Here is a 70,012-nt window from a genome sequence, read left to right as displayed (position 1 = left end):
TTGACATTATCTTTTAATTTATATCAAAATTAATTGATAAAGGCTTTATCATTTCAATCCATATTACAAGCAAGGTTTTTGAATTCAGCAACATATATGGTGGCTAATTGTGATCTTTATTGTAAAGATAAAAATTTGGTTCTTATTACTCTTTTTCAATCATTTTTTTCAAATATAGCTATAAACACTTCTAAGAATGAATTCATATCTTAAAAGAGTCGTAAATCCTTTTCTATCAAAGGTGTAAACCAAAAGATAGTATTTCTAGATAAAAATGTACTTATAAATCCAACTTAAGTAAATCCATCAAGATATTAAAAGAAATGCAACTTTAGATAGATCTTGACTTATTGCAAAAATCCTCAAAATTTTAATCTTATTTCATCAAACTTCTTGGGAATACTAATTTTTGTTCTTATTGTACTTATAGAAGCAAAACTTTTTGGATTTAATTATAAGGTTGATTTACTTTCTTTCTTTAACTATATTATTTCTTAGCCTAGATTTTGAACTTCTTTTATTGATGTAGGATTAATATTTCTATGATTGCTACTTGTGATCTGTGAAATTTCTATTCTATAAGCATTGATAAGTTCTTAAAGATCAACAATAGTTGCAAATCTATTCTCACTTTTGTCAAGTATACAATCTATGATGTTTTCTTCTCTTTCAAACAACTTAAAAATTTCACAAGTCAAACTAGAAGAGGATAATCTACAATTTTTAATATCAAATGAAAACTTCTACAAAGAAGAATAATCTGATCTTTTTAAGAAAGATATCAGTATTAAAAAACTAAATAATTTATTAAAAGATGGATAATCCACAACCTTCAAAATACAACAATAGAAGTTAAATAATCCACTAACTTTTAAAAAAAGATAAGAATAATGAATTAGTACTCTTATCAAATTAGCAAGGACATAAATTTCAAAGAACTAAAGTAGCTATACAACCTTATATTATTCAAAAAGACTACGAAATTACTCAAAGATGATAATATATAAAACTAGAATGGCTATTGTCAAAGACAAGAAGATTAGAAAGACTTGAAACAAGACTAAAGACTAGAAAGGCATTAACAAGTATGAAGAAGGCTTTAATCTTGCCTCTACGAGTTACATGGCAGTGTCTAATAGGACCTCCAAAATGTGTTGACTTTATAAAACATATATCTTAATTTGCAAAATAAGTTTTCTATACATGCGCCACATAATTAGCTTGTTTCATAAGTTATCAATACATGGTTAATTTATTGATTAAGTTTCTATCATACTAATCAATTATAAATACATATAAAGTCAAAGTAATATCTATAAAGCTTCTAAGAAGCTACTTTGGAAAATATTATGAAATAAATTTATTTTTAACTATTTCTATTATATCATGTAAATAAATACTTAAATAAATATTTATATCTATGATATTAAGAGTCGTTCTTATTTCTAATAAAATTACCAAATATTAAAAGTTTCTTTTAAGATTGTAATACCAAACACATTATATCTTGCCATCTATTCAAGAAAAGAAATGTCATTCTTGAGGATCTTTATCTTAATTATGTTGTCTTGAAGGTTGTGATAATTATAATGTTTCATTCAATAAGTTAGCAAGTAATAGCTCTTGAATTAATTAGTTGGTTGTTGATTCTATATCTCTTTAGCTTATTAAATATACAAAAGTTACAAACAAGAGTTCAAGGTAGAATGCTACCTTGCCTAAATCTTCATTTTTTTATAATAAAGATTTACTATTCTTTATGATGGATTTGATGGATGTTATTAATGAAAATCTTCAATCTTCTTTGTTATATTTACAAGGTTCTCTGTTGGCTTCTATGTTTATTTATTAATATCATATCCATATCAATGAACAAGATATTTTAATCTATTTCAGTATTTTTTTGAATCTAAAACTTTTATCACCTTAAACTCTTCGTTATTATCCACTTTTATAGGAAGAAGTGGTATTTGTCTTCTTTTCAAGATATTTATTATTTTATATGATTCAAGAAGAGACACATAGAATACAAAATGGATCTTTGTAGACTCCAATAAATGTAATTAATAAGCAATAAGATTGACTTGTTTACAAATAAGAAAAGATCTAAGCCTACAATAGTCCAACTTGTCACAAGAATAAGTAGATTTGATATTGTGACAAAATAGCCATACCTTATCATCTATATTGAATTATAATTATTTCTTATAAGAAGCATCTGCATTGATTTTTTGTTATTCTTAAGCTTCTTTTAATTGCATCTTTATAATTGCACATAGCTATGATAAAAAAATTTACCAAATCTTTTGTCATAAGATTAACAATTTTTAAAAAATTAAAAGTATTAAATTATAGATAATACCTATAATTGATAAAATATATATATATATATATATATATATATATATATATATATATATTTATTAAATAGAAGAATGTATCAAATTATTGTATCCAAACTTTGCCAATGGAATAAAAGTTTTCCAATCATCTTGATGATAATTGATATTATACCTCAAATATTGCTCTAAATTTTAATTCATTAGTTTCATTTGGCCATTAATATAGGATAAAAAGCCAAATAGAGCTATATATCCACCTTTAGAATCTTAAAAAGAATTCTATAAAATCTTGATACAAATTCAGTCTTCTTATTCAATATAATATCTTTTGATAATCCGTGATAGCAATGGATGTTGTCAAGAAAAAGTTTAGCCATTTCTTCACCTGTGATATGTTTTGTACATGGTACAAAATATGCCATCTTAGTAAAATGACCTACTATCACAAATATAAAATCATACAAATCAAAAATTAAAAGATTTGTGATAAAATCTAGAAAAAAAAAAAAAAAAAAAAAAAAAAAAAACCATAGTTGTTTTAGAATAGGTAATATCTGGAAAAATCCATAAGATCAATGATTAGGATTTTTTAATTTTGAAAAAATATCACATGATTGTACAAAGGCTTTAATTACTTTTTATATTTCATGCCACCAAAAATCTCTAAATACTAGTTCAAAATTTTATTTTAGCCAAAATATCTAATTGTTAGAAAGTCATGATGAGCTTGAAGAATATATAATCATGCTTTATTTTTTGGAATATATAATTGTCTTTTAAAATAAAATAGATTATTTTTAAACTTGAACTTCAATGTATCATGAGACTTAAAAGAATTGTTCTTGATATCATAAATAAGAGGATCAAAGGACTCACTTAATTGAATTTTCTTCACAAAGATTGAATCAATAATTAGTATCAATTTTATTGCTTAAAGATGAAAATGCTCTGGCTTTTAAAGAATCATTTTTTGTTAATTAAAAGTTGTGTTTCTTTCTTTTAGTGTAAGATAAGAATTTCTAGAAAATATGTCTAACAAAACTTGTTGTTTTTTGAATTGATAAATAATCTTGAAATCAAATCTTAATAAAGACAAGCTCGAACAGGCTTGGAAATGATTTAAAATACATATTGATATGAAATACTTGAGGTTCTCATGATCCATATATATAGTAATTGGACTAAAAATTCTTTCTAGATAATAATGCCATTCTTAAAATGAATCCATGATTGCAAGAAGCTCTTTATTATGGATCTTATAGTTAATCTTGACTGCTCAAAATTTCTTAGAATGAAAAGCTATCAAGTGGAGCTTGTTATCTACTCCCATTTATGACAAAATAATATCTATACAAAAATTTGATGCATCTATTTTCATAAAGAATGCCTTCAAAAAGTCAATGAAATAGAAGATTGGTGCAGAAATAAATATTGTCTTGAAGGCTTCAAAAGATGTTTCAACTTTTTTGCTCCACTTAAATTTGTCTTTATATGTCAACTATGTAAAAAGAGCTACAATTTAAAAATAAAAATAAATAAAAAATTGATGAAGATCTTATAATAATTAGCAAATCCTAAAAAATATTATACATCTTTGACTATTTTTGAGATCTTTCAATCTATAATAGTTTAGATCTTTTTACAATCCATCATAAGACTATTTTTTGAAATGATGTATCCTAAGAAGTCAACTTGAGTAGAGTGAAATACACACTTTTCTATCTTAGCATATAATCTTGGATATTTTAATTTTTGTAACATTTGATAAATATGAATTTCATACTCTCTTATGTTCTTAGAATAGATCAAGTTGTTGTTTAATTAATAAGTAATAAAATCATTAAGAAACTTACAAAAGACATCATTTATTAAATGTTGAAAAGAAACTAGTACATTCATGAGTCTAAAAAACATCACATTATATTCAAAATACCTATATCTAGTTCAAAATACTATTTTTTATTTGTTTCTTTCTTTAATGCATACCAAATTATATGCTCCTTATAGATTTATTTTTATATAGATCTTTGTTTGATTTAATTAATCAAAAAATATTAAAATTAAAAATAAAGTGTACCTATTCTTTATGGTGATTTTATTGAGTCATCAATAGTCCACACTTATCTATAGAAATTTGTCTTTTTTCTTTATAAATAAGATAGGAGCTTTGGTTGGAGATTTATAATGGCATATAAAGTTGTTAGCCAAATTTTCATTAATATATTCCTTGAGTATAGCTAACTTGTTTTGTAATAGGCTTTACATTGGTTCAAATGGTGGTTGAGCTCCTTCTTGAAAAATAACAGAACAATCATAAAGATAATGCTTTGAAAGAATATCTATATTTTTTTTAAAAGACATCTTGGTAATCTTGGTATAGGCTTAGAATGCCACTTGAAATCTTTTCTCTATCAACAATAAGTATGGTATATATAATAAAAATTGGTTTTTTTTGTGCAGTATGTATGAAAGTTCTCACACCTATTAATAATGGTTTGGATGTATTAATCTTATGGATTTCTACTTGTCTAGCAAAACCTTGGGCTAAATTATAGAAAAAATTAAGATTATAAGAAATCTAATTTATTTAAAGATTATATCTTTCTAATCACAATAATCTTAAAATAGTTGGATTAGAAAGTTATCTAATTATATTAAATATTACTAAAGTATTATAACTACTAATTGATACTTCTACAAGAATTTTTTTATGTATAATATTCTCAAAAGAAAATGAATGACCATCTATTATTTCTATATGTACATATTTGATTTTTTTTAAGTAAGGATATATCTTATTTTTTAACAATGTCTTTGTCTATAAAATAGACTAAGGCTTTTGAATCCAAAAAGGCTAAGACTCTATAATATTTTGGTCCTAAAAATACTACTATTATAAAATAAGGTAAAGGATCTAAAGAAAAAAGAAGATATTTATTAGGAGTTATATAAGATTTTAGCCATATAGTCTCTATTGTAGTTGAAAACTCATTTTTTAATACATTTTCTTCTTTGGTAACTATGCTCTTCATTTTGTGATTGTATTACTTTTTTGAACAATATTGAGTAATGAGGTTGGATTTTCTACATTATAGGTATAAACCTTCTTAACAATAATAAGTCTTTTTTATTTAATAAGATATTAAAAATATACCATATAAATTTGTATTGATTTTGGCCTTGATAAATAATTTTCTAAAAACTTAGGAATTTTTGTCATTACTTGATCAATTCTTTTTCAACCAAATCTTTGATCTTGATGCCTTTCAAATAATCAATTGTCACATGCAATGGCTTGAGTAATAAATATTTTCAAAGATTTCACTTTTAACATTGTCAAAAAAATAATTATAACATTTTTCTTTAATTCATATCAAATTTGATTGATAAGGGCTTTTTCATTTCAATCCACATTGCAAATGAGGTTTTGAAATTCAACAATGTATATAGTAGCTGATCATGATCCTTCTCGTAAAGATAAGAGCTTAATTTCTACTACTCTTTTTTATCACTTTCTTCAAATGTGGCCATAAATACTTTTAAAAATGAATTCAAATCATAAGAGTCATAAATCCTTTTCTATCAAAGGTGCAAACCAAGAAAAAACACCTCCAAATAGAAGTGCATCTATAAATCCAACTTGAGTAAATCTATGAAGGTATTGAAAGGGATTCAACCTTAAATAGAACTTGACTTATAGCAAAAATCTTTAAAATTTTGATCTTATTCTATCACACTTCTCGGGTATTCTAATCCTTATCTCCATTATATTTATGGAAACAAAATCTCCTAGATTTGATTGTGATGTCAATTTTCTTGCTTCTTTTAATTATACAATTTTTTGATACAAATTCTGAACTTCTTCTATAGGAGTAGGATTAGTGTTTCTTTGATTAGCATTGGTAATGTATGAAATTTCTATTCTAAGAGTATTAACAAGTTTGTAAAGATCTGCAATAGTTACAAATCTATTCACTTTTGCTAAGTATAGTATCTATAATTTTTCCTTCCACTATAAAATAACTTGATAAATCTATAAGTCAAATTAGAAAAGGGTAATCCACAACCTTTAATGTCAAATAAAAAAATTTATAAAGAAGGATAATCTGCAACTTTTAATGTCAAATAAAAATTTCTACAAAGAGATATTATCTATTTTTTTTAAATAAAAATAATTTTAGAAAACTAAAAATTTTATTTAAAGATAGATAATCCACAACTTTCAAAATAAAACAATAGAAGTGAGATAATCTACTCACTTCTAAAACAAAATAAGAAAAATAAATTAGCATTCTTGTCAAACTGTCAAGGATATGAACCTTAAAGAATTAAAATATCAATACACTCTTGTATTACTCAAAAAAACTAAAAAATCATTCAAAGATGATATAGTATTAAATTAGAATGGCTATTGTTAAAGATAAGAAGACTAGAAAGTCTTGAAATAAGACTAAGGACTAGAAGGCATTCACAATAGTGAAAAAGGCTTCACTCTTGCCTCCAGATACATATTCTTTACTGTGAAATATGTGGCAATGTCCTCTAGGACCTCCAAAACATGTTGATTTTGCAAGACACATATCTTAACTTTTAAGTTAAGTTTTCTATATATGCACCATATAATTAACTTATTCCACAAGCTATTAACACATACTTAACTTGTTCACTAAGTTTCTAACCTATTAATCAATTATAAACATATATAAAGTCAAAACAATGTCTAAAAAATATTATTAAATAAATCTATTTTTACCTACTTCAATTAATCATATAGGTAAATAGAAGAATAAATATGTATATTTGTGATACTAATTAAGTCTATTGCTTCTAAAGAATTTAAGTTTTATATAATTTAAAAAGAAATTTATCATTAATAAATATTCTTACAACTTCATTAAAAACATTCATGCAAATTTTACCAATTTTTACAATATTACATGATATTTTATTTTTCATTAATAAATTTTTTTATTATATAGAATACAAGTATATTTTTATTTTAAAGAATAAAAATATTATTAGTAAGCAAAATAAAGATCTATATAGTATAAAATTTTTATTTCACGTGATCATAATAAAGATATTTCTAATTTTTTTATGTAAATATGCAAATTTGGCTTCTTTAAATAATTAAAATTATATTTGTTATATATATATATTAATATATTATTTTGTATATTTTATTAAAAAATCAGATCTTTTACATTACATGCACTTAAATTTTAATACATTAAATCAAACTATAGATATTGATTTAGACTTTTTATGTTATATTCTATATCTATCTACCTATCTCTCACAGAAAATACTTTATAATACAAAGCGTTGTTGTTTGATTTCTTTGTTATCTTATTAAATAAAAAAATAAAAATAAAAATGATATTTTTTTCTATTGTATCATTTCTATATAAATAAATAATAACCAAATATATAAGTAATAAAAGTAATAAAGTCAAAAAAAAAAAAAAAAAAAAAAAAAAAAAAAAAAAACCTTAATCTCTAATTTAATATCAATATGTTAGTTTTTTCCTTTATATGAGATGTATATAACTTTTGTTTTGATATGGTAGATTTATTTGCAACTTTGTCATGTAATAATTTTTAAGTTGTGTCTATAGTTTTAGTGCTAAACTTTTGTACATGACATCATATAGCACCTTATGTATAAGACTTTAAAAAAATTCATTTATTACTCTTTGACTGATTTTCTCCTACTCTTTGTTAATCTTTTCAATAGGCTTTGTTTTTAACAATTTTTATAGTCTATGATGCACAAGAAAATCTTCCACGTTCAATTGCTATAATACAAAAAATCCTTTGTATCGCATTTTTCTACCTTAAATATGGCATTGAACATTATCACTTCCATTATATGACTTCAATTGTGTCTTGATACTAATTTTTAAGAAAAAAATCACAGAATTACATACATACATAAAAACCAATATGAATCCAAGTTATTCTACTTAGATCTAAATAAATACACATACATAGAAGTCAACATAAAACCAAGTTGTTTCATTCACATCTAAACAAACATATAGACATTTATGGTTTTATAAAGCTAAGAATTAATTCTTAGAGCTGCCAAATTCCTTGAAAATTTCTATAAGATATCCTAAATCTCTACCAAATGCAACTCATACAACATTGCAAAGGTGCTACTTCTACCTCCTCTTAGAACCCACACAAAATATTTGTTAGTAGTGAGAAAGCATGTTGTATTCCATATACATTAAGTTTAACAAAGGACAAAGTATAGCTATAATAGAACCTACACAAAATATTTGTTAGTAGTGAGAAAGCATGTCGTACTCCATATACATTAAGTTTAACAAAGGACAAAGTATAGCTATAATAGAACCTACATAAAATATTTGTTAGTAGTGAGAAAGCATGTTGTATTCCATATACATTAAGTTTAACAAAGGACAAAGTATAGCTATAATAGAACCTACACAAAATATTTGTTAGTAGTGAGAAAGCATGTCGTACTCCATATACATTAAGTTTAACAAAGGACAAAGTATAGCTATAATAGAACCTACATAAAATATTTTTTAGTAGTGAGAAAGCATGTTGTATTCCATATACATTAAGTTTAACAAAGGACAAAGTATAGCTATAATAGAACCTACATAAAATATTTGTTAGTAGTGAGAAAGCATGTTGTACTCCATATACATTAAGTTTAACAAAGGACAAAGTATAGCTATAATAGAACCTACATAAAATATTTGTTAGTAGTGAGAAAGCATGTTGTACTCCATATACATTAAGTTTAACAAAGGACAAAGTATAGCTATAATAGAACCTACATAAAATATTTGTTAGTAGTGAAAAAGCATGTTGTACTCCATATACATTAAGTTTAACAAAGGACAAAGTATAGCTATAATAGAACCTACATAAAATATTTGTTAGTAGTGAAAAAGCATGTTGTACTCCATATACATTAAGTTTAACAAAGGACAAAGTATACCTATAACAGAACCTACATAAAATATTTGTTAGTAGTGAGAAAGCATGTTGTATTCCATATACATTAAGTTTAACAAAGGACAAAGTATAGCTATAATAGAACCTACACAAAATATTTGTTAGTAGTAAGAAAGCATGTCGTACTCCATATACATTAAGTTTAACAAAGGACAAAGTATAGCTATAATAGAACCTACATAAAATATTTTTTAGTAGTGAGAAAGCATGTTGTATTCCATATACATTAAGTTTAACAAAGGACAAAGTATAGCTATAATAGAACCTACACAAAATATTTGTTAGTAGTGAGAAAGCCTGTCGTACTCCATATACATTAAGTTTAACAAAGGACAAAGTATAGCTATAATAGAACCTACATAAAATATTTTTTAGTAGTGAGAGAGCATGTTGTATTCCATATATATTAAGTTTAACAAAGGAAAAATTATAGCTATAATAGAACCTACACAAAATATTTGTTAGTAGTGAGAAAGCATGTCGTACTCCATATACATTAAGTTTAACAAAGGACAAAGTATAGCTATAATAGAACCTACATAAAATATTTTTTAGTAGTGAGAAAGCATGTTGTATTCCATATACATTAAGTTTAACAAAGGACAAAGTATAGCTATAATAGAACCTACATAAAATATTTGTTAGTAGTAAGAAAGCATGTCGTACTCCATATACATTAAGTTTAACAAAGGACAAAGTATAGCTATAATAGAACCTACATAAAATATTTTTTAGTAGTGAGAAAGCATGTTGTATTCCATATACATTAACTTTAACAAAGTACAAAGTATAGCTATAATAGAACCTACATAAAATATTTGTTAGTAGTAAGAAAGCATGTCGTACTCCATATACATTAAGTTTAACAAAGGACAAAGTATAGCTATAATAGAACCTACATAAAATATTTTTTAGTAGTGAGAAAGCATGTTGTATTCCATATACATTAAGTTTAACAAAGGACAAATTATAGCTATAATAGAACCTACACAAAATATTTGTTAGTAGTGAGAAAGCATGTCGTACTCCATATACATTAAGTTTAACAAAGGACAAAGTATAGCTATAATAGAACCTACATAAAATATTTTTTAGTAGTGAGAAAGCATGTTGTATTCCATATACATTAAGTTTAACAAAGGACAAAGTATAGCTATAATAGAACCTACATAAAATATTTGTTAGTAGTAAGAAAGCATGTCGTACTCCATATACATTAAGTTTAACAAAGTACAAAGTATAGCTATAATAGAACCTGCACAAAATATTTGTTAGTAGTAAGAAAGCATGTCGTACTCCATATACATTAACTTTAACAAAGTACAAAGTATAGCTATAATAGAACCTACATAAAATATTTGTTAGTAGTAAGAAAGCATGTCGTACTCCATATACATTAAGTTTAACAAAGGACAAAGTATAGCTATAATAGAACCTACATAAAATATTTTTTAGTAGTGAGAAAGCATGTTGTATTCCATATACATTAAGTTTAACAAAGGACAAAGTATAGCTATAATAGAACCTACACAAAATATTTGTTAGTAGTGAGAAAGCATGTCGTACTCCATATACATTAAGTTTAACAAAGGACAAAGTATAGCTATAATAGAACCTACATAAAATATTTTTTAGTAGTGAAAAAGCATGTTGTATTCCATATACATTAAGTTTAACAAAGGACAAAGTATAGCTATAATAGAACCTACATAAAATATTTGTTAGTAGTAAGAAAGCATGTCGTACTCCATATACATTAAGTTTAACAAAGGACAAAGTATAGCTATAATAGAACCTACATAAAATATTTTTTAGTAGTGAGAAAGCATGTTGTATTCCATATACATTAAGTTTAACAAAGGACAAAGTATAGCTATAATAGAACCTACATAAAATATTTGTTAGTAGTAAGAAAGCATGTCGTACTCCATATACATTAAGTTTAACAAAGTACAAAGTATAGCTATAATAGAACCTGCACAAAATATTTGTTAGTAGTGAGAAAGCATGTCGTACTCCATATACATTAACTTTAACAAAGTACAAAGTATAGCTATAATAGAACCTACATAAAATATTTGTTAGTAGTAAGAAAGCATGTCGTACTCCATATACATTAAGTTTAACAAAGGACAAAGTATAGCTATAATAGAACCTACATAAAATATTTTTTAGTAGTGAGAAAGCATGTTGTATTCCATATACATTAAGTTTAACAAAGGACAAAGTATAGCTATAATAGAACCTACATAAAATATTTGTTAGTAGTAAGAAAGCATGTCGTACTCCATATACATTAAGTTTAACAAAGGACAAAGTATAGCTATAATAGAACCTACATAAAATATTTTTTAGTAGTGAGAAAGCATGTTGTATTCCATATACATTAAGTTTAACAAAGGACAAAGTATAGCTATAATAGAACCTACATAAAATATTTGTTAGTAGTAAGAAAGCATGTCGTACTCCATATACATTAAGTTTAACAAAGTACAAAGTATAGCTATAATAGAACCTGCACAAAATATTTGTTAGTAGTGAGAAAGCATGTCGTACTCCATATACATTAACTTTAACAAAGTACAAAGTATAGCTATAATAGAACCTACATAAAATATTTGTTAGTAGTAAGAAAGCATGTCGTACTCCATATACATTAAGTTTAACAAAGGACAAAGTATAGCTATAATAGAACCTACATAAAATATTTTTTAGTAGTGAGAAAGCATGTTGTATTCCATATACATTAAGTTTAACAAAGGACAAAGTATAGCTATAATAGAACCTACACAAAATATTTGTTAGTAGTGAGAAAGCATGTCGTACTCCATATACATTAAGTTTAACAAAGGACAAAGTATAGCTATAATAGAACCTACATAAAATATTTTTTAGTAGTGAAAAAGCATGTTGTATTCCATATACATTAAGTTTAACAAAGGACAAAGTATAGCTATAATAGAACCTACATAAAATATTTGTTAGTAGTAAGAAAGCATGTCGTACTCCATATACATTAAGTTTAACAAAGGACAAAGTATAGCTATAATAGAACCTACATAAAATATTTTTTAGTAGTGAGAAAGCATGTTGTATTCCATATACATTAAGTTTAACAAAGGACAAAGTATAGCTATAATAGAACCTACATAAAATATTTGTTAGTAGTAAGAAAGCATGTCGTACTCCATATACATTAAGTTTAACAAAGTACAAAGTATAGCTATAATAGAACCTGCACAAAATATTTGTTAGTAGTGAGAAAGCATGTCGTACTCCATATACATTAACTTTAACAAAGTACAAAGTATAGCTATAATAGAACCTACATAAAATATTTGTTAGTAGTAAGAAAGCATGTCGTACTCCATATACATTAAGTTTAACAAAGGACAAAGTATAGCTATAATAGAACCTACATAAAATATTTTTTAGTAGTGAGAAAGCATGTTGTATTCCATATACATTAAGTTTAACAAAGGACAAAGTATAGCTATAATAGAACCTACATAAAATATTTGTTAGTAGTAAGAAAGCATGTCGTACTCCATATACATTAAGTTTAACAAAGGACAAAGTATAGCTATAATAGAACCTACATAAAATATTTTTTAGTAGTGAGAAAGCATGTTGTATTCCATATACATTAAGTTTAACAAAGGACAAAGTATAGCTATAATAGAACCTACATAAAATATTTGTTAGTAGTAAGAAAGCATGTCGTACTCCATATACATTAAGTTTAACAAAGTACAAAGTATAGCTATAATAGAACCTGCACAAAATATTTGTTAGAAGTGAGAAAGCATGTCGTACTCCATATACATTAACTTTAACAAAGTACAAAGTATAGCTATAATATTTATTTGTGTAGATATATCTAATATTAGTAATAATTATAACACTTTTATGAAAATTACTCTTTAATATTCAGAAAATATATATATATATATATATATATATAATACATCAAAATATTTGAATAATAAATATTTTTTTATAAAATATATAACAAAGACCACAATTTGACACTATAAATGGGTGTATATATAAAAAAATTGATGAAAAAAATAAAAAGAAATACATCACAAAATGTCAGCATAGCAATCTATGCAAAAAAAAATTAAAAGGGAAAAAAAGAAAATCAGGATTCCGACAACAGACTATTGCAAATCTTAGTAATAATTTTTTGAATTTGAAAATACAACATTTTATTCACATGAATCTCTTTCCTCAGAATGCATCAAAATCAAAATTTATATTTCAAAAATGTGATAACTTAGTGCAATATCAGTCATATTTTTAAATCAAACAATCCCGATCAAATGTATTAAAAAATTATGAAAAATGTAAGACTTTTTTTGGTTTTTTTATTATTTTTTTCTCACTCACACACACACACACACACAATAAAGAACTCAGATGATCATTGGTACATTATTTCTCAAAATATATATATATATATATATATATATGCACAAAACAGGAAAGTTATAGATTGTATGTATGGCCCCATTATAAGGTGTGGTATTGTCCATCAGAGGGAATGTCCAAAAGTCCCCCTTAAAGCTGGCCCCCTGTGGAGTGGAAACTGTACTGTGTACCAGGTATTAATACAAAAGTAGGATAAAGTACCAAAAAGGAAATGATAAAAGGAAAAAGAAAGAAAAAAGTAGGGGTCGGGCAAAAAGGATAAAAACTATGAGCCAAAATGCCAGGAGAGATGCCGTGGAAACACATCCAGGGACTGGTTCTCAAATATATAGTTAGGTAGATGGATGGATGAATGTATCTGCTGGAGGAGCAGAGTATCACGTGTAAGACTTGCAAAGGAAAAAATAAAAATAAAAATGAAAAAATATATAAAAATTAGAAAGATTCTTTTGGACTGTTACCCAACCTATTGAGAAAGTGCCACCGGAGGAACTTTTCTTTCAACGAAAAGACTTGTATTTACTAATTCCCAGTTTGCAAATTTTGAGACGGGTGCATTTATAATTCAGGCCGGAAAGATGCCTTTTTCTTTTTCTTTTTCATTTTTCATTTTCTCAAATGATTTTTCCAATACAACCCCATGCAACCACTGAACATCCATCCCTAATAAAAAAAAATTGTGAAGATTTTTCCACATGGAAAGATGGAACGGTTCCTGTTTCCCTTTCCAAGCTTTTTTCGTCATGCTTTTGTTAGTGCAGAAGTGGGATGCGGTCAGTGAGACAATCCTTAGAAGCAACAGTCACTGAGTGAAGGTAGAAGGGCAGTGAATAGGAGTTAGGTTGATGCTAAGAATAGACATTGTCCATAATGAAAAACAAAAACGATAACAAAAAAACAAACAAACAAACAAAAGAGTCCAGTTGGTAGTGGACACACTGACTGGCGCTTACCCCGAAAATCTTAACTTCATCCATATATGTACATTCATCCTTTCCTTTCTAGGTGTGTGTATGTCAGAGCCGAGAATGGGGCTGCTTCCCCAGGAGCTCGAAACCCTAAAATATTGTTCTCTTTTTTTCTTTTTCTTTTGTGGCGTGAAAGCGGATCGAGCGTTTGGCACTTTCGAAGAGTCTGAGCACGCACAGCACACAATACTCGAAAACTCTCTCGCTCGCTCGGTTTTTAATCACTCGCTCGGTTTTTAATCACTCACTCCATACTCTGGACAACTCTCTCGTGCAATTGCCGACGCTCTAGGACGCGTCATGCTGACCCTGGGTGCTTGCGACGCGGATTTTCCAGTCCCCTTGCACCGGCTCCTTTTGCGCAGTCTGGCAGATTTTCCTCTCCCCTCGCTCCTGACGAATGGGCGATGCCCGGGGTGCTGTTTTTTCTTTTTTTTTTAATTCTTAATTTTCATGCTTAGAAAATATTTTGGGGTTTGCAATAGAGGAAGTGGTGAGCGTTTTCCAGCGGTCGCCATGAAGGAAAGCGACCCTGAAGCCACAGCCTCTTTGGACGGTGACTGGGGAAAAATCCGTCGGGGGATAGCCCGAGGGCGATGGTCCAAACGGCGACCGCCACATCCCACGATCTCTGCCAACCCAGCCAGTCTTTGTCAGGAGTTTACTCTCGTCCTCGGGGATACGCTTGCATTTCCTCTCCTGGTGAGATTTTCGGTGCTGGGGAAGGAAGCTCACCACCTCTTTCCGACATCGCTATCTCATCTTGTGAGGGTTTCCAGTTTTATTCTTTTTTTAAACTGAAAGCCTGCACAGAGTGAGAGAGTGTGTGCGTATGCATTGCATAGCAGGGTGATGATACATGGGGTGAGTGCTCTGTTTGCGAGGAATAAAACGAAGAGAAAAACAATCACAGGATGCAAAAAAAGTCTAGTGCGGAATTGAATGTACCGGCATCATAGTTATGACTCCCACCACTGACATGAATGCTGCATTGAATCTTATTGTAAACTTTGGGTCGTTCTCACAGGCGCAAGCTCTCTCACCCTGCCACGAGACCTCGTCTCTCACCCTGCCAGCACCGCAACAAACTCCTTTTTCCTCAAATAACACCTAATCTCTGCACGGATTCCGATTCCCCAGCTATACCCTCTAGATTGCACTACCATAGGAACATTGATCTGTGCTGGTATTGCCCTTTTCCCGTGGTGGGTTCTGAGGCAAGCAAGCAAGCAAGCAAGCAAGCATCATGAGGCAAGGACCGGACTCTCTTCCAGAACACACACACACACACACACTGTTTTCGCTGCCACATCAAAGATGCAGCTGCGGTCTCCCTCTCCCCACCCACCAACCCACACATCCATCCATCCACTTATTCATCCAGGCACCCACAACCATGCGTTCATCCATCTAACCTTTCATCCATGTACTGGTGCCTCACATTCATCGACGAGATTCATCCTCGAAGCATTTCATTCGTTGGCTGATAGTGCCAAGGAAGAGACCATTTTGGCTCCAGTGGCACATCCTCATCAAGACTGTGAAAGCTTGTCACTTCTCTCTTTTTCTTTTTATCTTTATCATTCTATTATTATTATTATTATTATACAGGATAATGTTAAATAAACCCAGGTTTTTACTAAATCAACCCACCCACCTTAACCATTATAGAAAAAGAAAAAGACAAAAAAAAAAAAAAAAAAAATTGTGACATTTACATGCATTCATGTGCTTAAGTGGCAATAACCAATTTTTATTATTTGCATCAAAAAAAAAATACAAAATAAAAATAAGCATTTGTAGATTAGATAGACAATCATTACATTGCTAAATTTTTTGTTTATCATTTGCATATGCACTTCTTAATTAGACTTTTGTGTATTGTTTATTTATTTATTAATTTACTTTAATACATTTCTTTTCTCTTTTTTCATTCTATTGTATTCACTAGTGGTAGGCCAACAAATTATTCATGCGTTGGATAGTTCAGTCTTTCTTTGGTATTAGATGACAGAGTTTACATGTGCACAATCGTCAAATACCCTCTGCCACAATATTACTCTAATTTGTATAAGTTTGACTGTGACGTTGCCTTTGAGGTCAAGTTTTGTGAGTGTTAAAGGTATTTGAACATATGGAAGATGGTGGCAAAGTTTTTTGAAAGAGTTCATGAGCTTCTGTCTTCTTGTTATATTTACTATTGCTTCGACCTTTAAAAAGTATCACTTGTTCAGAATGCATATATTAAGCTTCTTTATTTCTTTTTTCTTTTTATTGAAGTTGGAAAAAAATAGAAATTGTGTGTAATGCCTCAAGGTTGAAAATAATCTCAAAAATGAATCTATGAAATTCTCTAGATAAACAAATCGCATGTCTATATATATATATATATATATATTTATACACATATATTTAAGTACTTTTTTTTATGTTAACACTTTACATTTACTTCAAAATAATTGTCAAAAATTTGTTATTAAAACATAAAAAAGAAAAAGGAAAAAAGAAAAAGTAATATTATTGACTTAGTATAGATATATTATTTAATAGATTATAAATAATTCCATGTTTGCATCAAAATGTAATTCAATAAAATTTGCTTGTATAAGTGCTGATTTGAGAAACATAAAAAATTTAATGAGATGTTTATGTATTATATCCTTTCAGTTTCTTATCTCTAAATAATCAAATAAATGCTCAAATGAATGTTAATTATATCATCCAAATAGATTGTAAAAGCCCATGCAAGAAATGTATTGTTCTATTCAGGTATAAAGTAAACTTTAGATGTAAATAATTGTTTTGTTGGCATTTTAATTTCAAATAGTGCTCTGATATAGATGTGAGATTACAATACATTATACACAAATCAAAATAAAGAATCAACATGAAAACACAATTTAAAACTAAACATTTTGTGCTATTCATGACATCTGATATCAACTTTAAAAAGCATTTAGAGACCAGAAAAGTGAAAACTATATCACTTTCAAACTCATGCAGATTTATGTGCATGTTGAAATTATGTGCACTTCCGATAATTTGTTGAGATCTTACAATATGTATTTGTCTGAACATTTCAGCACGACTGAATTGGGAATCTAAATTTGTACCATATTCCAGTACATAATGCATTCTGTGGCACATTAGGATTTAGGCTTAAACATTGTATTTATGTATATAGAAGAAAATACTGATACCAAAGTGATTAAAATTTCATACTGGAACACATTTTATACTAACAAATTTGCAAGTGAATCAGGGAATGTAAACATAACATAGAAATGCACTAACCGTAAAACCCACATCTACTAAGATATTTGATTAACTCAGACATATTATCTCATTTTTAAAGAGCCCCTTTGCAGACTCTAAAAGAACACCTAACGTAAAATACTGAATTCTCAAGATACAATCACATCATTCCCGCCTAATGAACAATACATTATGTAAGTAACAAGACACATGAGTTGTACAATTAAAACCGCAACCCACTTTGCACTAAACTACTGCAAAGTAGTTCCAGCTTACTTATGCTGCCCCAAAATACTAAAAGAGCTCATGCCAAAGCTATCTTGGAAGCAATCAGATCGAATATGCTACTGAGAATAATAAGGAGTTTGATGTCAAAACGAACGAGATTGCGACCTCACACCTCTTTGATTCACATAGTACCACATCTACCTCAGTCCTTTAGCTATGAGGTTATCGAAAGGATGACTCAACTACAGAGCATATACGGCTCTTAAAAATTCTCAAAAATTATATTGGTTTTATCACAATAACTAATCCGCTGCCGAATGACGTTATTGCATGCATTACATTGACAACTAGTGGCAAGTACACTAACCATTTTCAATACTTTCGGAACAGAGACTGCACTTACCCTATTGAACGGCAAGGCAGTCAGAACAGAAAGAGATGTAGTCGACACCAAAACTTCATAATGTCGGACATTCTCTCTGATCCATCCTCTTGAGAGCGTACACCTCATTAGGAAATCGTATCATCAAGAATATTACCGGGTTGCAGTTCCAGCGAGAAGATCCATGTGTGAAGAAATTGTGTCCGGACAGGAGTTTGCTTTGACAAGTTCCAACCTGTTGGCATGACGGTTAAATCGAAGAGTATAATCTTCACCTTCTTTGACACTCCCATAGAGCCAGCAAAGTACCTGATCAGCGAACGCGAGACAAACCCCACCTTCCCAGTGATGCTTTTGCTTCACACGATGAGTAATATCTTGTGGCCTCATCATTTCCGTGCCGAGAAGCCGACCAGCATCATCCCTGTTCAATTAATGCAGTCCTTGAGATCAGAAACTGATTGAAAAAGGTCGCACAACCCAAGTGATCCAGAAACATCTTCTCGGCCTAAACAACAGTCAGAGAAAGGCAACTAGCACTTCGGTTGGCTTTCACTTCCGAACCAGAACCATACCACCGTCCAAGACTACAAACATTTTCAAGGAAAAAGTCATTTTTCTTTTCATCGCAATCCACACACACGTATGTGAAAGGCATGTCTCTGTTGGTGTCTAACAAGAGGACAAAGTTAACTTACCGATATCCAACAAGAATGCGCTGCACTCCAGCAAGGAAAGATTGGATCCAGAACTTAAGCAACTTGTCCCGTTCAAATCTATCTACGGTCCTCGCATCTAGTGCTCGGCTTGTTTTAAGTTCAACAAAATATTTCCTGCCATCAGAGGCTGTATCGTAACAATCCATTTCCGCTCCCATTATAATCCTATGTGGACCAAGTTTTGTCTTCACTATTGCACAAAATTCCACATTTGCGTTTACAGCATTCTTTGGCTTTCTTGCAGTTCCATTGACTTGGCGCGATGAGGGAGCCTCAGTAGCAAATCTTTCAAAAGAATAACCCCAATAGCTCCGCCGCTTTTGCATTGTTACATCAAGATGAGGAGCCTCAGGCAGCTTATGAACGTCCAGGTATACTGTGCCCTGCCGTTTGTGAACTCCCATCTCCCAAACGTCTTGTCTATTGTATGCTGTACCAAGGATTTTGTTCAAATTGTTGCGGTATGTGACGAAGTGAATGTTATCAAGTGGAACCTGCTTGTCTCGTAGACAAGCTAATAGATCACCAAATCCACTTCCAGCACCATCCTCTTTCTTCTCAACATAAGTATCAAAACCTTCATTCAAATCTAGACCAGATTCCTGAAGTATTTCTCGACGAAACCTGTAGTGCAAGTCCAATACAAATGAGCAGAGAAGTTAATTACAAAGAGAATAAAGAAGGAAGACGTCAAGAAGCGTGCAAGCACTTATATTAGAAAACTTCTACAGTTATAAGGGTAAACCAAAAAACAAATCTACTAAAATGAAGAGATAAACGATTTTCTGAAAATATATTTGAAAATCTTGAAGGTACCAGGGGGCGAAATGAAAAGCGATAGATGTATGTAAGTTAACATGTAAGGACATGAAAAACTCTTCCCTCTGCAGAATTGTCAGTGATTGAGTGAAGGTCCAACTAGAGATAGTTTTGTCATTGATGTCGCTTCAAATGCAAGAATATCTTTCATTGTGCTAAGTCACGTTGCTACAGCTATAGTCAGTAATCCTAACTTATTTCTATCATCCAATTTAAGGAATGCCAATGGTTTTAACAGTTAATTAAAATAAATAAATGATCAAATTTAAGGTTTGAGAAGCCAAATTATTTTCTCCATACTAACCTGCGGAGACAGCTCTCATCAAACTGCACGCTCCCATCTGCGCTCCTGCTGAAGCCTGCAATATGCGAAGGCTCCTGAAATGGAGGACACTTTACACGATACATGTCGTTGTTGTGACCCGTTGCCCCAAGCTTCATATCAGCTACAAGAGCTTCAGCTGTTCATTAAGCCACATCCATGTAAAATAAGTAAAACTAACCATAACCAAGAATGTCTCAGTTCAGTGTTTGGAGTGCTGCTGCCTGAACAGCAACATTGTTCAGAGGAGGACAGCAATTCGTTGCGCAACCTGTATCTACTCGATACTATCTTCATATCAAGACATTCGGTACGCATCCAAACAATAGCTAAGAATAATCCTTAAATTTCAGCTTCTTCCTTATTGTGTTTTCATTTTTTAGGAAAAGTATCACTTCAAGCAACTAGGCGTGCAAATCAACCGCCTTCCTCGACTAAATACAGAGGCCGACTCGGTGCAACATTTGGCCCACAAACGCAGGTAATGTCTAAGCGTTGTTCCTACAGTTTGTAGGTTCCGACGTGACTAGTTTGGAAAATAAGAGAAGACTTACAGGGTCTTCCACCCCTGCCTGAAGGTCCCCCGAAAGTCGAAAATTGGTTCCAAGGAAGTAGAGATCCAGACCCATCCCCTCCCATTCCCCCGCCGCCTCCCCCTCCTACTCCTCGCATCCCACGACCCCCAGGCCCCCCTCTTTCTGGAGGCCCCCTCCGGCCACCAGCATCTCGAAAATCTTGTTTGCGAGGAAATGAGCTTGCCGGTAACGTTGGAGGGCGTAAGGCACTAACAGCTGTGGTCTTCATGTAATCTTCATTATTTTTCCCAAACAAATCAGGGTCTTCATCATCCTCTTCGTCGTCCTCCCCATCTTCACTGTCATTACCACTACCCGCTTGATCGTTATTGTCTTCGTCAACGTTCACTTCCTCATCTGAGCTCTCATCATCTCCAGAATCCGAGCCTGAAGACGATGACGAGGAGTCATCTTCCACCATAGCTGAACAAAACAACGATTCCGCTTAGCAAATAATAAATTTGACAATACATACACAGTGCGCAAACTAAGTTACTCATAAAGAAAAGATGCTGAGCTCCAGTCGAAAAATTGAGCAAATTTATGCATGTATGAAAGATGAGATAGAAGAAGTAGAAAGTAAAACAATCAAGTCATCATAATGGCTACAGATGCCAACTCATGAAGCCAAATTGTAATTTGAAGACGATATACGTTGTAAGTGATATCATAAAACTATTACATAATTTCCCAAAAACCCAATGAATTTTGCAACAATGAATATAAAACCAACGTGAAAAATCAACAAGTCCGAATCGATGTCAAATAAGTCTATGTTCCCAAGAGCAGTAAAATCGGTACACCAGCGCTTGGTTCAAAAACATTAAGCGAATTAACCTGTCATCTCATGAACTTGAAGTCCACACACACTGGACCAAACAATTCATCAATTTCCTTAAGCGATGTAAAACCAAAACCTATAAATTGGATAATGCACTTCTAATCAACTCTTCGGCTTATTGCACCGAGCATGCCAATCGGTATCTAAGCAGGAACAAGGGACGTACTGTAGGCATACTACAAATGAAATGTCCGAGTTCAAGAACATCCTAAACCTGGAATATAAACATGTATATCTATATGTATAAACATACACAAACACACACACACACAAATAAACAAACAAACATACGCGTGTGTGAATGTGTGAAAATAATATTCAAAAATCCAAATGGCAACAAAATTACTTACGGAACATTACCAAATTTGTCAACGCAACATGTACCAGTACCGAAAGAAACCGAAGGTTTTCAGTGGTAACACAGACCTATGTACAATACAAGGAGCAGGCTATCTACCACACTTGAACTTCATGCGCTCCCTTTTGCAGACAATATACAACTCGCAAGAAGAGACCGACAGTTTGACAAAATGCCCTCGAACTGCAGCACATTTCTAACAGCATGTTCAACTGAAATGTATCCACATAATCCAAACAGAGTTTCAGCCACAAACATGTATTCCAGCACAACTCTATTCAATTACAATTCGAAAATCCCACTGGAATAAGAATCGTGCATTGATAATCACCTCTTCGCTTCCGCCAAAGAGCTCTAAATCGTCACGAACCAACAACGGGTGCTAAATCTTCGTAATTAGGTGGAAATGCTTCAAGCCGTCGAGGGAGAACAAGATCGCGCCAACCAGCGTCCCTCGTTCAGCAATCCAACACTCCGAAGAGTTGAAACGTGAAAGCTATTTCATGTTCTTCCATTCGCTGGAGCATGCATGAGGAAATGCAACAGAGAGTCGCCGTCAGCAGCAAGGAAAGCACTAGGATTGCACGAAATGCACTGCGCAATAGAATATAGATCGCGCTGGAAACAGCAACTGGCACGACCACCAAACCAAAAAGCTCCATCGCCAGCGAGCACAGGTGTCGAATCATAAACCCTAGATTGGAGAGGATGACTGTTTCCGATTCGGAATTGTCCTTCTCTCTCCCAATGCACCCAAGCTCATATTCCCCGATTTTTGTAGACATTTAAAATATGATTTTAGTAAAATGCTTTTTTATGAATAATATCCAAAAATTATATTCTTTTTAAATTTATTAAAAAAATTAGAAAAATAAAAATATGTCCTAACTTCTATTTTTTATTTTGTTGTATAAAGTTAAATCAAGTTGTGGACTTTTGATAATGATCTAATAATGGCTTCTGCAACTAAATGCATATGTTAAAAAAACTCCAAATCTATGTATGCAAGATAGGTTTATAATTTAATTTGATCAATGATGCTCAATTCTAAAATACTAATAATTATAAAAAGTTATTAAAAATTCAAAATCCTAATAAATAAAATTATCATTTCTTGATGCACTTAAATTTTACTTATTTATTTAGTGTTCCATAAAAGAAATTTAATAAAATAAAATTGTAGAATTTTGTATGTAGCAAATTACATATACAAGTGTAAATATCAAGGAGTTACATAAAAGAGTAAAATCAAAAAGAATCTGCTAGTGACGGAGTTAAAAACTAAAATGCAACAAAGAATTTAATGTCACTCTTCAAAAGAACATGCAAAAATCAATCATTTTTTGTTGTGGAAATATGACCACACCAATAAAAAAAATTAAAATCATTCATAAAGTTAATGTAACATGGCTTAAGATGTGTTGTACTTGTATTGGTACTTTTAATTTAATTTCTTGCCTTGGCACATAAACAAGATATGTAAAGAATAAAAAATTAACTATTACACAATAAGAATAATCAACATATTATTTATGCCAAATTTTTTTAATTTATATTGAAAAAATTTGAAAAAATATATTGAATTGATTTAGATAGAATATGATTATTGAAGTAATGCTAGACATCTAAGTATCATAAGTAATATATAAAAATATCATTTTTTATGTCAATTTATAAATTTACAGTAAAAACATAATGCTGTAATTTTTCTATTTTCACAAAAATTTAAAAGTAAAATATGTATTATCTTGTAACTTTTAAAATAAAATATAATAAATACTAGGTAAACTACATATGTTTAAATTTGCAACTGACCAAAAAATTAGTTATATAATATATCAATTAGATTGGTATTTGTTTTTCTTTGTCTTTAGAAAGAATAACACCATGCATTTTAGATTGTAAGTGTCATATGGCAACACATAAATAACCATAGAAAAAAAACAAGTTGTAGTAGATAAATTTATGGAATTACAATTGACTAGCCTTGTAATTTGTTTGCAACCATAAATTTCTAAAGCTTTAAAGACCCACTTCTATTGCATTTTTAATAGGTTTTATGTTTGCTCTTGTGAAAAAAAAAAATGTCACATTGTTTTGTAATCTAGTGATTATTTTAATATAAATAATATGCAATACAACTAATTTATAGTAAGATATTATTTTAGTTGTCATAATTGCAATACTTCTTGATATGCTCTAACTTTTAGTATTAAAAAATGAACGTATATTTAATTTACATTTAGAAATTTTTAAAAATATATTAAATATATGTAATGGTTTATTTTTATTTTCTATAAAAAAAAACTATTCTTTTTTAATTTCTTTTTTAAATTTTTTTAACTTAAATTTTAATAAAATATAAAGATTTAATTCATCAACATTAGAATTAATTGTGTGTAAAATTAAGTGATTTATAATGTATTTTGAAATATTTAAATAGTTACCAATGTTCTTATGTATCCTTTTAATGAAATTGCTCGTTTTTTCTATATCATAATTTTATTTGGAATACAAATTACAAATTTGTCTTTATCAACATACATGAGTTTACTCCCTTACTATACACAACACAATATATTGTGCAAAATATGTATTGTCATCTCTCTTTCATTTATTGATTTGCCTCAATCTAAAATTTATTGTTAGATATAATTTTCTAATATCATGCAATTGATAGGAATATTCCATGGTTGTACTAACAATTTGAATCTTTGTCTAATACCATATTCTTGACAAAAAATTTAAAACATCATTGTCTCATATAAAAAGCTTATTTCTAAAAGGTTTATTGATGTTAAATATATTACAACATATAATATTTATAATTTTAAATATAGTTTTGTGAATCATCAATACTACATTACATATCAAGACTTTGACACATTTGTTAAGAATGTAGTGATCTATGCTAGAGTCTATTGTGAGGCATAGAGCCATCACAAGTATGAGATTTAAGTTTTAAGTGTTGGAGTCTTGGAAGGAGTCCCAGAAGAGGGTCTTTGAGGTCCTTGACTTTCTATTCAAGTCCTATTATGTTTAGATACTCCAAAACTCTAAAAAAGGCTCATCTTTTTTAAGTTTAGCCTTTGGAGGAGGAGTTTGAGTATTTATCTTCTCTCATTGTAGATTAGCATACTTTCATAGTATTTATATGTGGCTTTACTTATTGTGATTGTTGTAGAGTTTTTCTACTCTATTGGGATTTTTTTCACTAGTTATCAATAAAAGAGGTCAAATTGGCCCTGATTTTGTTAAAAATCTATGTGTACTTTGAACTTCTTTTATTTTTTGTTTCGATGGTGCTTGTATGATTCTTCTACCTACTTTTTGATTGTAATAGATATTAAGTTATAACACAAATGAAGTATAGATTGGTATTATGTGATGTGTTTATCAGCAAAGTTATTTACACATTAGAGATATACATATTTATTATTGTGAGTATGTTAATACATACATAGTTTATATACAATAAATAAAGTTCTAAATTATACTCTATTATATTTAGAAATATTATATTTGATTTGATATATTTGCATAGGTTATAAACCTTGTATGTTATATCTTTAGCTTAAAGTTTAAATTATAATATAAGATTAGAAATTTTATTTGAAATAACAATATTATAACTTATTAAGATGCCTTGATTTGTCATATTGATGCAAAACAATATACAAGATGGAACTCATTGTAGACATAAACATTCTATGGTTTTGAATCTAATAACATAAATATGCATAATATTTTATCTAAAAATTAGATAATCTAAAATTTATATTTTTAATGCAATAATTGCTTCTTAAAACCTGAAGTAACTACATTTAGATAATGTACAAGAATTTGGTGTTCTAGCAATTCTACTAAACATACTGCCAAGTGCAAATTAAATAAAAGAATATAAAAAACTCTAAATTTTCAGTAATTAAAATAATATTCATAAAATCCTTGTATTATTAGCATACACCAATTAATGTAAAAGAAGAAGAGAATATAATAGATCTTCAAGTATATGCCAAATATTTATGGTTTTAATAATGATCAATTAATCTTAAATATAAATTTATATAATTTTTTTTTATTTCTATTATATTAAGTCAAGAAAGTTTTATCAAAAATTTCATATATATCTACAATATATTATTGGAATAGATTATCTATAACAAAAAAATACTTCTTTTTCAAAACTTTTAAAATTATAATTCAAACATTGCAAACTTTATAGCTATTGCATGCATTTGTTGTTATTTGGATTTTTTATTTTTTTATCAATATTATGTTTAACAATGGTAAGTTAATATTAAAACTCTTCTAAATATTTAAAATATTTTATTATATTATTTAATTTAAAAATATAACAGAATATAATTTAAAAATTTATGCATTGTATATCTTGATAATTCTTTCAAGTACACCAATAAATAGCCAAAATTATTTATTTATTTTATAAATGATTATATTACTACGTACAATAATATGAATTAGAAAGTTTGCAAAAAAGATATTGAATTGTCTCATTTTTGTGGTTTTTTCATATTGAAATTCTACATAAAAAATCTTTACATAATTAAATAATAACATGGATAAAAATTATAAAAAAATTAAATAAATAGTTCTCTTATTTTAAAAAAAATGTCACAAGACTTTATTAAGTTGAAAAAGATTTTCTTCTATGCAAATCTTCTTCATAAGCATCATTCATGCCTTGCATTTATAAATGCATTCTTCTATTATATAGTAATAATACAATCTAAAAATATGTTTCTTATTCTTTTTTTATATCACTTTTTTAGTATTTTAGTGCCTTCAAGCATTTTGTAACACTTGTTGTAAGAAACATGGTCAAGCATAGACTCATGTATTACCAGTGTATTTGTATGATACCAAAGCATGATAACAAAATAAATAAATAAATAAACACATACACAACTTTGTTAACATAATTGGTAATAAGTAAATATTTATTTACTCATGTACATAAAATTATGCTTTAATTTTTATATTTAAAAATCTATAGTTGCAAAAAATAAAAGTAAGAACTAAAATAAATAAATAAATAAATAAATAAATAAATAAAATTGTCAATATTCTTATAATTTTGATTGAATAACAAGAAAAGTTGAGACTATTAATAAATCAGTACATTCAGTATGCACAGTAATTTGAACATATTATCATTGGTCTAAAATTCTAAAAAATATATGTATTTCACAAAGTTTAGAAGAGACTACACTGCAAGTCTAAACTTCTTCCTTGGTCAACTTCGTATTAATTGCATTTTATAGAAATAAAACAAATCATAGAAGAGAAATAAGTGTTTAAAATTTTATATTTTGTTCAAATAGAAAAAATTAAACATTTTTTTCAATGAACTTCAACTTTTAAACATTTATATAATTTGATTATGACTATTTACTTGTGCACTTATTGTGATTATAGAATGCAACATTTTTGATCTAAGACTTGTAGATTTACAATGTTGATATTGAATCATCTTGCAAATAGTATTTAAAGATAGCTTTGGATTTTAAATTGATGCTGTTTTAGACTTAAATTAAGATTATATAAATTACTTAAATATACTATTAATAAAAGTATGTGCATATTTCTACTATTTTAAAATTAATTATATACACCATAGCAACAAACACACTTAAGCAGTGTAACAAAAATAAAGTATACACTTAATATATAAAAATTGTAGTTTCTAATTGAAATTCTATGTGCAAAAAATAAATTTATTAGTTTTCTATTATATTTTTATTATTAAAATCAAATAAATAAAATAAAATTTAATATGATAATAAAATTAATAAAAATTAATAAAATTAAATTAATATACTGAAATTTTAATTTTTTAAAATAAATAGATAAATAATTCTAATGTAAGATTTTTGAATTTTTTACTTATTAATATTTTAAATTTAATTCTATATGTATTATAGTATTTTGACTTTTTTATTAATAGATTTTTTAAAAAATTACTATTTGATTATTTCCACTAGATATTTTATAATTTACTATTTATAAAAAATAAAATATAATTAAATGTATTCTTCATATTCATATTGAGTGATAGTAAAAAACAAAAAACAGAAATAAAAAATATTCATTTAATAATACTTATTTTTAAATGAATATTTTTAAATAAGTAAAAACCAACATAAGTATTTTTTAAAATAATTATTGGTTTTTACTTATTTTGGAAGTTATCTTTTTATTTTTGTTAATATTGAGGTTTTCCAACTTACAACTGGTATTAATTTTTTAATTTAATTATTAATTTGATAATTATGTATAATTATGTTATACACCATGAAATATGCTTGCATCTATTTTACTATATAATAGGCTTTTATTTTAAAACTAAAATTTATTTTAAAATTTATTTAATTGATTTTTTTTTCAATATTAGTACAAAGCTTAATTATAAATTTAGACAAAGTAATAAAATATTGAAGATTTTATTTTAAGATTGATAAGATTTAAGAAGTGCTTTATAATGTAATTTGAATAAAATATGCATATAACAGTATTTTTAAAAAATAAATATTATTTATGCATAAAAATTTCTATTTGATGTTTTAAAAACTTAATATTTTTAAAAAACCATGGCAAATATTTAATTTTTAATATTTGATTTTTTTATTACTTATAAGAATTTTTGTAAATACACAATATTTGAAGATACTGTTTGCCATCTTCATTTGGTCTATATACCTATACAATTTATGTATCATTAATAACATGAACAACTCAAAGTTTTCATGTTTTGTATTAAATGTAACTACCATTTGAGGTCCTTTTAACTTAAGTTTGGAATCTTACAAAATAAATCAAACCTTGCTTTGTAAAATATATATATATATATATATATATATGCTACATACACCAAATTAATTTACATATATAAAACCAATATATGAATACAGTATGTTTTATATTTTACTTTATTTGTTTACTACACATAATTTAGTACAAAACAATACTTATACTTAAAGCTTTACATAATAAGTTAATCTACTATTAGATCTCTTGACTTAATAAATACAAAATATGATTTTTTAATGAAATACAAAGAATAGTTACTCATATTATAGATGCACTTATGATACAAACTAGCTACATGATACAAATTCAAGATATATGATGTAAATGCTAAAGTCTAAAGTTGTAATTACTGACATTTTTATATAAAAATAAATTAATAAATTAATACCCTTGTTCTGGATCATTCATTTTTTCGGCCTCTTCAACCTACACAGAAAGAAATGATATCACATCTACTTGCTGTAAGTCCTCCACCAAAAAATGTTGTTATTGCCTTAAGAGAGTGATTCTAACCGCAAAGTTATTACTAGAATTATTTACTATGAGCAACAAAAATTAGGAAATATCGCACTTGTTGGATGTTCACCTGTTACTTGCCTTATGAAAACGTTAGAAGCAACTTAGTATTATTTTCCTTACCGATGCAATGAAAAGAATAAGATAACTTCAAATGTGTTACTGTACATTTGGCATATTTTAAAAAATATGTTAACAAATTATAAAAAATAGTTTTCAATCAAGGTGATCCTCATTTCTTGAAAATTGGACCACTGTGTTAAGTCCATCTTCTTAAGAGCTTTTCAATCTGGTATGGACTAATCTTTCCAGCAAATACACCCCCATTGTTGCTCATGGAGCTGTTTTGCATTTACAAAATACTTGGATACCACACAAGAAAAGATTTATTAGAATGTGGACAAATAAATTCATTTACCTTGGAAGTGTTCCTACGTCACAAGTAGAGGGTCAACATTTAGCATTGAAATCATATTTAAAAGTATCATTCAAAGACCTAAACTTCAAAGACGTTAGAGAAGTACAAATTTCTCACGTTTTTGAGAATACATCAAGAGAATTCAAAGCTCAAGAGATTTCGGAACAAACCAATGTTTCTCGTCAACATAATTTTAGTCTGTTCACCAATGTTGTGTAACATATCTCATATCTCATCTCCTTTCACCTTGTTTTTGAACAATATAAGTTCGGATTCGTTTTCTATTGACAATTGCTCACTTTCATCTTCAATATCATTTGGCGAATGATTTTGAACAGTCAACTACAATACCAACACAAGTCGAAGTATCTTCCAAAAGTCTCCGCCCACTCTATGTTGTTCGTCTAACATTTGTTATTTTACCTCTACATCAACAAGAAAAAAATGCGCGAACAACTATTGGAGCTTGCTACAGTTACTATGCGATTTGAAAATCCACGTGTGAGTCGCCCACAAAGGGAAGACCACATGGAGCAAGGAACTGATCAAGAAATGCAGTTGCATTAGTTTATTTCAGATTCATATACGAGTGAAACATGTGCTTGCCAATCATCCCGGCGATGTTCAATTGAAATCTGTCAGCCAAAGAGGCAACGAGTCTCAGTCACAACTGGAATTGTGTCTGGAAATCGAGATGGCTCTACACTCTTCTCAATTGTCAATGCAGGGAAATGTAACTACTACAAAGGGTGGAATGGAATAACGGCGTATATATGACAATCTCCTATGAGGTCACTCTTAAACCTGGAAGAACTACCCATTACCAGCATTACGACCCTACAAAATCAACTTCTGACTAGACGATTATCACAGTACTGGTGCTGTATAAACTCTAAAACACACGAGAAACCATGACCAACCACGCAAATGCAATCCCACTCCCAACAAACCTCCCTCACAATTACTCATCTGTAGTTTGTATGGCATCCAGCATCGACACCCGCTGTTGTTGCGCGATCGGCAGTGGATGAGCCTCGGTGTTGAATACCTATTCAGTCAACGGTAGGACGTTCGAATCGACGAACAGCAGGTACAGATGCTTCAGAGCCTCTCCCACAAAAAACGTCTCCATCTTGGGAGCTGAAACGCTTGTCACGTCATCGAGAGATGAATAGCCCCCACTGCTCATTTTCGCCAGCTTCAGATCTGCCAGGTCACTCTCACTCAACACACCTGGGCAAACACACCATGTCTCAAACTATCAGTGCGGGATATAATTATCACGATACACATACGCCTCCAACAAATCAAAACTGTGAGCCTCCGACTTTATGCGCACATAGACACAACAACAAAAATACACAATACAACGCAAACCGCTTTTCACAACAATCTGTATTGCAACAAAAGAAACAAAAACAAAATAAACAAACAAACAAACAAACACAATCCTCAAAAAAAAAAAAAAAAAAAAAAAAAAAACACCACTCCCGGTACAAACAGATGCGTGCATTATCCTCCGACATTGCGTCCTTCAGTGTACGACTTCTAATTCCACCCAGTGCGAGGTTCTCCGTTAAGAAGAAAAGCTGCAAACATTCTCACTGCAGCGCACACAACGACCACTTCAAAAACTCTGGATCGCAAGTCGGTTTGGGACCCACCGATCCAAATGTACTAAGCAATAATCTCCTGGGCAACTAGGAGCAGATATGAGCGAAGATGAGCGGAGCTAAGGTCCAGCAGCAGATGAGCGCAGCAGATAGCAACAGATAACTAACAACATATCACAGCGAAACTGAGCGGATCTGAGCTGCGAAATGGGGGCGAAGGAATGAGGCTGTCTCTTGCTCCATTTTAAACTCATAATCAAGGTTCTATCAGGAAGGACTGAGGCACATGGAGGCGGGTATGATGGTAACAACCATGAAGATTAGGTAATCATGAATGCGGATGAATGTGCGGATCCGTTTTCATTGGTTGCGGATCCAGTAGTAGAGAAATGAATTTAGAGGTAATTGTTTTTTTTATTGATTGTGATGATGGGTTGGTCGCTTTAATAAAAGTTTAGGTCACTTAAATAAAAGTTTGGGTCACTTTAACATTCACTTATATATATATATATATATGTATAGAAATCAACAACATATATTCCTTTAGAAAAAAAACACAACGCCCGCCACTGGAATTCGACAATTCGACAACGTCTACGTGTCATGACGACAATTCCCACTCATGAATCCTGTTGCGGGAGGGGAAGCGACAAATTGCGCAGGTGGCACAACGATTTCGAGTCTGAACCGGTCGTCGGGAGATGACGACAATAATAGCTCATCGTGAATCCTTAGCGAAGCGGGAACGATGGTTTCGTCTCGGAACGGGGCGTCCTCTCCCCCTAGGGTTTACCTCATTTCATCGTCGTCTATCTCCATCGATGCTTGGCTTCCAATCTGTAGTGCCTGAGAAGCATCCATCCGTTTTTGCATCCGCCCCGTTGCTGCTTCCCCGCCATCGCCCTGTAGTTCGCAGGCTCCTCGTGGCGTGTAACTAGGTACGATCGCCCACCATGTTGTATATCATGCGGAATTTCAAATGTGGGCGGAGTTTAAAATACTCGCGAAGCTGCATGCCCTCGAACCCTTGAAAGCATTTCTGCGCACTACGGTTCGTGGGTCGTAACCGTAGGAATCCAATTCCTTGGCACTCGCGTCCTCGCTGCCCTGGAGATTATATCAGACTTGACTGGCGGTTGAATTGTGAATTGTTAGAGTGGAGGGGTTTTGCAAATTCGGCATTCATTGATGATTCCGGGAGGAATTCGAAGTGTGTGGTGAATTTGTTGTTCTTCCTTGTGTACATGAGAGTGTTACTTGTGTGTGGTTTTGGTAGGAAGATTTTGTCCTCTCATGATTTTTGAGTTTTTGTTGAGGCAGAGTTTCTTGATCTTTCGGGAATTAGGGTTCAGGGGATTCGAGATTACAGTAGCGAGAGCCATTGTTGCCATCTCTCCTTTTACCTCCTGGTTTCTTTGGTCTTCTTGCTGATGGGCGTGAGAGCAAATCAATTTTTCGAGACCATATCGTGAAAGGAATCTCATAGTCTTGCTGCTTGAGAATCAGTTCGTTACAATAATTGTTGTTCACAGAGCATATTGAACAATTCACCACAGCGACGCTCAGTAGTTTTGTGCTTTCTTGCATCTCGTTTTGAATTCTTGCCCAAGCTCTTCGAACCACTCATGAGAAATCCTTTTTAATGATTTTGTGGAGTGATGACGAGCAGAGATGCTTGAAGTGTTTCTCTTCTATGACCTCCAGTCTGGACCTGTGGGATTAGAAGCTTCGCGATTGAAATCACCGTTTACGTAGAGCTTGTAGTGTCATCGCTGGCCCAAGTTCACACTTCCTCTCACGCTCGCTGCTCTGTAGTGAACAGCAACGAGATCCGCATATTGGTATCGTCGACATCGTTAGTGTCAATTCCGAACTTACTAGCGCATCCGTTAACTGCTACTGTTACTAGTCGATATTTTTAATTAGGGGTGTGTGTCCTAGTTCTCGAAAGTTTTGAAATGGGTAAGTTGTAAAATAAAACAGCACGCTAGCTCGTCCTTGCTACTTAAAGTAACCCAGCCTTATTGAAGCTGTGCTAACGCTGTATATGGATGTTCGACTTCGTAGAACTTTCATGCTCAAGGGAGTTTTACGAGAGTGTTTGGTTCACTGTGACCTTTTTTAGTCCCACTTGTTTTACATCTTGCTGGCTGGCTATGTAACGGCGTTGTTACTGCTGGATGTTGTACCTGTGTATGGAGGGTAATGCAATACAAGTTGGCATTTCGGGCTTTGAGGGACACATCTTCAGAATTCTTCGTTTAAATTTTTGAAATCTTGCAACTGCAGGGGTAGCTGTGGGGCTGGATGTGATGTGCTGACTGCCATGGTGGCGCTCGCATTTATAGTGTCGCCATGTTTATGGTGCTGGAACAAATAAGCAAGCTTCGTTTTCTGCAGCCATCGTCCTAACGATGGGTCTTTTTTTAAGTTCAGCACGGAACTCAGAGTACGATGCTTCGATTGGGAATAGTGACTCAACAAAGAGGCCCCGCATCAGTGTTAAGTATGAACACCAGCCAGCTACCATACCAGGCTTGCCTGAAGAGATTGCAGTTCAAATTTTAGCTCGTGTCTCACGGGGAAACCATCCTCTTCTAAGCTGTGTATGCAAGGCTTGGTACCATGTTCTCTCCACACCTGAATTCTTCAATCTCAGGAAGGAGCTGGGTGTGACCGAGGAGTGGTTGTATGTATTGATGAAGGATGAAGAAGAGCGCCTGGGATGGCGTGTACTAGACCCTGTGGAAGGGAGGTGGAGGAAGCTGCCCCCCATGCCTGAATTATCAAATATTGCCAAGAAGACTGAGGCAAACGAGATCTCATGGGGGTGGAGGCTCCGTTCGGGTCCTTTGCGGATGCTGCGGCTGACTAGTCTCTTTGGAGGTTGGTTTCAGCGGAAGGGCTTCTTGGACAAGATACCGTATTGTGGCTGCTCGGCGGGAGCTATCAATGGCAGTCTCTATGTCCTGGGGGGCTTCTCGTGGGCTAATGCTATGCGTGCAGTTTGGAGGTACGACTCACGGACGAACCGGTGGGCGTCATCAGCGGCGATGGAGGTTGCTCGTGCATATTGCAAGACAGGGGTTATTGACAACAAGCTTTATGCTATTGGTGGAGTTGATCGGGGTCGAGGAGGCCTAACTCCTCTGCAATCCGCTGAGGTTTATGACCCTGAGACAGATTCATGGTCTCAAGTTGCCCCAATGCCATTTCGGAGGGCACGAGTGCTTCCTACAGCTTTTCTGTCAGACATGTTGAAGCCGATTGCGACGGGAATGGCTTCTTATAATGGAAAACTTTGTGTTCCTCAAAGTTTGTACTCGTGGCCTTTTTTCGTTGATGTTGGTGGGGAGATTTTTGACCCTGCAACGGACACTTGGGTTGAGATGGCAACTGGGATGGGGAATGACTGGCCTGCCCGGCAAGCAGGAACAAAACTATCTGCTGTAGTAGGTGGGAAGCTGTACGCTCTCGACCCCACAAGTTCCATGGATGGGAGCAAGATCAAGGTTTATGATTCTGACAAGGATGTGTGGAAGGTTGTGTTGAAGAAGGTGCCCATCCTACTCGACCTCAGTGATTCGGAGTCGCCCTACCTGTTGGCCGGATTTGATGGAAAGCTTCATGTCATTACAAAAGATTTTAATAATAACGTGACAGTTTTGAGAGCAGAGTTGGGATTCAACTCTCAATCACACCAGGCGAAGGAGTTTGAGGTTGGGTGGAAGACGATTTCGAGTGCCAGCTTTGGTGCTGTTGAGCTGGTTGCTTGCCAAGTCCTTGATTTGTAACCAAGTTCATTGTCCGATTCGCCAACGTAAAGGAAGATGTGGATGGAGATTACATAATAGCCCGGCTGTTCTGCTTTTTGCCTTGCAGGTCCTGTGTATGGGTTCGTGCGATCCAATCGCTAAATCAGGTTAGTGTGAAGTCTATTCGAGCAAATTAATGAGAAACACCTCTCTCAGTAATCTAACTGTAGAGTAACATGTAATTGTAGATTTTTGATGTACAGTCTTCAGCAGATTAGTGGGCCTTAGTTGCCACTTTCATACCATAAAAAGTTCCTGATATTCTTGAAGCTGTATTGTGTTGTTCATTAGAGTTAAGTGGTTCACTTTTTACACTCATGCATTGCTCTAGAGCATCCACTTCGATGGCCGTCAGGTTCAGAACTGCATGTATGCTTCCTAAAACGGTGCATCCGGTTTACACATTCTGATGGAATCTCGGTTCATGACGCACCTATTAATTTCTATGCTCTAGCTTCTTACACTTGTACTCGGATCTGTCTGGAATCTACCTGGTTGTGGATACACACGTGAAATGCATTCGTCAAGCGTGGCAATCATACATCATAGTATTGTACCTGTGATTCTGCGATGATGTTCTCGGTATCAGCTTTCACTTTGTGTAGGAATTGCTCCATCTTTCAGAACGATAGCCATCATTTGTTATGTATACCCCAGGGACAACATGGTACGCTTTTTTGTGAGGAATTCACTTCATCACTGCCAGATCAAGAAGTCTGGCTGGAATCTTCTTCAAAAAGTATTCAGGAACTATGACGCACTGCAATATCAATAGCATTTTTGTTTGGTGCTTCCATTACTTTGGAAGGTTCGGTGTCAAATACAAGCCTTCTCTTTCTAATTGCTCTCAGTAAAATCAACAAACTCATATGATCAACTTTATTCTTAAAAAATACTTTGCTGTTTGAGTCACTTATCAAGCAACTTAAAGGAGGACACCTAAGAATATTAGTATCAATACTTGTGGAGACAAAGTGGTTAAGTACAAATCACGACGTTCCCACTAAGTAACTTCATGTCGACACTCCCATCTTGACTACATTTATTTACCAGTAAATTTTAACAACATAATAAATTTTTTTTTTAAGTCAAGGTTATTTGTAAATAATCTTCTATTATCCTAATTTATTGTTTGTGAAGATATAAGATTGAATTTTTGATAGATTTTTTTTGCATTTGCATTTGAGCAAATTTCAATTTTTCAATAACATGTGTTTGTTTTGCACTTGTGTAGGCATTATGACATTAATAATGATTTTTTGAATTGAATAGGATAAAATTTCTTATATAAAACCAATTTTAGAGGGTCTTTTTGAACCAAATCATCTTTTATTATAAGTCTAAATATGTCAGTTTGTATCTTGATTCAAACAATAATGAAAAATATTATTTTAATTTTTTTCTAAATAGTTTTTTTAATGATTGTTTTAAGCAATTTTTAATGTAACTTCTTAAGTTTTTCTAAAAATCACCTCTTGAGATGGGCCTAACAAAAAATTTAGAGAAAAACACTATTTGTGTTAAGTACAAAAATAGATATTATTTTCATAAAACCAAAAAGTGTCATAACATGTATAGTATTGTTGAAGATTTTAAAAGTTATGTACAAAGAATCAATTAATAATTTAATTTGACATTTAAAATATTTTGAACATTTTAAGGAATTATTTTCATAGTTTTCCAAATAAGAGAGACTATGATTTTATTAAAGATTGCTTATTATTTGGATTTTATATATTAATAAAATAAAATCTTTCTATTGCAATTGAAACTTATAACTTGAATGAGTAGAAAAACTAAAGTTAGAACAAAGATAGGTTCTAAACCTACAACTTGTTGCTTTCATATATATATATATATACATTTTAAAGTTTCAACAAAAAGAATCAATATTTGCATACAAAGTTTTATTATTTCCATCCAACATTGTATTGCATCTACCACCTACCACACTCTTATTATTGTTGTTGTGGTTGCACCCTCTATATTTCTATTATTGTTGTTGTTGTGGTTTTGTAACTTGTTGTATTTCTATTTTAGTTTTACTTAGGCAATATGGAAGAAAACTTCATAGTTGTTGTACTTGTTTTGAAAACTATTATTTTTGAAGTTTCAGATTAATTTCCAGATTTAGATATTATTTTATTTTAGTTCACAAGAACAAGAAATTATATCCAAGGTTTTGTTTTTTTATAAATCCAAAATATTATCATCTATTCTAAAAACTCTATATACTTTGAATACTCCTAAAATATTAGTTTTTGATAAAACTGAATCATGTTTGTATTATACTAATAAACATGGTTCTAAAGTATTTATAAAAAAAATAAAAACTACAATAATATTTTAAAAAGCTTGCAAAGTTTAATGTTTGGTTATGATAATTATTTTTTTTAATAAATTTTATATTAGATATTATTAAAGCAAAAACACTTAACAAATAATATTTCGTTTTTTACAATTTCCTATAATTATTTAATATTATATTTAAATATCTATTAAGTTTTTATTTAAAAAACAAAAAAAATCACTTATAAAATTTAAATATTACTATCGTAATTTTAAAATCTAATATATTAGTAGTAATATGTCATAACATCTAATTCAAAAACAACATATGAACATGTTTTTTATAATATTATTCTAGTATTTTGTAAAAGAAATTACTTCATTTTAGTGTTATAGTTTTTAATACTATTAGTATGAATAGAGGCAAAACTTAGAATATCTATAATTTCATCAAATTTATTCTTGAATTCTTATTTTTTTTATGGTTTATATATATTTTTAATCAAAATTATATGTAATTGACACTTGCCATGATAATATTAATTTTTAGATATGAATATGGATATTTATTTATACTAATATTAAAATATATAATTTTTATATGTTTACATGCAATACAATAATTTAGTGGCTCAAGCTACAAGCACACCCCAAATTACTACATATGCATCTATTATATCTATACACACACATGAGGCCTTGGATTAGCTGATCTAGACCTCTTTTTTTGACCTTCTCTCTCTCTTCATTGTCATAGTAAAGGTTTTAGTTCTCTTCTTCCTTGCCTTGGTGTGCATCCCAAATCTCTTCCATCTCTTCATTGCTCCAATGTAAGTAAGTCCCACTGCTAGGACAAGAGAGGAAAAAAAAAAAAAAAAAAAAAAAAAAAGAAGAAGAAGAAGAAGGATGGGACTGAGACCTATGTCAAAATAAAGATAAAAGGATTTGGATCAACCAATCAAAGGTCTTGAATGTATATATATGTATGTATGTATGTATAATGCATGTATTTGTTAGTTTTGTGTGTAAAGTATAATAGGTAATATTGCAATTGTGCCTATTTAAGTATTTAAGTACCTTATGAAATTAACATTTGAATGTATGTGATTGTGATAAAACAGAATAAAATAAAGCAATCTGCAAATTTTTATGTTTGATTTCATGTGTTATGTAATGCTGTGTACAAAATTAAACTTGACAATTTCATTGTTTACTAAAAATGATAGTATCATATTTTTTAAAGAGTTTACATTATATTTATCCATGTAACATTTTTTTAAAATAGTATGAAATAGAATGAAACAAAATGATTGAATGTAAAGATTACTTTTGTTTCAGTCCAATTTACAACAAATTATAACATCTATTTACTTTTACTTTTTAAATATTAAATAATTATCACTGTTGAATAAAATGATCAATAGTATCATCTTTTCATTGTATATATTAATCACAAAGGATTTAATTAGATTCATGAGGTACTGGGTTATACGCATCACTCTACTTTTAGAATGCGATTTATTAATTCTGATCCATTGTTAATTTAAATATATGTAAATACATTGTATACTGCATTGCTTTCAACAACTTAAGACTAGTTAAATCTTATGTTATATTTTATAATTTGTGTTCTGAGCACTGATCACGTTTTGGTCACTACTCAACGTGAGATATTTTTTTACAGTTTCAAAAGTTCAAGTTTATATTGATGGTTTAACTTTTATGTTTTCACATGTGAATTTTACAGTTGCTGCTTGAAATCATTAGAACTGTGATAGATGGTTTTTTTTGATAAAACTCATGTGTGATGAAAAAGTAATAATAATTAAAATACATGATTTGGAAATTTTCAAATAACAATAATACATATGTATGTATATATATATATATATATATATATATATGCAATATTAATACACTGAGTCTTATAATTGCAACATAGTGTTAATATCGTTGTTCATTTTATTTTGTATACAAAAAATAAATAATATCGTGATATTTATTTCTGTTGAATGTTGTTGAAGTGAATCAGGAATTCAAACTTATGATTTCAAACACATAGAGCCACCCACACCAGTTTTAGTATGTGTGATACAAGTATGAACACCTCAATAATGACAATGAGAATATTGTGGTATCAATATGATTTGACCTTCATGCAAAAGCAATAATAATAATCACAGAATCAAATTGTTCATACAATCTAAAAATAGAATACGTTCGATCTCCTTAAATATTTAATTCATTGATTCTTAGATTACTTTAACTTCGATTGATACACACATACATTTGTTTCAAACTCCTTCATCAGCACCGTTCAATTTTGATTTTATGCAAATTGGAATCACAATTCAAAAACAACCCAGCCCTGAATAAAGTTAAGATTGAAAACACTAAATTCATTCCGTTAAAAGTCAATGATTTCAACAGAATGATACATTCTGATTATTTTAGATTCTTTCGACAATTATTAAAGTCATTGTTATAACTTTGGGTTATGCAATCAAACCATGAATTTGAACAAAAGTATCCTTAATTTGGTGCACAGTACTCCTTCCCACACTTCTGTAACTTAACATACTAAACTAATACTATTTTTCATTAAATGTACATATATATATATATATATATATATAAGTATATATGTGTATATCTATCTATTGCACCTTTTCAAAATTTTGTTCCACTCAAAATGTTCAGTTGCAGCAATCAGTTGAAGAGTCCAAGCATCGAAGCAAACAAACAACGCTTTAGATGCTACCTCCGCTCGAACTTTTACCATGTCATGGAAGTGTGAAGATGAACACCACGCTAAACACTACCATGGTTACCAAGACAGTCCTGTACGAGGAATTCGAGCAAAGGCCAAAGAGAGAGAGACCACCCCGATGGCTTAGTTCCGGAAGCAGAACCCGGGGAGGGGAAGCGCAAAAAGCGAAACCCTAGTTCACAGCCACACGAACATCATCAGGAACCAAGCGCAGCGCTAATCACAAACCCTGAGCAAGATGTAGGAGGAACGAGTCAAGCAGCGCGAAAGCCGTAAACCCTAGACCAGATGCAGACACGGGTTAGTGCGGGGAGGGGGGGGGAGGTCTTCCGACAGACAGACCCAGAAATTGCCAAAGCTAGGAACTGGAGTTCAGTCAGTAATTCAGTCATCCACGGCGCTGCAACGCCGTGGGTTCAAGCCAGAACGGGAGACGATTTACGCTAATCGCTTCTTCGATTGGAGTGCTAACCCCCTTTGGCAGCCTGGCAGCCCACCCGCCGCTGAGCCTCTTCAAGGGTTACCACGACGAAGGGGACGGACCCCGCACCCACCCTCACGCAACTTGAATAAGCCTGGCTTGGCTCTTCCTCCCGCGCAGACCGACCCTCTTACCACCGTGAGGTTCGGCCACACAACGCGTGCTAGGCTCTGGATTGGCTACTAGCCCTCTTCCTCGAATTGGCTGATACCCAGACTCTTACTCCCCGGTGTCATGCATTTACAATGGCGGGTACCTGAGGGTATGTGGTTAATTTAGGGGGTTTGTAGGTGGGTATACTGGTATGAGCCGAGGGAGGAACCCAATCGGGACAGTAGGTAGGAGCGAAGCCCTAGCCAGACAGGGCTTTCGGGTATTCTTTCTTGCTCCTGCCTCCCGTGCAGCCTCTTTCCGTCGCGCGTCCCCCAGCCTCTCGACGTTGTGAGTGTAGAGAAGCAGGCGCTGGCCAAGGCCTTGCCTGTTCGGCACTCATGTGTTCGCACGGGAGATGATGAGGCTCGGCCACATTTTAGGCTAAGTTCTCCTCATTCCCTATTACGAATACCACGCTCCACCGTCGCAGCAACAGCAGCGGGTGGCAAAACTACAAAAAATTCTCGACGTGATTACAGGTCCTAGGCGCACCGACGCCGCTTCGCTCATCAGGTGAAGCTCTAGCGCCCTTGGTTGTTTGTTGCTGGTGTCGAGGTTCGGGTTCGGTAATCTGCAGGGCGTTGGCGGGGGTTGTATTCGTGTTGGGATTACTGTAGGTTTCTCTATTTCTTTACCTATTTCCATTTAAAACTACGGATTCTGTTTCTGCCGGTTCGGTTCGTCATCGAACCCCGCGGGTGGCGTCTTGGTTCGGTTAAGTGCCCTGGCAAGATTTTAGCTGGTTTTATGATGTTTCTGCAGACATATTCGCCTTGTCTTTGCGTGATTTTTGGATGTTATTGTTCCCTCCGCGTTTGTGCACTGGAAGTAACCTTTCAGAATTGTGGCGGGTTGCATCGTCTGCGCAGCCGCTTTGTGTATTTGTGGTGGTGTGTGTTAAGCAGCAGAGATTCCAACCGGGGGAGGGAGATAAGACGCGGTGCGTGATTTCGTTGCTGTCCTTATTCCCTGGAACTCTGTTTAGCAGGGCCTGAAAACTTGAAAATAAAAGAAAAACTTAAAAACCTAGATCCCAAAGACTTATCAATCCACGTGGAAGACCTACTTTATCTTCTCGCCGTTGAAAAAAAAACACTTCCAACAGTGTTGTTCTACTCTTCGGGACAGCTTCGCTCAAACCTTGTGTCTACAGTCAGTAACTATGGCTCAGGCTACAGCACAGCCGCAGGCTCCTGCTGCCAGCGGGCCCGCGCCGACTCAGTTTGTGTCAACTTCTCTATATGTCGGGGACCTGGAGCCCAATGTGTCTGAAGCTCAATTATACGAGATGTTCAGTCAGGTTGGGCAAGTTGTATCGATCCGGGTTTGCCGTGACCTTATCACCAGGCGCTCCTTAGGATACTCCTACGTCAACTATAACAACGCTCAAGATGGTATGTATGCTGAGTGCGATTACCATTGTATTGCGTCTCTGGATTTTGGTTTTGTTTCAGTCTTTTCCTAGGGTTTTGGTGTCAGACAGCTCTTAGGCCGGTTTTTTGTAGCTCTTTTGTGTCGACTCACCTTGCAATGATAGTATGTCTAGTCGATGTTTCTAATGCTGAAAGATGTGCCACATGCACGCGCAGCGTGTATTGCATACGGTCCAGTTTTTCCTCTAGATTTTTTGAGGATCAAGCGTTACAGTGTGTGCCTAGTGATTCTAAAGCGTCGTGCTCACTTATTCGAGTTGAACTGTGTTGTAGCTACTCGTGCCCTGGAGTTGCTCAACTTTACCGGTGTGAATGGAAAACCAATTCGTATTATGTTCTCCCACAGAGATCCAAGCATTAGGAAGAGTGGTACAGCCAATATTTTTATCAAGGTATGTGATTTCACTTCCTTTGAGTTAAATTGCTGCAGTGTCGCTAGGTTTTATTTCCCTTCACGTCGTTTTTCATGTGCGCATGGCGAGTAAATGGTTGTCGAAGGGTATTCTCTTGACTCCTGTGAATTTACTATGCAGAATTTGGACAAGTCCATTGATAATAAGGCGTTGCACGACACGTTCGCAGCATTCGGTAACATTCTCTCTTGTAAGGTGGCAACTGATGCTTCTGGCCAGTCGAAGGGGTACGGCTTTGTCCAGTTTGAGCAAGAGGAATCAGCTCAGAATGCCATCGAAAAAGTGAATGGAATGCTCTTGAACGACAAGCAGGTGTTTGTTGGTCCTTTTGTGCGTCGCCAGGAAAGAGATCAGGCAGGTGGAGTTTCCAAGTTCAACAATGTGTATGTCAAGAATCTTGCAGACGTCACAACTGACGACGAATTGAAGAAAGTGTTTGGAGCTTGGGGTCCAATCAGCAGCGCTGTGGTCATGAGGGACAACGATGGCAAGTCTAAGTGCTTTGGATTTGTCAACTTCGAACATCCTGATGATGCCGCCAAAGCCGTTGAGGCTCTGCAAGGCAAGAAGTTCGATGAGAAAGAATGGTATGTCGGACGTGCGCAGAAGAAGTCAGAGCGGGAAGCAGAGCTTAGGGCGAAATTTGAGCAAGAGCGCAAAGAGAGGATCGAAAAGTACCAAGGAGTCAACTTATACCTGAAGAATCTGGACGATACGGTCGATGATGAGAAGATCAGAGAGCTTTTTGCAGAATACGGAACCATTACATCTTGCAAGGTGATTGTGATCGTGTCATCGTGAGCCATGGGATTGTGATCGTGTCTTCGTGAGCCATGATTGAGATTGTATTCTGAAATTCTTTTCTGCATCATGAACAAAACAGGTGATGAGAGACCATCAGGGTCAGAGCAAGGGTTCTGGATTTGTTGCGTTTTCATCTCCGGATGAAGCAACGCGAGCGGTATGATCCGTAACAGTTACTGTAATGTTCACTTTTCTTTTGATGATTCTGTTCTGGTAGACTCAGTGTTCATTTCGAATCATTGAATGTATCTTTTAGGTTCGATGACAGTGGATTCGACGACAGTGCTAGAAATGGACAAGAATTAGTCGAACAAAAACTACGCACTTGACCGAGTATATTCCTATCTCCTTTCATTTGGTTCGCCACTTTTTTTACTTCTATTTTCATTCCTCTTCAGGTGACTGAAATGAATGGCAAGATGGTTGGTAACAAACCACTATACGTAGCCTTAGCACAGCGCAAGGAAGAGAGGAGGATGAGATTACAGGTAAGTGGGCTTCGTGGTGGATAATGGTACTCCATGTGGATAATGGTATTGATTTGGTGCGATTGTGTTGCATAATCTGATCTAGGTTTCTATTTTCAGGCTGCCTTCGCACAAATGCGAACTCACGTTGGTCCTGCCGTTCCAACTAGCCTTCCTATGTACCACCCTGGCGCTCCAGGGATGGGTCCTCAGATGTCCTACTACGGACAACATCCTCCTGGTCCTATTCCACTTCAGGTATGATGATTTCTGTGTCCCGGGTCTCCATTCTATTGCCGGTTAGCTTTCTGTCATCTCAAACTTAGTAAGTTTGCATGCTAGTTTAGTTAGCTTCTTGCATGCGCTGTAGGTTGTTTTAAGTGAAGAAGTTCGGTAATGAAGCAGCGTTATCGATGTGGTGAGTGAACTTTCTGTTACGTCGCGTGCAGCCTACCGCGTATGGATTCCAGCCCCAAATCATCAGACCTGGTGGAGCTCAGATTCCAAATTATATTGGATATCCGAATGTTCCCCCGAGACAGGGACAGCAAGGACAGCGTGCCGGAGGAAGGCGCGGAGGGGCGCCTCAGCAACCACAGCAACAAGTATGCTTTATCTTTTTCTTTTTTTCGCATCATTTTAGTTCGCGCGTATTGATGTTCACTTCTACTGGCAACTGCAAGCGGCATTTGTTTCCACTAACTTTGTTGCAGTTACCTGCTGCTTTCAATTCTCCAATTTAATCCCGACTTTCATGATTTTTCGTTGTGTAGATGATTCAACGGGGTGGTAACCGCAACTTCCGATATATTCCTAATGCACGGAACACTCCGGATGTCTCTGTTCCTCCTCAGGGCATTATAAACACTATGCTACCTGTTCCTCTTGAAATCGGAGGGGCACCAGCAGCCAATGTCGATCCTGGCGTTCCTCAGCAGCCTTTGCCGATTAGTGCCCTTGCTTCGGCTTTGGCTTCTGCCCCTCCTGATCAACAGCGTGCCGTACGTTACACTTTTTTCACTTTAAAAAGCAATTTGAAAAGTTTGCCGCCGTTTTACAGAACAAATCTTGTCTTGCTACAAATGTTTGAGGCATCTTTATTGTTGGTTCTTCTCAGATGCTTGGTGAGCAGCTTTACCCACTGGTGGATCAGCTGGAGCATGATTTTGCTGGTAAGGTGACGGGTATGCTTCTTGAGATGGATCAAACTGAAGTTTTGCACTTAATTGAGTCGCCCGATGCCTTGAAGGCTAAGGTAGCTGAAGCCATGGAGGTATTGCGCATGGCTCAAGCGGTTCCGTCCGCACCAACTGACCAACTTGGGAACCTTTCCATCAGCGATTCAGCATGAAGAGCTTTACATGCGGGATCCTGACTGGGCCAGTCATCTTTGGGGTGGGGTTGTCTGTGTAGACAGCTCTACGACTGCTCAGTGAGGAGCAGCTAGGAATGTTGTCCAAATTTGGTGGGACAGAGTGGGTACTACTTTGTTGTTTTGGCACTAATTTCTTTCTTGACTAGCGATCCAACTTGTTGGTCTTAGTTAGTTGCTGTTATTCTGGAGAGGATATGACATACATCCAGGGTTTACCCGTTCTGTTGTTTTTTTTGAGCAGTTTATAAAAGAGTCTTGGAAAATGAAAAAATAAATAAAATAAAAATGAAGTAGCGGCGTTCTCGTGTCAGAATGTCCTTGACTTCTGTAAGTGTGATTTTTTTTTTTTTAATCTTTGTTTTTTTTTTTCGTCAAAGAAAAATAGAGTGGCCTCTGAGTGCCCTTGTTCATATCACGCATTCAATATAATTAGTTTTGTATATGATCAACATCAAATACGGTGAGTGATGATACACTTTACATTTTAACCCTCTGAATTCACAAACTTGAATCAGTACCCCTCAGTTTTAAGTCTGGTTCGAATGACCTCATGATTTTGAAAGGGTATTGCTAATGCCACCACAGTCCTTGCTACTGTCACTCCAGCTCACTCTAGTTTTTTTTATAATCCCAACAGACAATTCTTGCTACTGTCACAACAGCGTGATACCAACTCTATTATTTTTCATTCCCAATGAGAAAATCTGTTAACAATGTTAGTATGTTTTCTTTAGAAAAGGTGTGGCCATAGCAAATATCGTGATGGCGTTAGGAACATTTAAAAATATGGGGACCTTCAGTGCAGAACACGAGAATATTCATGCTTCAATCCAACGTCTGCAACACCAGGTAAACCCACTTCAACAACTTGCACTTTTAATAACTCGTAGTACAATTGCCAGTCAGCAATAGTTATTTGTCAGCAGTCTCTTAGATGTCAGCGTGTGTAAATTGCTTGTTCAATCAATACGCTATTTCTTAGTTATTATTGACCAAGCTATAAACGTTTTCGTCATTTAATTCAACACATTAATGGAGTAGCTGTGTCTGGATACGAGATCGTAGATTGGCTCCACCGCAGCCATATTACAAACAGTAATACTGTAATTGCTTTGCACATTACTATTCCTATTCATTCCATCATCTTAAACATGGATTTCAAATTCACTTACAATGCACGTGATGACAGAGAACATTTTTATTTTACCATCGTTTTAAGCATTTTTTTAATATAACTGTAAATAACTTTATTGAAAGCAGAAATACTCATAAAAACATTTTTTGAAAGACTATTTGTAATTCAAGCATTGTTTAGTATCTGTCTAATGCTACATCTTTTTTTTTTTTTTTTTTTTTTTCTTACTGGCTATAAATCATCGAAACAACTACGTCGGAGTAATTTGATAGTTGTAAACATATCAGGAGGCATTCCAATAAAGTAATTGGAGTGGATTGTGAAAATGATGGCAAAAATAATGGGTTTTTCGTAAGGCTTTGGCATTCTCAGAGGAGTCTATCAAAAGTCTATAATTGTTTTGGTCATTTAATATTCTCACTAAAAACTTTAAATTTGATGTTTATTAGGAATAGAAGCATGGATTTTCACAAGCCATGTTTATATTTATCTCTCCTTGGTAATCTTAGATATCACTTAAAGGTTTTAAAGAAATGCACACAACAAATAATAACATTTATTTTTCAAGTTCTAAAAACAAAGCATGAAATGTTGATCTAATTTTACTAATCGTTTTAGCAAATCAATTTTCTGTATCTGCATATTTGATAATTATAATAACTACACTTGAGTACATCAATTAAATTCATTTGTACACAGTCTATATACATATATACATATATACATACTTTACAATTCCATAAATAAACACAGAAAGATTGTGTGGTTTAGCATTACTAATTAAATTTCTATTATTTTATACATTTTCCAATGTCGAATATTTTGAAGGCTATTAAGTGAATATACAACTAATCTTAAGCAATCTTAAAATAATAAAATTGGCACTTTACCATTTTTATTTTTTGTATAAAACATATTCAATCACTTGAAATTTATCAAAGAAATTGATTTCAAACAAAATAGCAATTATTCTTAAAAGTGTTCTCATATGCTCACGATTTTGTTCTTTTAAGAATGTTTTATGAATAACCATCGTGTGCTTAATGACACGAGTTTCTATTAATGTGAATATAATGTGAATATACACATCCATATATATATATATATATATATATTTACTTCTTCCAATACACTGCAAGTTTTTATCTCTTGCAACATTAGTATGCAGCACTTAGGGCTCCATTTCGCTGCTCTGTTGCAGCAACCGCTTCATGGCCACCGCCACAGCCATCACGAGAGAAATCCAGCTCTGCTAAACCACGCAAAGATGGTCGGATAACTGCGAAGCACGATTCCCTTCTCAGCATTTCAGATTATTCAGCTTTAGATTTCGATCAGGGATGGCGTCTTTTAGCACTTATCAGCAACCTCTCGGCGCACCAATTACTTCGCATGCTGTTGCGGAGGGGAATCGGAAAGGCAAGGCAGGATGATTGTGGTCTGGTGTGAAGAATTGATGTGTGTTGAAGGTTTGGAAAGGGCTTTGCTGCGTAGCTCATGAGTGCACGAGTAACAAAGACGGTAATTATGGATTTTATCTGTGGTGTATGTATCGATCTGTTTGTTTGAATTCTTGCCTCATTTCGGCGGACTAGATCAATTTGGAATTGCATTTAAGCTGCTTATGGCTGACAGGGGATGGAGAACGATCAGCCTCAGTTTTGGACATGGCACGGGAATTGCGGAAGTATTAAGATCAGATAAATGTGTCCTCTTAGATGGAAAGAATATGCCATCACTAAGGACTGTTTTGAAACGTTGTGGCCTGAAGAAAAAGTACAGCGAGCCGTGAGCATCAAATGATAGCAGTCATTGGGATACTTGTCTCACACGTAGCTACTCGCTGTCGGAGTTTTTTGGTAACTTTTCAGTCTCCTGGTTGCTCGAGAAATTTCAGACTGAATAAGTACTCCGGTTTAATAATCATCTCGTGAGCATGTCGTTGGTTGTTTGTCTGGACGTTCGAGAAATGTCTGGTTCAGATTTGCCGTCGAGTCCTCCTACATAAGGCCTATCATGGGGAGTCACCTTTCCAGATTGTGTATTTAGAGAATTTAGGAGAGGTTGAGAAGCACCTTCTGGAGCATCAAGACTAAGCAGATTCTGAAAAACTTAAGGGTAACGATGGAAGAGTAGAATGTGATCACGAGCAACAGCCTTTGGTTGATCGTCAGTTTTCAGAGTCTTATAGTGCGCTTTGGAGAGGAAGGAATGTGATGAGTGAGGCCTGAAAAAGAAAATAGAGAAGACGATGAGAATTTTATGCTAAACGCTGAATTTCAGAAGTGAAATCAGAAGTGAACTACATTTGTACGGTTGTTTTTGTGAATGAGTGCATCTTATCACCATATATCACTGCAGTCGGAAAAGCTTTAAATATAATTTCAAATTCTTTTGTGGATTTTAAAAGGTTCAAACTTTCAAGGTCCCTGTTCCGCTGTTATCATCATTCTAATTATAGATTGAATGTTAAACTTAGTGTCCAGCGTGCATCCCTCTCCTCAATCTCTCTTTGGAAATATTACTCATTGAAAGCCAAATAACGACTGATATCTGCATTTGCGGAAGTTAGGTCCACATCTCCGGTGACTTATTCTAGCGTTACGATTGTAGACCCTCAGATACAATCTTATCTCAACATGGATGGTTGATCTTGAAACCTCACTTTCACTTGTGTAAAATACGATGTTAGTTGCACCGGAAATCCAACAGGGGCTTCAAATATAAATCAGCTAAGGTTCACCAATTATGCTAGATTGAGTCTCCCTCCAGGATTTTGATCGAGTAAATACAGTCCTCTTGTTTTAGATTTTTGCAACAGATGATACACTACAAGTGAAACCAATGTGAAAAGATATTATGACTCTTAAATAGACACTGCAAGGATATTAGATCGTTGGATTGCAACTGAGATTTCAGCTCTCATGCAAGCAACTGACTGGCTACAGAGGGTGATTATTTTATTTCTAATTTGAATTTGAAATTTGAATGTACAGGTTTCTACCTCAGATTCTGATGCATGTAAGTCCAAGACTGAAACTCAAATACATACTGTATTCTGTACAAATGCCGATCCAGATTATTATTGAGGATGACTATACATTCGTTGATTGCTAAGGTAATGAAATTGCACAGTTCCACTTCGATATAGTACGTTTGAAAAGCATCGCTTCTGATCTCAAGGAGCATGAATGCTTACCGCACATATCGAAATATTAACTTTCACAGCAAGTTTGCATCATTACGAGACGTTATTAGCAGCACTCAGCTAATACAATCCCGGCAGCTTCATAAAGAACAAACCCAACAAACGCTGCATTCCGAAATATAAGAAACCAACGTGTGCTCCACTGAAATCCCAAGATGCAGGGCAACTACAGGCAAGTGAAAAGCTTACTCGACCAAACCTTAAGAAGAAAACTTACAAAAAGCATCTATGAGAGCAAAACCTCTTACAATTGCCTGCCCTCGCTTAAAATGAACAGAAGCGGAAAACACAACAGATGGTGCATAAGCATTAAAATAGGGACGACGTTTCCATTGTGAATGCCTGATAAGTCTACAAAGCCTCCTACTGAAGCCCCCTTTGAGCTGCCAGAAGATGTTTGTCAAGTACACACTGATCAAAACCATTTCTACGAGATGAGGTTGCCCATTCGGTCAGTGGTACAGCACCAACCATCTACAAAATCTCCCCATATCCTTCACCAAATTACCAGCAGGAGAAAAGAATACACTACAATTTTAAGTGATCCCAATGCCCACAGAGATAGACACAAGATGCAGAGAATCACTCGTGGGACCTATACGACTGGATTTCAGCAGAGACGTAACCAGACGATGAACGAGCTTACAAGTCAACAATTATGATCGGCTCCAAAAACTAAGCCAGCTCATAAAAGCTATGCCACATTCACAGAATGACGCAATTCTTTTGTTTTTTCTTCTTCTTCTTCTGCTTTGGTGGTTGGAGAACCACCTTGATTGCTGCGTCAAAAACTGCTTTTACATTCTGCAATAAGAGATAGCAAACAATAATAAGATGACAGTCTCCACTAACACGAAACCCTTATTTCCAGTTTGATTGATAAACACCAATATCGATGTCATACACCCAATGAGCTCGACATACTTCTTTCAAAATGTAGACAATGCATTCGTTTCCTCAGCTAAGCTACAGAACCTCGACCTTGGCATGAGGAATTGCGCAGGATCCTATTCCAGCTCTTAAACATCAAAGTCTGGTCACGTTCTCAGCATACAGTTGAAGACGCGGTTTCACAATGACTGCCTAATCAGGAGTGAAACATATAACAGTTAATTAAGAGTCCAAAAAGTTACCTGCTGAGTCTTTGAGCTGCACTCTATGTACGAGGCCGCCCCAATCGACTTCCTGAGCTCCTCCCCCTGTAAAACAGAGTTGCCGGACATCAGATTCTTAAATCACCGAAGAGGTTTTAGCAAAGCAACAGCACTTGATCGGTACAAGAAATCTATGCTGTTGGGATACCCGAATAGGATCCCCAGAGGTCATCAACCCGAGTACACCTGGTTGGCTACAAAAGATTTGATGATAATGCTGGAATAGCTCAACTTGAATCACATGACCAAATCAGGCACTTTAACAGATACTCAGCAGAAGAGTAAGTAAACTTCAAGACGTACTTGAGAAGTAGTTATTGGAGCCGCTCCAGGATGATCAGCAAAGAATTGTTTGTCATCGCGAAGATCTGCCAAATGTTTGTCATCGCGAAGAGCAAGCTTGGTGACAGGATTTTCGTAAACATAGGAAGAAAAAAGAAACAAAAACAAAACAAAAAGAGTGACAAATGTCTTGGAAGATTTTTAAAAAGGTAAGCCAGTCCATTGAGCACATCCGCACAATACTTGTCCTGTGCTAGAATCTCAACACTAGAGATGGCATATAAATCAACGAAGTGATGCATTACAACGTAGAGGGTTCGATTAGAAAAGCACAGGAGACCGACCAAGTTTTGTTCCGACGAGAATGATTGGCACAGATGGCGCGTAATGTCTCAGTTCCGGGATCCACTGCAATGCGTGAAACACTTCACGTGAGTCTCCACTTCTATCAATTGCTAGCACGCAGCAACCCTAGTAGGAAGAGATCAATGCCAAACAAGCAAATACCTTCTTTGATATGTTTTCATAACTAGCCTTGCTGATGAGGGAGAACGCCAGGAGAAAAACATCAGCACCCCTGTAACTCAGAGGACGAAGCCTGTTGTAATCTTCTTGACCTGCAATCAGGGCGAATTGTTTTCAATGACATGAAGTGAATGATATCACCCAAAGATGAATACCGTACAGTGAATGACCGTATGTGCAGCTGTTGGACCAAATTTTCTGGATAAATTTATAATCAAAGCCACACAACGCACAATGTAGTTTCCATTCGGAAGCACTACGCATCAATACCAGCGCTGTCGATTGGAACTCGAGTAGATATGAACGATAGAGAAGAGCTTGGCGTCAAATCATCTCTCACCTGCTGTATCCCATAACCCGAGGTTGACGGTATTTCCATCGACCACTACATTTGCGCTGAAGTTGTCAAACACGGTAGGAACGTAATCCTGCGAAACGAACGGGCATGTGCTTAGGACATCGTAAGAGTACAAGAAGCGCTGTCTAACAGACGCTGTGGTAAAGTACATCTCCTTGCGCGCCATCCCTCTCCAGTTCAACTTACGCATGGTAGTAGGGTATCCCATCGACTAACGGAATGACCCGGGCGACTTTACGAGATGGAAAAATCATACATGCGTATATACGTGTGCATATGGAAGATCCGTAATTCTTGTTGAGGGATTCAGCAACCGAATGAAACTTAGGAAACCAACACCTATCCAGATGATAGACCACTCCACAAGCAGTCGTTGCTTACAGTAGGAAATGTGTTGCTGGTGTATGAAATAAGCATGCACGTCTTCCCGACAGCTCCATCTCCAACAGTCACGCACTTGATAAACCGTGAAGTGCTCATGGCTGCGTCCCTACCCACCTAACACTTCACAGCCACACTCCTACAATACAACTTCAGCCTCCCTTGCTATCACACATTTCACGTATGGAGTAACATGGCAGATGATCTCCAAATACCTATCCTCCACTGGCTTCCAAACCCCAGCTTCACACTCCGTCAAGATTACATATCCACAACCAACCGCATAACTTCAACCCCAACCTCACCCTGGATCTCCTACCCTCTCGACCTGTAACCTAAGCGTCGCTCCTTACAATCACCTCAACAATTCCAGACACAACACCAGCTCCGTGTTCCATGTCTCTCTGCACTCACTCTCCGCAACTCCACCTCAAAATTTCGAAAACCGAGCTTTCGAAACAAACGGCGTCCGTCCCGAAAACACGAACCGAGTCACCAACGAATAACCACTCGAAGAAAGAGAGGGGACGAGGACGAGGACGAGGACGAGAGTGAGAGCATTCTCCTAAAGAACGTTGAAAGCGTAACGGGGGAGGTTATGTCACTGGACAGGGACAGAAGGAGAGGAAGACGGGAGTGACGAGCAGTAATGCAGAGGGGTAGAAGACCAGGTGAGAGAGAGCGAGCGAGAGAGGGCGATGCGGTGCAAGCTCCAGATCTAAGAAAACACGAGACCGAAGCCCAGGCAGGTGCTGCTGCAAAGCCAGGCCAGAGCACCGGAGCCGGACCGGGCACCGAGACGCGCCGGAGCCCGGGCCCTCCCTGCGAGACGATACCGGCGCTCCGCCAACCAGGTCCCCAAATCCATATCCCGCGTCCCCTTCCTTTTGCAACCTCAGTTTTGGCCGCAATTGGCGTCGCTCCGACGCCAAACCCGCTTTCCCTTACCCTCGCCCAACCCAGCCCAGCCCAGTCTCCCCGTTCCGAGGACCCGTCCTAGCTCTCTCTCCTCCACCAGTCTGTTCTGTTCTGTTCAGTTCTGTTCTTCCTGACTTCGAAATCTGAGCTCTAGGCGATTAGTTGGCAGTCTCTAATGGCTTGGCTTAGCATCCATCGGTAGGACCTCCGCTCGTGCAAGCTTTCTCATGGCCAACGTTCCGTTAGGCGCTGTCACTGAAAGCGTGCAGAGAATAATTGCGATCCATGGACAATGCTTTCCCGCAGTGTGACACAGTGCGGCGTCTCCAAGGGAAGCGCCGCTGGTAGTTGGAAGTGTCGGAGTTGTGCTTGGTGTGTTACTAGGTGCGACTTGTGTGCACTATGTAGCTTACGTTGTTGTTGTCAGGTACGCTTGATCGGTGATAGTCGTTTGCAACTATCGTTTCCCTATGTTGCAATCGAGGTAGGATTATGTCGCTGGATGTCCGGCATTGCGGATGTCAAGATCACAGTCTGTTGACTCTGTCCTGAAGGAGAAAGAGGCGTTGCGTATAATTACTGTTTCCTATGCTTCACTGTTTATGCTTAAGAAGTTCATATTTGTAATGGTGGATAAGATTCCTGTTGATTTTTTATTTTATTTTTTTATAAATCCGTGAACAGTGATGCATGAGCGTACGTTGTTGCTCAGGTTCGTAGGTTTTGAAGAATCGTGAGAAAACATTCTTTGTGTTACGACTTCTAACTGTATACAATGACTGTCAAAGAATTCTTTCTTTGTTTGAATTTCCACAAAAATTCTACGTAATTTATAATTTCATTACATAATAATTTTTGAGAGTAAAGGATCGCTGGGAGTTTGTGGTTTGCATCTTGATATCATGATCTTTCAGAGCATTGTAACATATAATTTTACTCCATCATTGATCATTGTTTATTAAAATCGACTTTTAGCAGAGAATTTATGACCCTGTACGCCAATGCCCTGAAAACAAATCGAAAAATCAAAAATTTAATCCAGTCCTGTTGCATCAATTCACAAAACATTTATGGCATACATGAATATTTACAGTAAGCTACGAAATCAAAGGACAAATCATTCTGGCGAAGAGCCCACAAACAGACTAATTACACATTTGTAGCTGCTTGTTTGCGTTCAAGCTAACATAAAAATACCATTGACATCTGTATTTATAATTTATGTCTGAATACTAAACATAAAACCTAAAAAGTTAGATCAATCATACTCAACAACGTTTCATTCTGTGTTTAGTATGATTTTATTCTTGTACTATATATATATATATATATATACATATATATTATATTATTAATGCCAATTTTGTAAAATTATACAGGACACCTATGTGTAAAACAATTGTACAGATGTAATCTATATAGAATTGAGTATGTATTTGTGTATGTCTGTATATACATCAGCTCACACATACATACATTTAAAATTGATAACATATTTGTCTTTCTTTATCTTTGCATTTTTATAAATACACCACTTGCAACCATCAACAAAAAATATTGCAAACATACCGAATAGTATTTTTATGTATTCTATATATGGTTGACTTAAGATTGTATTCATGGTTTATAGAAATATACAAAGTGTAGTATATATATATATATATATATGTAATGCATTTAAACATATTAGCGGCTGGTATGTACACTTTTAGATATGTACAATTCAATTTTATGAAATATTTATCAATGTATTCCATTTTATTTTATTCATCCTCTTATATTATAATGATTTCTTTAACAACTATACTTCTTTGAAAAAATTAAAGCCATTCAACACATAAAATTTTGACATTTCAATCATACAGATACTACACACTTTCAACATACACATATACATATATAAACAAATCAATCAATGATCTAGTATTTAAATAATCACTAAATATCACTAATTATCTTTGTATACATGTGTGTTGTTATATTATTTTTTATATATAAATAAATGCATCTCACGTATGTAAATATGTGAGGATTGTGGATAATCACCTCACAATTGAAAAAAAAATTATTTATTTATTGGGATTTCACAGTTGGGATTTGAACAGTGGATGTGTTTTGAGGTCCAGCTTTACCATTATCCACTAGTTTAGAGTCATTGTGAACCTTAAAAAGTTGTCTTTTGGCTTCTTTTTTTCAAAAAATAAAATTTTATTTTTCACTTGTTGTGGATGGACAACCATCAAACACAAAATTGAAAATGAGAGTTCAAATGATATGATCACTTTGCCAACAACATTTTTTTTTTTTTTTTTTTTTTTTTTTTGGTACAATGTCTCCATTTATTTGCACATAAAATTGATCATTCTAATTGTCTTGTGATAGTTATTTTGAATATTAAATGCAATAAGCTGTGAATGAAACTATTCCTGCCTTCCTACTTGCATATCTACTTGATTTAGTTTATTTTTTAAAAAAATTCCCATATTTAAGAAGAGATTGTGGATTTAATTTGTTCTTTGGTATGAGCTAAAGAAAAAACTACCTCCATGGTGGTACCCTATGAGGATGAATACAAGTAATAAATTTTCATTTAATAAACCAAGTGTTTGCTTGCTTTGGTAATCCAAAGGTGACAAGCCTGAGTAGAAACAACCATCTTAACACAATGTGGTATGTATAGAATTGATTAATATAGGAATGAGAATAAGCCTTCTATCAATGATTGTGTAACTCAAAATTGCTTTACATAAAAAGTTCAAACGCTACAAACCAACATCAAGTATGAAAATAAAAAAAAGCATGACAAATACTCCCTCACATCAAGTAACACAACAACTAATCAGAGAATTCATGTGTATGGAGAATCATCCCTTCTACCCCCTCTCACACACCTCTTATTCTTCTAATGAAATTGAAGAATATACATGCAACAAAAAGGTTCTATCCAAACATCTATTGTGAATGATAATCCAAGGAATAAAATTCATCAACAATGTAGTTGACATATCAATGCACTTGCCATATCACTTGGACAAACATTTCTCTCTAGTTTTGGCTTTCAAGAAATTTGCTTTAAAGAAATCCAACATGAACAATCAATGAAGTGCTACATACACAAAGGTGCATGCTTACATATTTATGTGTAAGGCCCTTTGACAGTCCTTTAGAAAAAGATGATATTTAGCGTCCCTAGGCTTTGAAATCAATGAAGTGTGAGGAAAAAAAGACATAATAATTGGACTATCAAAAACCCCCTCCTCCCTTGAAACTTTAGGGTTTGGAGAGTGTGTGTGTGCCAAGTATGCTATCACCACTTGAGCACACAATCAATAATTTAATAAAGTAAAGTAGAATCCAATGGAAGGGAGAAGAAAAAATGAAAAAAAGAAAAATAAAATAAACACAGAGAAAGAAGAAGTGGGACCCTTGAAATTGGAACCAGGGGTATGAAGTTTTTCTCCAATAATCATAATAAATGAAGTTTGTTTTTTAGTTGGCTAAAAGGTCAAACCGATTGAGAGGATAGAATGATTTGCAATTTGAAATTTCGTAAAAAAAATCCGGAATGTTTTGCAAAAAGTCACACTTTCACTATCTGAATGAAAACAATCAACATTAAGAAAAACAGAACAAACATTAGCCCAAATAAATAAGTAAATAAATAAATAAAATGTTTCTATAAATAGATCTTTCAGGGGAGGTTATGAGTTTTTAAACCTTATTAGGAAAAAAAAGTTTATATATAATGATGATAGCTTTTGTGGGCTGTAACTTGTATTCGTGCCCTAAAACTCCCAGTTTTTCTTTATTTTGAAGTGGTCTAAGATAGTAGACACGGTTGAGAATTGATATCAGCGCCATATAGGAAACAACACCGCGACTTTATAGTGTGGGATGGCACGGTTCCCCACACGTTCCCATGAGTTTGCACATGTTCTCATAGGTTCCCTTTTGACCCAATTAGGGCTTCACAACCTGGTCGACCCACCCAATTAGAGGGGCTTAGATGATGGGTGGTCCCCCTAATTCCCCTGCTTCACAGAATCTGGGATTATGGGTTATTTTTTTGCTCACCCGAAATCCCCTATGCCCCTGCCTTTAATTAGTCTGATCCACCTCACAGGACTGGGCCCCTGTGGAATAAAGCCAATTGTGTTCCCCACCATATTCTCCCTCTTAAACTAACTACTATGCACCATTTAGGTTCTCACTTATCCCAGTAGCTCCATTTGACAGATCCATGATAAGAGGATCATGCGCTATTCGTCTCCCTTTTAAAACTGGAATTTTGAAAAAAAAAAAATTGTTTTTTTTTTTTTTTTTTTTTTTTTTATTGTTTTTGGGGTTATGGGTTTAGATTTTGTGGGGGCACTGCGAACAGAATAAGCTCTATCAGATTAGATGCTTTGATGGCAAACCTTGAATGAAACGAACCAGCCTAGTAAGGGCTTGACTTCTGGGAAGTGAACATCAGACAAGGGTTCTAATTAATTTAGCTGAGGGAGGTGTGCATAGGAAGTCAGGAGGGAGGTGTGAATAGGGAGTCAGGAGAGCTCCCTCTCTCTCACATCCCACCAGTACTCACTTCATTGCCACGGCAGCCACTTAAAAAATAAAATAAAATAAAACAATCAAACAAACAGCCGGTTACTGGACACACAGCAGTTCCAACACCAAACAATAAAACCTAATTTGATTGCACACTGATTAATCTTTTTCCAACGACAATCACCAATCACCATTAATTATTCTTATTCAAACTGAGATGAGTGTATTTATCCACACACACAAACACATTTCTCATGAACAATCAATCTTCCAGTGCAAGATCTTATTTTTTTTCAAATATTCCATGCAAACTTCAACGTTGTTGCAGTTGATAAACCAGAATCAAAATTAGAGAGGACCCATTCAGCTGCCTTAGTTTACCTTTCCATGGTTAGCCTCATGAGTATGTAAACAGTTCTACAAGTAAACCTGGTGATGAGGGAATGTCAGTGGGGAACTGAGCAGCACATAAGCCAAGTGAAGGAGAAGCAACAAAGGAGGAGGAGGAGGAGGAGGAGGAGGAAGAGGAAATTATTGGGGCAAGCAGCAAGCTTGTAGCAAAGGATGAGGGTTTAAGCATGAGCATGAGCCAGGCTGCTAAAAGCACAAAACCAGGAGCCTCACTGTGATTAGAAAGCCCGGATTCATAGCAAGATGTAGAGAGGGCAGGACTCTTCACATGGTCCTCCCCCTTCTTTCTCATATAGCTAGGTCTCCTGCCTTGGTTTTCGCTCCCAGTCCTTCTGTCCCTGTCCTTGTCCTGTTTGTTAGTCCGTGACGACTCCCTCAATCAGCGTCACGGAGAAAATGTAGGTGGCTCCATCGCAAACCTTGCTTTGTGACAGGTCCAGCTTCTTGTGCACAGCTGCTGCATGGCCCTGCCCCTGCACTTCCTCCACCGCTCGCCTTCTCTCTTGTAAGGTTTGCACACACACAACCCCCCCCCCTCCCCCCCACCCTCTGATTCTGTCATGTGACCTAATTGCGTAGTATGTCCAGGTTTAGGGTTTTACTTTCACCCTTGACAACTTCCCAACATAGTCCTAACAATTTGGTTGAGACCAGGTGTTGTCGAAGACTGTCACGTGCATGACTGATGCAATGTAGTCGGAACTATATGACACGCCCTTAGGGTTTGACTGACTTACCAATACCAAGTTGTGTATGTGTTAGTAAGTGTTGATGAACGTAGGCAGCTTTCTCTGCTGAATTCTTCCAAGTTCTTATCATGGCTGCCACAGTGGGTTTGGAAGAGGAAAGAAAGCAATACCACAGGTGGACGTTACAACAAGAACTTATGTACGATGGTTTGGGTTTTACAGAAGTTGGCATTGCACAGCCAGCGAGAATGTTGTTCATTTCGTTCATGGTACAAACCCGCAAGAGGAGTGAACGGCCTACTTCTATGAGCCTTTCAAGTCCAGGCAAAGCATACCTATCGAAGTATTCGTGATTTACATCATTTCGTAGACGTGTCCTTTCTGAATTAAAAACTCATTAAAATTGCATCTAATTTCAAGAAATTGAGCAGATTACATAACCCCAACCATCTTCTTCAAGGCTGGGTCCTGTCCAATAGCCACACAAATGGCGTGGGCTATGTCGTTCGGTTGTCAGCAGTACATCAAAGTGCTCCCAGATAGAAATTGCTGCAGATTGCAACTCTTTTGATTTGGATAAGTCTACTTCTGCATGTTGGTACTGCTCTGTAGGAGGAGCCAGGCGATGGCTGCAACTCAGAGATATTTCTTGTGATCTATCATCAACATCGCTGGAAAGCAATGCACGTCTTGAAGCACAACCAACTACTTGTACAGCAGCAGACGTTGATATCTCCTGCCTTCCATGTGCTCTGAGAGTCTTCGTTGAATTTACATTTGGTTTTATACTCACAAGCCTCAAGGTCCTAAAAGTTTGAGCTCTGTCTACAGGAGCGGCTTCACTAAGATGAAGACCTCGAACCTGAGTTGCAAAAAGTTGTAGGGAATTGCAAAGTTTAGTTTCCATGCTGTGCATCTAAGCGAACCTGGTCTTTTTGCTTAAAAATGTATCATTCAAGTGAATGAGGAAACTAGTTCCGAATCTGCTCCCAACACACACGTCGCCCACGATTAGAGCATTCCCACTGTTCTCCTCACCTGCTACCATAAGTCCTACCATCCAGACTAACATTCAGACGTAAGTAGAAGCCCTTGAACAGTAACTAGCCAAGATAGTGATGTTTCGATATCAGAACATGTAATACTGTCAGCCTGACGTCAATCCGATCACCTCCTCAAGACACACCTCAACACTAAACCTAATTAGCTCCAGGAACGAAAAAATTGAAAACGGAAAACTAGAAAAAAACAGAACAAGAAAGAAGCTTCTCACAAGTGAACAACACTACACATTTCAAACCATTAAAAAACCCCGAAAATATGTCCAAAGAATAAATACACATACTCATCGAGCTTAACCTACTGCATCAAGCTATGTAATTCTCAAAAATCCTAGTCATACAAATTTCCAACAGCCACAGAATGCAAGAATACAAGAGCACTTATAGCTGAGCATTGAAAGTTTGAATATCAATAAATCTGTAAAAAGATGACAAATGGGGTTGGTCGCACTACCTTCAAATCTGCGCCACTCGAAAGATAGCATTTCCCTAGTGATGCTCCTTCGTTGTCTGGGTAGCGCTCCTCAGCTCAATTAATCACCAATCTGCGCGTGCACACACACACACACAAGGTCACAGCCTTGTAGTATGGTTAAACCTCTGCACAGTCCTGCGCAATTGGAACATCCTCAGGCTCTTCCTGATAACGTTGATGGAATCACCGTTCCATGACGAAACGATCAAAAACCCTTAACGCGTTACCTTAAACAATCTAAACCTAGAAATGAGAAAACTCAGAAACCAAGCCAGCACCGACGAATCCTGGTTGCCGACCTCCAATCCCCCGCAATAGCAACATATTCTATGCAAGTCTTTTCCGAAGACCCTGGTCAGTTACGTTCATCAGTGCCTTGAATCTAAACCCTAAACCCTGGAATCCTAAGGGAGTAAATATATTCGTTTTCTCCCAGTAAAGTTTCTGATCTCTTCTTGCGAACTTTTCCAGTGGCTTGCTTCACGGTGCTGCATGCTGAAAGAAGCAGGGTCTTATTCGGAAGTTGACTCTTCGAGAAGTGGCTTCTTTAGCTCTTCCTCGTTTATTGGGCGTAAGGAGTTGGAGAAAGTGCCCATTCTCGCCGAGCCCCATGAATGAAAGGCCTCTAACACCCGTTACCTCATTGGTCACTATCCTACTCGTCTCTCGGGGAAGTGTCACCGAAAAACTCAGCGAATCGATGTTGAGTATGTGACAACAACAGCGGATTATTCTATTTTTCGACAATCTTCAGTTCTTCAATCCTCGCCCTTCCCTCGTATGATTTAATTGCACAGTTTGCACAATAGTCCATCATCATCATTGCAGATGTGTTCGCTTGTTTTACATTCTTTATTTGTTCATGACGGGAAACAATATTACTTTCTCGAATTTACTGAGAGTTTATATCTAAATGGTCTTATTGGCGCACAAGATTTAAATGGAATAACCCAAACGATGTTAGAATGACATTTCCATGCAAAGTCAGTATTATTTCAGTATGCTCCAAAGGGTCCCGAGAAATTCCTCCCATAATTTAAAATATATATATCCATATACTGTCCCAGTTTCGCATGAATAAAATAAATGTGCATAGTGACTGAGTAAGATGTTTGTCATTTGATTGGCACGAGACTACACTAAATTGTAAAACAATCAATGTGCTAACGTTGTATACCGAGTCTATCCTTAACTGTTGGATGTGTAGTGATAAAACATAGCAAAGACTTGTTAAACGAAATGCTTGAACTGGAAACGACTAGTTATATTGGTTAAGTAAACATTAATGGAAGTGTTCAGGAAAAAAATCATATTTGCTTTTTATTCAGAAACATCGTGGCAACATTCGCAAAGAGTCCCAACTTACGAGGGAACTATTGCTCTCAGTTCGGAAATCGCGTGTTCTGACTTATTAATAACGTCTTCTCAACGCCTTTCATCAAGACAGATTAATTGGAATACCAGGTGAATCCGACGCTTATTAGCTAGCTACTATACATTGACAGCCTCTGAAAAACGATCCTTTTACGATGTAAAGATCGACAGTCCGGGCATGCACGCTTCGGATATTAAATTTCTTAACATAATTTATGAAACACTCGCAGATAACCTGCAGACTCTTGGTTTCGAAGATCAAAATGAACTGCAACGGTCAGCAACGGTTTACTCCCATGGGGCACTGCACGAAGCGACCTGCACAGCAAGTTCATGCGTACAGATACAAGACCGCAGTCATCGCGGATCCGTAGGTAATGCCGTAAGATCTTGCGGCCACTTTGGGAGCAGTACCTCCAATGGTGGCTCCGATCACAGCGTTCCTATAAGCTCCGACTGGATTCCTGCAACATCACAGTACAGCACTAGTCTCAACACCCACTGGTAGGAAAGAACTGAGATGGCTGCACCGAATATAAAAAACTGTAAGAGGATCGACGAATTGCGGGAAAGTGAACTTACTGCCATCCTCCGGAGGTGGTGATGCGCAGCAGCTGCCAAGCACAACCCTCTAGCGACATCCGCACTGGCCGCGCACTCATCTGCATGTATGTCCAGAAACCGTTGGGATCGTTCAACTTTAGCAGAACCTTGCTACTAAACCGGTCAGGCTTTGTCACTGTGCCAAACTTTCCTAGCGCTTCGCCGCCGGCGACGGTGAAGATTGTGGCATACATGCCCTGGTAAACCCACCGGTTGCCCACGAATTTGTACACGGCCTTGCCTTCCAGGAAGAAAGCCTGGATGAACGACCCCCTTGGCGTGAGAGATTGGGGAAGAGTAGGAGGTTGCAAGTCCTGAGTGTAGAATCTGAAGGTCCCTGAGAACGGAACACCGGCTGTGGCTCCGGTGTAGCTGCATAGTGCTTTGCGAGGAGGGAGGCCGCCTTTCGTGCCCGTGAGGGACACGAATGCAACCATCGCTGCGTCTCCACCGCCAATTCGTCTCTTAACTATCGCAAGGAACTCAGGGATAGCAGATGTAGACACTCTCACAGTCTTCAACGGCGAGGCTTGAAGTCGGGAGTTGGGAGATCCCGATTCGTAGTGGCTTCCAGCGCTGTTTGCAATGGTCCAGAAGTAGATTGGGACTCCTTTTTTAGCATCAACAGTGGACCAGTATTTGGCGAGCGGAGATCCATTGGAGGAATAAACTAGGCCTGCTGACCCAGTACTGACCCAGTTACCGCGATCACATCGGTATTTCTGCTCTCCCCTTCGGAGATTTCCAGTGAATCCCTCACTGCATCCATCGAACAACCACCCAGAAGTCAACCAGAGGCGCTTTGGGAAATACCATGACATCATGTTCAAAAATTACGTGGATAATAAGCAAGTTTCAGAACTGGACGGAGTAGGTTGTACCTGTATCCTGCCGGAGGTGTAAGTCCTGCGGAGGAAAAGCTCAACTGAAGGAGCAATGCGAAGAGACCCAACAGTACCACGTTCATCTTACTCGACATGTTGGGTTGCAGATTCATGCAAATGCTCGGAAAAGGAAGTTCGCACGTTTCTCAGTCCTGGTATAAGTCTCTAGGTCGATGCGGTCAGCACATTGTGCAGCGTGGACAATGACTTGCGTGAGGGATGTCTGTCAGAAACAACAGCATGCACAACATCAATGACCGTTCTCATCTCCTTCCAGATGAGATTGCATACGTGTTTCAACGAAGACTCTACCATCAACACTGCTTTGTTCGTTCGAATCCCAGATCACATGAATGCTAGCTGCACCCAAATTCACATCGAAAACTTTCGTTTATTCCGCAGACGTCTACTATACTCTTCATAAACAAAACTAGATGTACGTGAAGCGAGTGTCTATAGTAGAGCATGACCTGCAGTCACGAATTCCTGTTGCACAACTCTACAGATGCACTAGTTTCGAGCAATGTAAGACCAGATACGTACCAGATAGCATGAACTGTTGTAGTACAAGGAGAGAGGGGAGCTATGTATCAAGCTGCAGGGAGGGAATGTAAAGTTGGGTGCGACGCAGTGGCTTGCGGAGTTGCAAATTGGGCTCTGCACGTTCCCCCTCTTTAGATAGGCTTTCGGGAGTGGCTGTCAGTACCAACAACGTAAACTCTGCCCGCCATCCGCTGCATCGGACGAGGAATCTATATTTGCATTATGTGAACCCCACCAATCGTGACCTCTCAACGGGCGATTAATGTTGATTATCTAGAACTTGCAACTCCAACTGGGTTTCGTTCGCGGCGTCCTCCACGGTTTCTGACGCATGGTGTGGCTCCCCTGAAATTGATGTGGCTCGCTTTTGTCATGCCACGCGGTGGCTTTTTATAAGCTGATTGGATATTGTCGCAGTCACTTCAGAAGCGTTTCCGAGGCTGATCGATGCATTCCGCGGTGTGCCAAGTTCAAAAGTCGGTTGACCGTGTGAATTGTTTTCGGAGCGGGCGGAGAATACTTGTTTCCTTAATTTATGGGAGTCGGCTTCGATTTCGTGGGGACACACTATTTTGAGCAAGTTCGAAAGATTCCCTTTCTTTTACCTTGTATTATTTTATCACCGGAAAAGGAGTCTGTTCACCCTACTGTTGCATTAGTCACACCTCGTCTACCCGGCCTGCGTTGGACAAGAAGCTGCCACACGAAGTTGGAAAGACTAACATATCTATTTTTAGAGTACGCCTCATGTCAAAGCCAAATCAAACAACCGCTACATTTAGGTTTCTGCACGATAGTTGTGTTTCCACCAAATATATCACTTATGCCAGGTTCTTCTCCGCCCCCATCCAACGTGGCTACCATGTTCGAGAGACAGATTTAGTCTACAAAGTGACATTGAAAAGATGTGCTACATACCAGATTCTCTGCGAAAGGATCCTCGGTAGCAGCCAAAAACTTGCGATCTGCATAGAGCAAACATTAATGACGTAAAACTTCAAAGCGGCGAATGGTGCAGCGAAAGGAGCTTCTTATCTGCGTACTACTCAATTTGTAAACTTGGAAAAGACCCCAGCATCGTAAGATTCGATACTCGAACACATTGTCGACAATGTGTTCAATAAAACTGTCGAAGGGCAAAGGAAACCAGAGGCTACTTGCTCGCATTCACTGAACCTGTGGTTGGTAGTTATCACATTCTTAACGAGTTTCGACGAAAGGAGTGGTTTGAAGCGTCTGGGCTTACACGCTTTTTTGTTTCGGCGGGGCGGTTCATCCGCCGACCATTTTGGATTGTTCAAGAGAGGAGCAAAACTGACGATGTACTTTGAAAGGCGGGCTGTAACCCATTTTACCTCTTCCCATCAGTCCTTGTGGATTTCTGAAACAAACCAAGACTGCTAGTGGCACAGATTTCTTGGACGTGGAGTGTCCGTCGGGGTTCGTGCAAAATAGTACATGCCTGCTCACTAATGCCTAATCATACTCGTGATCTAGCGCGAGACAGCAATTGTGTGTAATATATGTAGAGAACTGTTACAAGTGATCAAAATTGAAGAGTCTGCATGAAGTAGACCTAACAAACCACTCCATCTTCATGCAGTTTGTTGCAAGACAACTCCTTTCGGAGTTTTTCAAAGCTCTGTATTGAGAAATGCTGAAAATCTAGTGGGCCTAAAACCATCTTTACCGATGATTTTCATTTACATTTCGGGCTTCTCTGCACAATGAACAATGTCCACTAGACTGCTTACAGGCGGTTTGTGTTCCGACTTAGTGGAGTTTTTTTCTTGTTTGCTTCTCCCATGTTACCACAAGTATGTCCTCCTGTTTCCAAATAATAGGCAGATGACCAGTTTCTCTGGTGACGCCCACTATTGCTGGGTTAGTAGAACAAGCATATTCCGGAGGAACTCTTCAACTTGCAAGAAGGCCATGACCCCAAACCATTAATCCATTAGCGTCGTGCCTCATCTTAGCTGAACTTATCCATCGGCACTATTTTGCTCAAGTCGACTTATGATATTTCTCGATTGCCTTCAGAATCTGGCACACACTCATCGAAGTAATGACCAGTTACAAGCGTGTAGCAACTTCACTTGACAGCAGCAAATCCTGGAATCTCACAGTTGTTGTTTCTACTTTGGGAACTTAATCTAATCTGGACCTCTTAAAATTGTCGAAAAGAATATTCTCATAATCAATTACTGATAGACTTGAATAACAAGCATAATGCACCTCGAGTGGATGCACATAGAGGCAGACGAGAGAAGCACATAGCAGCCAAGGGTTAATAAAATTTTGTTTTACGCATCGTTTCGCGTACTATCTTATGGTTGAGAAAGTTTAAGCGTAAATACCTCTAAAGCAACCAAAGCTGGGGGTATCGCCGAAGCGTCTGATATTCCCAATTTCCTCGATAAATCTGAAACAAGGAAGAGAAAATGTCAAACTAACGCGGTGATAGTGACATATAGCATAGCCAACCCTTAGAAGCTGAACAGAACAATAGGGAGCATCTTAGCTTGAGTACTAACTCTAATGTCCGCCTTCTGATAAATATGTCTCCTTTCGTTATATAACCTGATTAGCAATTCTTCTGCCCGCCATCAACGTAAAATTAAGACATCAAGTGTTGCACCAACTTATGTCATGTAGTAGAGGCAAGTGCATCCTACGGAAACAAGCATTCACTATATTATGGTTGTAAAACAACATTCTGCAGCGACATGCACGGATGTGTCCAAACGCTGTAATGAAACAAAACAATCCCAACACATGCAGAAACCCTCGGAATGCAGGTACCTCGAGTTCGGTACACTCAGGAGGGAAGAGCGGACGAGACTGGACACCTGCGCCAACAACACGCTTGGCTAAAACCACCGGAGGTACATCTATGTACACAACAATGCCGCAGTCTTGAAAAACCCTGAACCGAGGCTTCCAACAAGGTTATCACACATTGGAGCTAATTTCCTGCAACAATATGTACATACTAAAATACGAAGGAGAAGTGAAGGTTACGTGTCGTATACCAGTTTTCGGGCCTCAGCATGGCACCGCCCCCTAAGGCAACAACAAATGGCTCATGCACCTCCTTAATCTGTTCACGAAGTCGCAAGAGCGCCTCAGTCTGTGGATAAGTGATGCCGCTTTAGGCTACTGTTGGCGAAACTATTGTCACGAAGATCACTCATAGAAAACAATGACTTCAATAAATAAACGATTATCTGCAAGTGAGTAACGTGCCACATAAATCTAGTGTTTTATAAGGTTAAGAGCAAGGCACCAGAATCAGACTAGATTATGACATTGTTAGTTAAGGGTTAATAACCAGCAAACCTCGCTTTTTCTGAACCATTCCTCTCCATATTTTGCGAATATGTCGGCCACGGTGCCATAATCCATTAAGTCTCCTATAAGCTCATCGCTGCTCTTCAGCGACATTAGATGTCGGAGTCTTAATTAGAGTATATTAAAGTTAACGGGTTCCACTTAAATTCACACTGTCCCGGACTTTCATCTACACACACACTATGTTAGAATATCCACAATGAAACACACAAGTTTGAAATATTGAGATGCATTCAAGAACTACTACGAAGCCTCTGAAAAGCTCTCATACAAAGTTTCCCAAATCGTCAAGAGTTTCAAGTACTGGAGAAGAGAACACATGCACACCTGTCAACAAATTGGTAGTCTAGATATTGGGCAATAATCACTCCTGTAGCTTTTTCCCGATCCCATCATGGCTGTAGAGTCACCCACATTTGGGTAAATTCGAAATTGTAAGGTAAAGAATTCAGACCACGATCTTTGACATATCCACGCAACATGGGTGCTTGCAAATCAAACCCAAAATAGGCGCAATAAAAGGGTGCTAGCTTACCAGTAACAATCACGCTACTCCCGTCGAGAATCTCCAGAACTACATCAATAGTCTTCTGCAACTGACGCAAGAATTGCTCGTAATGTTCGTTGCCATCACCAGAAGGCGAATCATCCCTCCGATCCTTACAGACAACCTGAAATGCCAAGTGAATACTACTTCAATTCACATTTGAACCAAACCAGAGCACTGGACAATTTCAAATAAAGATAATCGGAATTTAGATTCTCTTAGCAACCCACCCAGAAGGAACCACAGACAATTTCCAAGGACCAAACCCATGAGTAATCGACCATGCAGCCAGGCACAAAGATCGACCATAATCAAAACCCATCACAAGCAACTCTATCAATCACGCGCGAACCTATTCTCTGCAGACGTTCCGCACTGCTGCATTATGCAAGAACTCAGTTGCAACGCTCGTCAGAATCCACGAGACTGACAATTCCCGCCCCGCGGACAATCTTATTCGATGGTATGGCAGCCGTCATCGGATCCTCCCATTGGCGCATCCTCTGCGAACGATAATCACCACATTTGTACGCGCATTCTGTCCTCAAAGGCCACTAGAGAGAGCTATCAACGCCATTGGCCTCCGTAACCTGACGAAAATCTCACACACCACGGAATACACGAACAATAGCAACGATTTCACACAAAAACCATCGATTCGGTGGGAAAATGTGCAGCCAAGCTGCGGAACGCTGCACCAGCACTCCGGGCGTTGTCAACAAGAGCTTCAAATTCGTGAAGAATGGACAGGAAGGGCGAATTGGGTTCTTTTCGTGATTGAAATTCTTTTGACACCGTATGTTCTACGGATTTGTGAGACGGCATTCAGGCTTCGAATCCGTTGGTGTCAGGGTGATTTATAGCCTGCGATGCGACACAGGAATCGAGATCGATGCCGACAACGGCGGGCATGTGAAAGCGGGCAGGTCATTGCGGGCAGTCAGGCATGGGCAGGGTGAGGAACGGGAAGTCTCTTTCTGAGAAGTTTCTAAATAGTTGACCACTATTTGGCGGGAAATCTGACCTGTCTACTCTCTGCTCTTTGTGGATAAATCCCTTGAAAATTGTTAGAGAAGTTTTCAATCTTAATTCTAAAATAGATTTTTTGAATATTTGTGAGAAATATTATTAATTTCAACTTTTAAAATATATGTATTAAGAGTTCTTATATCAATTTTGGAAGTGTTTGGTTCTGTTGTTATTATCATCATAATTATTGTTGAATAGTATTATAAGCTTTGTTTTGCAAGTTGGAACTTGTCCAGCACATAATCAAAGTGCAATAAAATGCAAAATGTTGTTGTTATTGTTGTTGTTGTTGTTGTTGTTGTTGTTGTTTTTTTTTTTTTTTTTTTTTCTTATTGTTTTGGTACATTTGTCTTTACAACATTGGATGAATGTCATTTTTGTAACATGGTATCAAAGTTATGGCTAAATAGTAGTTGTAGATGAAATTCTTTAGATGAATAATTATAGCTGATGAACAATGGCTCCAAAATTTTGCTGTCTTGTTGCTATTGGAGCTTTGTCATGTTACTAAAAACTGATATATTTTGTTTTGATTGCTATTACTATTGATCATTGCTATTATTAATGTTGGAGAAGTGTTTAATTATTTATTTTTTTGCTTCATCATAGCTTCATATCACCACATTTTAATAAAACATTTGTTGATTGTTCTTCTATTGCTACTACAAGATTGACTATTGTTGTTGAATAATCTTCTCACTTTGAGACATTGGATTTTTTGACTTGACAATAGCATCATTCTTAACCAATCATTTCATTAATTGGTTGGATAAGAAGAACTATGGCATATGATCATTTGTCATGAAGCACTTGATATTGGTATATAAACTCTACATGCATCTAGACGAGATATTGTAATGTTTTATAAATATAGATAAGAAATTGAAATACGAGTCAAGTAAGATAAAAATAC

The 70,012-nt window shown here is 35.4% G+C and overlaps 6 protein-coding genes and 5 long non-coding RNA genes across 27 annotated transcripts; 4 read left to right on the top strand and 7 right to left on the bottom strand.

Moving 5' to 3' along the window:
* Positions 1–14,697: 14,697 nt before the first annotated feature.
* On the bottom strand, positions 14,698–16,038 carry LOC149988209 (uncharacterized). Of its 3 annotated transcripts, none has more exons than XR_016504992.1 (2): positions 15,692–16,038; positions 14,698–15,548 (listed from the first exon to the last, which is right to left on the bottom strand). It is a non-coding gene; the product is annotated as an uncharacterized LOC149988209 (long non-coding RNA). The 3 variants fall into 3 exon arrangements; XR_016504991.1 differs by having other exon boundaries at positions 14,698–15,374; XR_016504993.1 differs by having other exon boundaries at positions 15,716–16,038.
* A 2,128-nt stretch (positions 16,039–18,166) lies between these two features.
* LOC112287894 (NAD-capped RNA hydrolase DXO1) lies at positions 18,167–22,904 on the bottom strand. Its single transcript, XM_024531496.2, has 5 exons — positions 22,574–22,904; positions 21,023–21,466; positions 20,451–20,607; positions 19,307–19,951; positions 18,167–19,032 (listed from the first exon to the last, which is right to left on the bottom strand). Exons 2-5 carry the CDS (start codon positions 21,462–21,464, stop codon positions 18,762–18,764), a joined length of 1,515 nt encoding a protein of 504 aa, XP_024387264.1. The 5' UTR covers positions 21,465–21,466; positions 22,574–22,904; the 3' UTR covers positions 18,167–18,761.
* A 7,645-nt stretch (positions 22,905–30,549) lies between these two features.
* On the bottom strand, positions 30,550–31,886 carry LOC112287442 (uncharacterized). Its single transcript, XR_016504990.1, has 3 exons — positions 31,672–31,886; positions 30,967–31,240; positions 30,550–30,642 (listed from the first exon to the last, which is right to left on the bottom strand). It is a non-coding gene; the product is annotated as an uncharacterized LOC112287442 (long non-coding RNA).
* Positions 31,887–32,350: 464 nt separating this feature from the next.
* On the top strand, positions 32,351–35,753 carry LOC112288010 (F-box/kelch-repeat protein At1g22040). Of its 4 annotated transcripts, none has more exons than XM_024531748.3 (2): positions 32,351–32,558; positions 33,910–35,753. In XM_024531748.3, exon 2 carries the CDS (start codon positions 34,035–34,037, stop codon positions 35,412–35,414), a length of 1,380 nt encoding a protein of 459 aa, XP_024387516.1. In that variant the 5' UTR covers positions 32,351–32,558; positions 33,910–34,034; the 3' UTR covers positions 35,415–35,753. The 4 variants fall into 4 exon arrangements, with proteins under 4 accessions (XP_024387516.1, XP_024387517.1, XP_024387518.1 ...); XM_024531749.3 differs by having other exon boundaries at positions 32,354–32,671; XM_024531750.3 differs by lacking the exon at positions 32,351–32,558 and adding an exon at positions 32,565–32,688.
* A 5,640-nt stretch (positions 35,754–41,393) lies between these two features.
* LOC112288089 (polyadenylate-binding protein 2) lies at positions 41,394–45,933 on the top strand. The gene is made up of 10 exons (XM_024531938.3): positions 41,394–41,641; positions 41,998–42,522; positions 42,835–42,953; positions 43,095–43,751; positions 43,858–43,935; positions 44,177–44,266; positions 44,366–44,503; positions 44,695–44,850; positions 45,019–45,246; positions 45,363–45,933. Exons 2-10 carry the CDS (start codon positions 42,291–42,293, stop codon positions 45,594–45,596), a joined length of 1,932 nt encoding a protein of 643 aa, XP_024387706.1. The 5' UTR covers positions 41,394–41,641; positions 41,998–42,290; the 3' UTR covers positions 45,597–45,933.
* Positions 45,934–46,234: 301 nt separating this feature from the next.
* On the top strand, positions 46,235–48,157 carry LOC149988208 (uncharacterized). The gene is made up of 2 exons (XR_016504989.1): positions 46,235–46,469; positions 47,957–48,157. It is a non-coding gene; the product is annotated as an uncharacterized LOC149988208 (long non-coding RNA).
* Positions 48,158–50,266: 2,109 nt separating this feature from the next.
* On the bottom strand, positions 50,267–53,371 carry LOC112288090 (rac-like GTP-binding protein 5). Its single transcript, XM_024531939.3, has 7 exons — positions 52,664–53,371; positions 52,265–52,352; positions 51,907–52,016; positions 51,744–51,807; positions 51,421–51,485; positions 51,097–51,162; positions 50,267–50,767 (listed from the first exon to the last, which is right to left on the bottom strand). Exons 1-7 carry the CDS (start codon positions 52,760–52,762, stop codon positions 50,669–50,671), a joined length of 591 nt encoding a protein of 196 aa, XP_024387707.1. The 5' UTR covers positions 52,763–53,371; the 3' UTR covers positions 50,267–50,668.
* Positions 53,372–58,267: 4,896 nt separating this feature from the next.
* LOC149988207 (uncharacterized) lies at positions 58,268–59,932 on the top strand. Of its 2 annotated transcripts, none has more exons than XR_016504987.1 (2): positions 58,268–59,050; positions 59,452–59,932. It is a non-coding gene; the product is annotated as an uncharacterized LOC149988207 (long non-coding RNA). The 2 variants fall into 2 exon arrangements; XR_016504988.1 differs by having other exon boundaries at positions 59,195–59,932.
* Positions 59,408–61,579, bottom strand: LOC141045851 (uncharacterized). Of its 2 annotated transcripts, XR_012218354.2 has the most exons (3): positions 60,993–61,475; positions 60,745–60,835; positions 59,408–60,212 (listed from the first exon to the last, which is right to left on the bottom strand). It is a non-coding gene; the product is annotated as an uncharacterized LOC141045851 (long non-coding RNA). The 2 variants fall into 2 exon arrangements; XR_016504986.1 differs by having other exon boundaries at positions 60,745–61,579.
* A 480-nt stretch (positions 61,580–62,059) lies between these two features.
* LOC112288087 (uncharacterized) lies at positions 62,060–64,266 on the bottom strand. 2 transcript variants are annotated; one of them, XM_024531936.3, is made up of 4 exons: positions 64,097–64,266; positions 63,624–63,849; positions 62,722–63,501; positions 62,060–62,603 (listed from the first exon to the last, which is right to left on the bottom strand). In XM_024531936.3, the coding sequence occupies exons 2-4, from the start codon at positions 63,737–63,739 to the stop codon at positions 62,471–62,473; spliced, it is 1,029 nt and encodes a 342-aa protein (XP_024387704.1). In that variant the 5' UTR covers positions 63,740–63,849; positions 64,097–64,266; the 3' UTR covers positions 62,060–62,470. The 2 variants fall into 2 exon arrangements, with proteins under 2 accessions (XP_024387704.1, XP_024387703.1); XM_024531935.3 differs by having other exon boundaries at positions 64,170–64,266.
* Positions 64,267–65,670: 1,404 nt separating this feature from the next.
* Positions 65,671–68,905, bottom strand: LOC112287807 (shikimate kinase 1, chloroplastic). Of its 9 annotated transcripts, none has more exons than XR_016504985.1 (9): positions 68,423–68,905; positions 68,059–68,194; positions 67,851–67,921; positions 67,512–67,692; positions 67,205–67,302; positions 66,975–67,098; positions 66,707–66,843; positions 66,530–66,594; positions 65,671–66,215 (listed from the first exon to the last, which is right to left on the bottom strand). XR_016504985.1 is itself a non-coding variant. In XM_073536715.2 (8 exons), the coding sequence occupies exons 4-7, from the start codon at positions 67,614–67,616 to the stop codon at positions 66,532–66,534; spliced, it is 390 nt and encodes a 129-aa protein (XP_073392816.1). In that variant the 5' UTR covers positions 67,617–67,692; positions 67,851–67,921; positions 68,059–68,194; positions 68,423–68,905; the 3' UTR covers positions 65,671–66,215; positions 66,530–66,531. The 9 variants fall into 9 exon arrangements, 7 of the variants coding, with proteins under 7 accessions (XP_073392816.1, XP_073392817.1, XP_073392818.1 ...); XR_012218353.2 differs by having other exon boundaries at positions 66,707–66,768; XM_073536715.2 differs by lacking the exon at positions 66,707–66,843.
* Positions 68,906–70,012: the final 1,107 nt, after the last annotated feature.

The sequence above is a fragment of the Physcomitrium patens genome, chromosome 10 (assembly GCF_059467195.1).
Source record: "Physcomitrium patens ecotype Gransden chromosome 10, ASM5946719v1, whole genome shotgun sequence".
NCBI classification, from domain to species: domain Eukaryota; kingdom Viridiplantae; phylum Streptophyta; class Bryopsida; order Funariales; family Funariaceae; genus Physcomitrium; species Physcomitrium patens.
Note: the sequence above shows the minus strand (reverse complement) of the source record. Positions and strands in the feature narration are given on the sequence as shown.

Bases quoted from the DNA above. Each gene is read 5' to 3' on its own strand.
- LOC112287894 (XM_024531496.2), bottom strand. From the start codon at position 21,464: ATGGTGGAAGATGACTCCTCGTCATCGTCTTCAGGCTCGGATTCTGGA. The intron at 19,952-20,450 runs GTTAGTATGGAG...CTTGCACTACAG, and splicing joins GATGAGAGCTGTCTCCGCAG to GTTTCGTCGAGAAATACTTC. The intron at 19,033-19,306 runs GTAAGTTAACTT...TTAATTGAACAG, and splicing joins CGCATTCTTGTTGGATATCG to GGATGATGCTGGTCGGCTTC.
- LOC112288010 (XM_024531748.3), top strand. From the start codon at position 34,035: ATGGGTCTTTTTTTAAGTTCAGCACGGAACTCAGAGTACGATGCTTCG.
- LOC112288089 (XM_024531938.3), top strand. From the start codon at position 42,291: ATGGCTCAGGCTACAGCACAGCCGCAGGCTCCTGCTGCCAGCGGGCCC. The intron at 44,504-44,694 runs GTATGATGATTT...CGTCGCGTGCAG, and splicing joins CTGGTCCTATTCCACTTCAG to CCTACCGCGTATGGATTCCA. The intron at 45,247-45,362 runs GTACGTTACACT...GGTTCTTCTCAG, and splicing joins CTCCTGATCAACAGCGTGCC to ATGCTTGGTGAGCAGCTTTA.
- LOC112288090 (XM_024531939.3), bottom strand. From the start codon at position 52,762: ATGAGCACTTCACGGTTTATCAAGTGCGTGACTGTTGGAGATGGAGCT. The intron at 52,017-52,264 runs GTGAGAGATGAT...CCCTGATTGCAG, and splicing joins CGGGTTATGGGATACAGCAG to GTCAAGAAGATTACAACAGG. The intron at 51,808-51,906 runs GTATTTGCTTGT...CACGCATTGCAG, and splicing joins ATGAAAACATATCAAAGAAG to TGGATCCCGGAACTGAGACA.
- LOC112288087 (XM_024531936.3), bottom strand. From the start codon at position 63,739: ATGAATCTGCAACCCAACATGTCGAGTAAGATGAACGTGGTACTGTTG. The intron at 63,502-63,623 runs GTACAACCTACT...CGATGGATGCAG, and splicing joins ACACCTCCGGCAGGATACAG to TGAGGGATTCACTGGAAATC. The intron at 62,604-62,721 runs GTAAGTTCACTT...GTGATGTTGCAG, and splicing joins ACCACCTCCGGAGGATGGCA to GAATCCAGTCGGAGCTTATA.
- LOC112287807 (XM_073536715.2), bottom strand. From the start codon at position 67,616: ATGTCGCTGAAGAGCAGCGATGAGCTTATAGGAGACTTAATGGATTAT. The intron at 67,303-67,511 runs GTTTGCTGGTTA...ACTTATCCACAG, and splicing joins AATGGTTCAGAAAAAGCGAG to ACTGAGGCGCTCTTGCGACT. The intron at 66,595-66,974 runs GTACCTGCATTC...TCCTTGTTTCAG, and splicing joins CTGAGTGTACCGAACTCGAG to ATTTATCGAGGAAATTGGGA.